This window comes from Ambystoma mexicanum, chromosome 1q (genome assembly GCF_040938575.1).
Source record: "Ambystoma mexicanum isolate Mex_15411 chromosome 1q, UKY_AmexF1_1, whole genome shotgun sequence".
Classification (NCBI taxonomy): Eukaryota; Metazoa; Chordata; class Amphibia; order Caudata; family Ambystomatidae; genus Ambystoma; species Ambystoma mexicanum.
Window position 1 is genome coordinate 1426578820 of NC_090922.1, and position 72089 is coordinate 1426650908.

A 72089-nucleotide genomic window follows, 5' to 3' on the forward strand; every position below is an offset into this window, starting at 1 on the left:
GGAGTTGGTGGTAGTGGGGTACAGTTATGAGGAAGTGTAAGAGGGTGGTAGTGGGGTACTATGAGGAGGAAGAGTGAGTTTGTGGTAGTGGAATACTGTGACTAGGAAGAGTGATATGGTGGTAGTGAGGGACCTTGACAAGTGAGAGTGAGGTAGTGTTGGTTGGGCACTGTGCAGAGGAAGAGTGACATGGTGGTACTGGGGTACTGTGATGTGGAAGAGTGATGTGGTGGTAGCATGAAGCTGTGAAGAGGAAGAGTGTGTTGGTGATAGTGGGGTACTGTGACCAAGAAGAGTTATGTGGTGGTAGTGGGGTACAGTGACAAGGACGTGTGATGTGGTAATAGTGGGGTACTGTGACATGGTGGTAGTGGGGGAATCTGACAAGGAAGAGTGTGGTGGTGGTAGTGGGGTACGTTTATGAGGAAGAGTGACATAGTGGTAGAGGGACTGGGGAGGAAGAGTGATGTTGTGGTAGTGGGGTACTGTGATGGAGAAGAGTGATGTGGTGGTAGTGGGGTAATGTGATGAGGAAGAGTGATGTAGTGGTAGTCAGGGACTGTGAAGAGGAACAGTGAGGTAGTGGTAGTGGAATACTGTGACATGGAAGAGTGAATTGGTAGTAGTGTGGTACTGTGACATGGAAGAGTGAATTGGTAGTAGTGTGGTACTGTGATGAGGAAGAGTGAGGTGGTGGTAGTGGGGTATTGTGATGAGGAAGAGTGACATGGTTGTAGTGGAGGGCTGAGAAGAGGAAGAGTGAGTTGGTGGTAATGCAGGACTATTAAGAAGAAAAGTGATTTGTGCTAGTGGGATGCTGTGGTCAGGAAGAGTGTTGCGGTAGTAGGGGACTGTGATGAGGAAGAGTTATCTGGTAGTAGTGGGGTACTGTCATGAGTGGGAGAGATGTGGTAGTAGTGGGGGACTTCGATGAGGAACAGTGAGAAGGTGGCAGTGGGGTACTGTGAGGAGGAAGAGCGAGGTGGTGGTAGTGAGGTACTGTGATGAGGAAGAGTGACATAATGGTAGTGGGGGACCTTGACAAAGAATGACGTGGTGGTACAGGGGTACTGTGACATGGAAGAGTGACGTGGTGGTAGTGTAAGGCTGTGAAGAGGAAGAGTGAGTTGGTGGTAGTGTGTACTGTGCCAAGGAAGTGTGATGTGGTAGTAGTGGGGTACTGTAACAAGGAAGAGTGACATGGTGGTAGTGGGGGACTCTGACAAGGAAGAGTTTGGTTGTGGTAGTGAAGTACTGTTATGAGGAAGAGTGAGTCTGTGGTAGTGGGGGACTGACAAGGAAGTATGATGTGGTGGTAGTGGATTACTCTGATGAAGAAGAGTGACATGGGGGCAGTGGGGGACTTTGGTGAGGAACACTAAGATGTTGGTAGTGTAGGACTGTGGCGAGGAAGAGTTATGTGGTATTGTGATGAGGAAGAGTGATGTGGTGATAGTGGTGTACTGTGATGAGGAAGAGTGAGATGATGGTGGTAGTGTGGCACTGTGAATAGGAAGAGTGGCGTGTTGGTACTGGTGAACAGTGATGCGGAACAGTGACATAGTGGTAGTGTGAGGCTGTGAAGAGGAAGAGTGAGTTGGTGGTAGTGGGGGACTATGACAAGGAAGAGCGAGGTGGAGTTATCTGGGGGATTTTGAAGAGAAAGAGTCAGTTGGTAGTAGTGGGGTACTCTACTGAGGAAGAAGGAGGTGGTGTTATTGGGGTGTGTGACATGAATGAGTTTGATGGTTGTAGGGGGAACTGTGATGAGGAAGAGTGAGGTGGTGGTAGTGGGGGGCTGGAAGGTGAAGAGTCAGTTGGTGGTAATGGGGGACTTTTAACAAGAAGAGCGATTTGGGCTAGTGATGAGAAAGAGTTAGTTGGTGGTAATGGGGTACTGTGATGAGGAAGACTGAGTTGGTAGTAGTGGGTTATTGTGACGAGGAGGAGAGATGTGGTAGTAGTGGGGAACTTTGATGAGGAACAGTGAGAGGGTGGGAGTGGGGTACTGTGAGGAGGGAGAATGAGGTGGCGGTAGTGAGGTACTGTGATGAGGAAGAGTGATGTAATGGTAGTGGGGGACCTTGACAAAGAGTGACGTGGTGGTACAGGAGTACTGTGACATGGAAGATTGACGTGGTGGTAGTGTGAGGCTGTGAAGAGGAAGACTGAGTTGGTGGTAGACGGGTACTGTGACAAGGAAGTGTGATATGGTAGTAGTGGGGTACTGTGACAAGGAAGAGTGACATGATGGTAGTAAGGGACTCTAACAAGCAAGAGTGTGGTTGTGGTAGTGATGTACTGTTATGAGGAAGAGTGAGTTTGCGGTAGTAGGGTACTTTGACAAGGAAGAGTGGCATGGTGGTAGTGGGTTACTGTGGTGAAGAAGAATGACATGGTGGTAGTGGAGAACAGTGGCAAGGAACACTAGATGTTGGTACTGTCGGACTGTGGCGAGGAAGAGTGATGTGGTGGTAGTGAGGTATTGCGATGAGGAAGACTGACATGGTGGTAGTGGGGTACTGTGATGAGGAAGACTAAGTTAGTGGTTGTGGCTTACTGTGAAGAGTCAGGTGGTGGTAGTGGTGGACTGTGATGAACAAGATTGACATAGTGGTAGTGTTGGACTGTGACAAGGAAGATTGACGTGGTGGTAGTTGGTGACAGTGATAAAGAAGATTGATGTGGCAGTAGTGAGGTATGGGATGAGGATGAGTGAGAGGGTGGTAGTAGGGGACTGTGATGAGGAAGAGTGAGGTGGTGGAAGTGGGGTATTGTGATGTGTAAGAGTGAAATGGTGGTAGTGGGGTGCTGTGACTGGGAAGAGTGATCTGGTGCTAGCAGGGGTTTGTGAAGTGGAAGAGTGAGTTGGTGGTAGTGGATTACTGTGACAAGGAAGGGTGACGTGGTAGTAGTGGGGTACTGTGAGAATAAAGGGGGATATGGTGGTAGTGGGAGACTGTGATGAGGAAGAGTATGGTGGTGGTGGTAGTAGGGTACGGTTATGAGGAAGAGTGAGTTTGTGGTAGTGGGGTACTGGGATGAGGAAGGCTAAAGTTGGGTAGTTGGGGACTGATGAGGAAGAGTGAGGTGGTGGTAGTGGGGTATTGTGATGAGGAAGAGTGACATGGTTGTAGTGGAGGGCTGGGAAGAGGAAGAGTGAGTTGGTGGTAATGCAGGACTATTAAGAAGAAGAGTGATTTGTGCTAGTGGGATGCTGTGGTCAGGAAGAGTGTTGTGGTAGTAGGGGACTGTGATGAGGAAGAGTTATCTGGCTGTAGTGGGGTACTGTCATGAGTGGGAGAGATGTGGTAGTAGTGGGGGACTTCGATGAGGAACAGTGAGAAGGTGTCAGTGGGGTACTGTGAGGAGGAAGAGCGAGGTGGTGGTAGTGAGGTACTGTGATGAGGAAGAGTGACATAATGGTTGTGGGGGACCTTGACAAAGAATGACGTGGTGGTACAGGGGTACTGTGACATGGAAGAGTGACGTGGTGGTGGTGTAAGGCTGTGAAGAGGAAGAGTGAGTTGGTGGTAGTGGGTACTGTGCCAAGGAAGTGTGATGTGGTAGTAGTGGGGTACTGTGACAAGGAAGAGTGACATGGTGGTAGTGGGGGACTCTGACAAGGAAGAGTTTGGTTGTGGTAGTGAAGTACTGTTATGAGGAAGAGTGAGTCTGTGGTAGTGGGGGACTGACAAGGAAATATGATGTGGTGGTAGTGGGTTACTCTGATGAAGAAGAGTGACATGGGGGCAGTGGGGGTCTTTGGTGAGGAACACTAAAATGTTGGTAGTCTAGGACTGTGGCGAGGAAGAGTTATGTGGTGGTAATGGGGTACTGTGATGAGGAAGAGTGACATGGTGGTAGTCTGGGACTGAATACGAAAAGTGAGTTGGCGGTAGTGCGGGACTGTGATGTGGAAGAGTGTTGTGGTGGTAGTGGGGTAATGTGATGAAGAAGAGTGAGTTGGTGCGAGTGGGATACTGTGATGAGGAAGACTAAGTTGAGGGCTGTGGCTTACTGAGATGAGGAGGAGTGATGTGGTGGTAGTGGGTGACTGTGATGAGGAATAGTCATGTGGTGGTAGTGGTGGACTGTGATGAGGACACGTGATATGATGGTAGTGGGTACAGTGATGAGGAAGACTGAAGGTGGGTAGTTGGTTACTGTGATGAAGAAGAGGGGGTGGTAGTGGTGTACTTTGATGAGAAGAAATGACATGGTTGTAGTGGGGGACTGTGAAGAGGAAGAATGAGTAGGTGGTAATGGGGGACTGTTAAGTGAAAGAGGGATTTCATGTTATTGGGGTACTGTGATGAGGTAGAGTGTTGTGGTAGTAGTGGTGTACTGTGATGAGGAGAAGTGATGTGGTGGTAGTGAGGGACTGTTATGAGGAAGAATGAGAGGGTGGTAGTGAGTACTGTGACAAGGAAGAGTGAGTTGGTGGTAGTGGGGTTCTGTGATGAGGAAGATTGACATGGCAGTAGTGTTGGACTGTGGCGAGGAAGATTGACGTGGTGGTAGTGGGTGACAGTGATAAAGAAGATTGATGTGGCAGTAGTGAGGTACTGTGATGAGGATGAGTGAGAGGGTAATAGTTGGGGACTGTGATGAGGAAGAGTGAGTTTGGAATTGTGACGAGTAAGAGTGAGGTGTGGTAGTTGGGCACTGTGATGAGAAAGAGTGAGGTAGTGAAGGACTGTGAAAAGGAAGAGTGAGTTGATGGTAGAGGGTACTGTCACGTGGAAGAGTGAGTTGGTGATAGTGGGGTACTGCAACAAGGAAGAGTGATTTGGTGGTAGTATGGTGCTGTGATGAATTAGAGTAAGATGATGGTAATAGGGGACTGTGACGAAGAGTGGCTTGCTGGTAGTGTGGGCCTGTGATGAGGAAGAATGATGTGGTGGTAGTAGAGTGCTGTGAAGAGGATGAGTGAGTTAGTGTTATTGGGGTAATGTGACTAGGAAGAGTGATGTGGTGGTGTGGGGTACTCTGACAAAGAAGAGTGATGTGGTGGTATTGGGGTGCTGTGATGATGAAGAGTGAGATGATGGCAATAGGGGACTGTGGCAAGGAAGAGTGATTTGCTGGTAGTGTGGGACTGTGACGAGGAAGAGTGAGGTAGTAGAGAGATGTGAAGAGGATGAGTGAGCTGGTGGTAGTGGGGTAATGTGACTGGGAGAGTGCTTTGGTGGTAGTGGGGGTCTGTTTAGAAAATGAGTGAGTTGGTGATAGTCGGGTACTGTGATGAGGAACAGTGGTGTGGTGGCAGTGGTGTATTGTGATGAAGAAGAATGAGGTGGAGTTAGTGGGGGAATGTGATGAGATGGAGGAGGTACGATCATGTAGCTATCTTCCCTGCTGATGTCCAGTGTGAATCGAGATCTTCTCTGTTAAGTCACGTGTTAAGCTTGTCTAATCAAAACAAAGGCTATAGTAAACAAGCATCCGCTTCCTCTGGTCTTTCGTTAAGCAGTTTTTATTGAACTAATGAAGCAATTATTAGCATTTTGAACACATTTAATATCCCAAAAACCTATTCCATTTACAATTTAGGAAGCAATACCTGTAATTTGTATTAGATAAAGAAAATGCTTCCTAAATTAGCTTAAAATACTATTCTTACCCTAACTAGCTATCACTGTGTTTTCCACATCTAATTATATGATAGTTTTGAAATATTTACTCTTTTACCGTTCGTCCCGATTCTGGAAATCGGAAAACGGTTTGAAAAATAATAAACAAAACTTCACTATCCCCAAGCCACACACCTTCACAGATATTCCTTTCTTACCCAGTCCACATGCTTCCTGGCCTTAAAACTACATTACTTATCATTTTAGAGCACTTTCCAAAATCGATTACAGAACTTGATTCTCGAATCGGGTAATGGTGGATTTTCAGAAATGAAAAGGCTAGGTACCAGCAGTGCAGTATGAGAGATCTGACTAACATATTGGGTGCTGTGGCACCCCACTCTACACCAAATATTTTTTTTTAAACTACTGGACGGATGTGGTGTAAATATGTAAAAATGTTCCTGCATGGTGGTGTTGTAGCTAGGTTAGTGTTCGAGAGGTTTGGAGTGGGATTCTGGAGAAAGTGGTTGAAGATGGTGGAAGAAGGAGAGGTACAGCTAGTGGGTGCTTTATCCATGCAACTTGTTTATTATCAGTACTATAATTAAACTTACCTTGAGGAGATCGTATTTAGTCCCTGGATCTTCATTACATTGGTGAAGAGCGGCTTGCACAGCACCCTCTCAAAAGTCTCACTAATGGGATGACAACGGCACATCTGAAACCTGGCCGGTGGTGCGCTCCCCACACACACATTGTGGCGGAAGGAGGGCTAGTCCTGTGTCGCGTGTGCCGAAGTAAAATCGGGACCAGAAAAGAGGAGGTGCTGTGTGGGTGCATTTGCACCCATGGTTAGAGGAAGTGACCGCTGAACTTTGTTGACGTGTGGTAGATCCGAAGACGCAAGCCCAGCGGTTGCTCAACTGAGCTGTTGCAGAGGAACGGAGATGTTAAGGCACTCTTACGAGCGGCGTAAGCTTGAAATCCCCTTGCAAGCTCACGAAGGCAGTGAACACAGGTAGAACCTATAAAGTGATACTGTGGATTAAGTGTGTGGGCCCTAAAGGAAACACAAACAAAAGAAAAGACTGTGAATAGACCAGGACTCAATTGAACAGCTAATAAAGATTACCAAAAGCACTTACCCTCTCACACCTGTTTTGATGACTGATCCCCTCAAACCATACCTTTCAAAAATGGCCATGTAGAACATGCCAGGCACTATCATTTTGCTGCACTCACCGAGGGTACCTAAAATCAAAAGTAGCGCGTGGAAGAAGGGTTTCCTACAGTATATGTATTTGCCACTTGTGGAACTGGTTTTGCCATCGGCACAAAGGTGTCTCTGCTAGAGCACTTTCTTGGGTATGAGGGGAAACCAATTCATGATACTTTACTAGATGTATCAGACAATGCTTATAATGTGGATGACATGAATGAGCTGGAGACAGCTTTATTGAAAATGGATCTCTACTTCAATCCCAAGACTAGCCTATATTGGAGTGTTATCATTTTTGCACCCATATACAGGAAGAATATGTAATATCTCTAAGGCATCTAGCAAACATCTACAACGTTGAGAATACCTTAGGCAAACACATATGTGATCAATTAATAATGCATTGTTGTAACAATCACAGCAGAGAGGAACTATGGCTTCACTGGATGAGGTGGTGAAAATTGTAAAAGGTTGGAACACTCAATGGTGTGTGTTGCTAATCTGAATAAAGTGGAGCAAAACAAAGTTCCTACTGAGATTCTCAAAGCAGAATCAAAGGAAAAGGACCTATACCTTTAAATGACAGTACTATGCAATGTGGACAGAGAGTTGGTGGACCCCAAAAACAAGTTTCCTCTGTGGGATCTGTGACTGAACGTTTGTGCTACTGGTGCTAGCAGAAATCACTTGGCTATTGAAACTGTGTGCTCAGCAACAAAAATGTTGTGTACGAAATGGAAAAGATGGGGTCATTTTGCTAGGTGTAAAAATGTCCACAGAAATCCAGCATTCAAGGATATGCAAGTACGTTGTCGTCGGATCAGGATAGTGTAAATCCGTAAGTTGTTACTGTCAAGATGGTTGAGTGTGATGTAGAGGATGATTGTCAACGTCCAATGACTAGTGTTTTAGTGAATGGGAAACCATTATGGATGATGGAAGAATATCGTGCCAAGATTATCTTTGATAGAAAGAAGAGTATTTGAGAAAGAACTGGAAGGTAAGATGGAGAATTTGATAACTCCTGATTTTGAAACAGGGCGATATACCATGGATTGCATCAAACTCCTGGGGTATTTCATAGGGAGCTTTGAATTAAAAGGCAGAAAGACACTGGGAAATCTTTATATGACAAACAAGGGTGTGTATTTTTTGGGAAGGAGAGCACAAAAACAACTGCATAGAAATTGGATTCCAATAGTAAGGAACACTTATTGCATATACAGATAAGTGAAAGAAAGTTTATAGAGCGATAGCATGCATCAGTATTTTTCCAAGAAAATTGGAAGACTAAAAGAGATGGTACACTGTATAATTGTGAAAGAAGGCAGTGTTCCCATAGGATCCAAAGTTCAATCAGTACCTTTGACTTTGACTTTGAGAGATAGTGTGAAAGTGGAACCAAAAAAGTTGTGTGATGGAGGATTAATAGAAACAGCAGGAGCAGTGGAGTGGGTGTCACCAATTGCTGTAGCAAAGAAACCAAATGGAAATATTAGACTGTCTGAAGATCTTAGGCAACTGTACAAATGTGTAGTGGTGGAAAGACATCCCCTACCTAATAAGGGGGAGATGTTAAGTATGATTGGGAAGGGAAAAGGGTTTTCAAAATTAGATCTATTGTTAGCATATCATCAGATTCTTCTAGGACTAGAGTCCCGAAAACTCACAGTCTTCATAACTCATGAATGCATGTTTCAATTTTGTTGAATGCCTTTTGGACTGGTATCCGCCTCGTCAGTTTTCAAAAAGGCAATGCATAGGTTGCTTTGTGACATGCGAAATGTGCTGTGTTTTCAGCACGGCATATCAGTGATTTGGGAGTCGAGTGAGGAACATGATGAACATTTACAATCACTTTTACGAGTATTGGAAGAGAGAGGTTTGACGTTGAGAAAGGAAATGTGTGTTTTCAGAAAAGAGGTTGTGAAGTATTTAGTGCATGAGGTATCACAGTGAGGTGTACGACCAAAAAGAGATTTAGGTGAAGGTATTACGTAGATTCAGACACCAGAAAATAATGGAGAATTGCATTCCTTTCTGGGTACAGTGGATTTTGTCAAAAATGTGTAAACCTTTTTGCAGAAAAGGTAGGTGAAAAGAGGAAGTTTTTGTGCAAAGGGGTAGAACTGGCGGTGCGAAAGTGAGTTTCACAAGATAAAGGAGGATATAGATTTAGTGGTTTTGTTAGTCCAATTTGATACACAAACAAAGTCTATTATCACTGTGGACGCTAGTGATGTGGAATTCGGAACAGTGCTGTCTCAGAAGTGTAAAGGTGGTAAAGAAAAGGTGATTGTGCATGCGTCACAAGTATTGAAAGGAATAGAAAAGAGATATTCTGTAATTGAAAAGGTGGCATTGGCTTATCATTGGGTCGTAGAAAACCTTTGTACTTATGGGGTTCTAACTTTATTTTGTGCACTGATCAGCACCCCTTGAAAGCAATTTTTTTAGTCAAAGGGGTAAGATGAGGTCTCTAGAAGATTGGCAGCATGGGTTGCAAGAATGCAGTGGCATTCATTTAGCGAGGAAGTGATAGCAGGGTAGGATAAAGCATTTGTTGATTGTTTGCCTCGTTGAGGAGGAAAAGAAGAAACTGAGGAGGAGGAATGGTATGAGAAAATATCTGTAACTCATGATGGGGTTATAGGCAAGAAAGAGAACAAAGAAGCAAAGAGACAAGATATGAACATTGTCACAGTGATGCTGGGGTTACAGTCTGTATGGCCAAGGAAGCATAACATGGTTGGAGATATCAGACCTATTTGGAAGTTTGAGATGAATTGAGCATAGAAAATGGGATACTTTACCATTTGAGGAGGGTACTTACCCTGTATGGATTACGCGAAAGATGGTGGACATTGCCCACATTGGCCATGTTGGTATTTGCAAAATGAAAGGGGTTTTTACAACTGATTATTGGTGGACAGGCTTAGATAGGATGGTAGAAATGAAGTTAGAGGCTTGTCTGGAGTGGGAAGAGTTAGAGGTAGACAAATTAGATCCTGCAGATATTGGAGCTGGATATGGAAAATATGTCATCGTTTTGGTAGAGTTGCTATCTTGGTGAGTAGAGGTGAAATTTGTCTGGGGAATGTGTGCTAGGACGGTTGTGAAATTCTTTGATGATCTGTTTGCTAGGGAAGGATATCCAGCAACTGTATTAACGGATAATGGTACAGAATGTCGTGGAAGGGTAATGGAGCAGTATTTAAGATTGTGTGGGATCAAGCAAAAGAGGAAATCATTGTATCATCTGGAGTGCAATGAAGACGTAACAAGAGTTATAGGAGTATAATAAAGATTTTACATAATAACTTACTAGAAATTCTTGATTCTATTAAAGACACGGAGGCGAGCATTATGCTTCTCTTTCTTTTAATTAATTATATAAGAAAGCTCAGCAGCAAGGTATCTTTGCACTTATATCTAACAAAAACTCATGTTGAAAGTGCATTAAACAGATATATAACCAAAAAACATTAGAGTACACAAATAGTTCATAACATTAGCAGTACAAGGGAAAAAAACTCCAAATCCCATGATGCTCCGAAGGTCATCAGTGTCCAATGTCACGTGATACTGCTCCTCTAATAAGTGTATAGGTGTTCACATAAACAGTCCTGAATAAGAAACAACTTCCTCTTTCGAGGCTGCAAACTTGATGTCTTTGATGATAAACTTTAAATCAAGCTCAACCAGAAAGGATCCGTTAATGCGTAAGTCAGGTGGACTTGTCTGTAGAGGCTGTCAAGAAAAATTAAAATATGTTAGCTTTTTGCGTATAACAACCCTGGTTCCCATGCAGGGGTGGGAGAGAAAAGCATCTTATTATTGTTACTCAATAAGAGGTCAAACTAACAGTTTGTAACGATACCAGCATCACTTTAAGCAGTATACAACAAGCTTTTCTACGAAGGGTGGGATAATTCTCGCCTCCGTGTCTTTAATAGAATCAAGAATTTCTAGTAAGTTATTATGGAAAATCTTTATTCTATGTCAAGACCGGAGGCTCACATTATGCTAGTTTTAAGCTTACTTACCACTATCGAAGCAGGTTGCTCTACTGGTTTCAAGTAGAATTCTTAAAAAATCGATTCGCCTGGCCAATCAGCCATTCTCATGATGTCCTTGAGACGGACGCCAACTTGAAAAGCTTTTGAAGCCATGGCTCCTCTGACTGAATGGGCTCCGAACTTGGGCTAGAGTCCAACGCACCCAGCGTACCAAGGTAGGGGCTGAAACCGCCTTATGAGGTTTGCGAATAGCCATGAGGCGTTGCCAGTTTGGAGAGAGTCTAAGCGGAGCTGTTACTTCCTCATAAGCTTTTAAACACTGAACCACACAAAGCTTGGGCTGTTCCCTAAAGGCCGGGTAAGAGATCACTCTTGAATCACATTTAGTTCTCCTTCTTATGTGAAAGACAATACCGTCCGGAGAAAACGACCTACCCTCTAGATCTAGAGCCCTGACATCTGATACTCTCCGGCAAAAAATTAGACAAAGCAATGTAGTAAGCTTGCCAGAGAGTGCCGTGCGCGATAGCTCTTCGTTAGCTGGCCAAGAGAGGAAAAGATTGAGCACTTTATTAACGTCCCAAAGTTTATTGTAACGGGACGAAGGTGGTACTGTAAGATGGATACCCTTCAGCAATCTACAAACTAAGTGATGTTCTCCTGCTGGGGCCCCCTGTATAAAATTGTGCCCTGCAGAAATCGCCAATCGATATGCGTTTACTGTCCTGTAAGCTAGACCTTTCTCTACTAAGGAGGCTAAAAAAAATTGTATTTCTTCTAACGGAACTGAAACTGCATGCACGCCTCGGTCCTGGCACCACGACCTCCCGGTATTCCAGGAATTGGAATACTGTTTGCGTGTGGCAGGGGCACAACTCTCTTCAATGAGGTGAATTGCCTTGCTGGACATGCCTGAGGTTCTCCATCTTGCCCTGAAATCCTCCAAGCCGCCAGAGTCAGAGACCCGGAGACTAGCAGGGGGTGAGCTTGTCCCCACGGATCTACCAGGAGATCCCAATACTGGGGTAGAAGGATTGGAGAATCCGTGGAAAGTTCCCGATTAACTGGATACCAGATCTGAGAAGGCCATACCGGGGCTATGAGGACCAGTTCTGCTCTGTCCTGACAGACCTTCGCCACGGTCCTCGCTATCATTGAGAAAGGGGGAAACGCATAGAGTATCCCCTGCATCCAAGGCTGTAGGAATGCATCCGTCGTTGATACTGCCGGATCAGGCCTCCAACTGTAAAACACTGGTAGTTGTGCGTTGAGCCGAGACGCGAAGAGGTCTATGGATAATGGGTCCCAGTGTTGCTGCAAGCGGAGAAATATATTCTTGTCGAGACTCCAGTCGCTGGAGTCGGCGTAATGGCGGGAGTGCCAATCTGCTATTACATTCTTGAGACCCGGCAGATATTCTGCTGTCACTGAGATCTGGTGATCCAAACAGAAATGGCAAAATGCTTTGGCGAGTTCTGCTAGTGGACGAGACCTGGTACCACCCAGATGCTTTATGTATCTCACGGCAGATACGTTGTCCATCTTTAGTAAAATGCAACAGCTCACTTTGTCTTTGGCGAAAGAGCAAATTGCGAATGATCCCGCGAGGAGCTCTAGACAATTGATGTGCATATCCAGCTCCTGTCGAGACCAGGTCCCTCCAGTGGCAGCTGCGCCACATCTTGCTCCCCATCCGGAACGGCTGGCATCCGACTCTATGATGATATCTGAAGCAGAACCGATTCCAGTTCCAGGCCTCCATGTGTGAAAGCCACCAATTCAGCTCTGTCCTTGCTTGTGATGATAGCGTTAGTCTTTGAGAACAAGAAAGACTGCGCCTCAGGTGTTGGCCTTTTAGTCTTTGCAATTCCCGGTAATGTAGGGGGCCCGGAAAAATTGCTTGAATGGACGAGGACAGGAGGCCTAATACTCTCGCCAGCTCCCATAGAGAGATGAAATCCTTCTGTAGGAGCCTGCGAATTTAACTTTTGGTCGAATGTATCTTGGCAGCTGGAAGACGAAGCTGCGAATTCTGGGTGTCTACAATGAACCCGAGAAACTCCATATTCTTGGCGGGGCAAAGAACCGACTTTTCCCAGTTGATGAGAAAGCCGAGACTGTGGAGCAAGTTTATGGTTAGTTTGGTTTGTTCCTGCAGCAGCTCTCGAGATTGAGCCATGAGAATAATGTCATCCAGATAACTTATCAGGCGGACGCCTTGCTCTCTTAAGTGTGCCATTACGGGTTTCAATAGTTTGGTAAATGCCCAGGGAGCTCAAGAGAGACTGAAAGGTAGACTCGTAAACTCCCAATCTTTGTGATCCCAAGAAAATCTTAGATACTTTATGTGCTCCGGGCAAATGGGCACAGCGAGGTAAGCATCTTTGAGATCTAGACGCACAAGCCAATCGCTCGGTCTGAGAAGGTCCCTGAGCATGTGGATGCCTTCCATCTTGAAATGTCTATATATTATGAATTCATTGAGTGCCTTTAGATTTATTACAGGCCTTACCTTCTCCTTCCTGCGTACCAGGAAAATGGACTGAAAAGTCCACCCGGGGTCGAGCATAGCCGAATTGCCCTCTTCTGAAACAGATTCTGAATCTCGCTGTCTAGCGCTCTTTGATCTAGCTCTGACATAATTATTGAGACAGGGGGACTGAACTGAAAAGGCTGTGCGAAAAACTCTAGCCGCAGTCCGCGCGCTGCCTCCCTGACCAATGCGTCTCCTGACAAAGCGCCCAGCCATCTGAAAAGAATATTGACCTCCCCCCAATGGGCGTGCGCGGCGCTGGTGCTGCGATCGCTAGACTGACCTGGGGGTTGTTGAGTTCCGCTCCTTGGTCCTCTCCTCCAGTAGCGTCCTCTGCCACACCCTCTGGAGGAAAAGAAGGTGTCGGCTCGGTCTTGCCAGGTGTTCTGCTGTTGGTACTGAGGTCTTCTGTCAAAGGCGTAGCGGCCGGAAGAGCGACCTCGACCGGCCCTGATGAAAACCTTAGAGGAGAAAACCTTCTTAATGGAGGCTTGCGCCTTATCCAGAGCGGTAAAAGTGGCTATGAATCTGGTCATCTCCTTCATAAAAGGATCTCCAAATAGTAGCCCTTGCGCGGCAGCGCCGGACTCTGTGTTCGCCAATTCCGTCAGTTTTGCATCGATCTTGAACAGTATGCCTTTTCTGAGTTTGGTGGAAATGGCGCAGCTAGAATTTCCCAGCAAGCAAATGGCTGTCTGAGCCCACCCGGAGAGGATGATTGGATCAATGGGGGTTGATGAGGTGGAGGCTTCTTCTGCCAGATCTAGAATTTTTGCGAGGGGACCTGCAACGTCCAATAGTTCATCCTGGCATGACTTCCAGGCTCTGTCCATGCCCTTTTTAGGGTCTTTCACATGTTTCGCCATAAAGGTGATCATCTTAGAATCTAATTCTGGCGTCATTGCTATTTTATGTGGTATGTCAGGGCGTGGCCATTCAGCTCTGAGCCTTGCTCTCGTTTCCTTCTCTAGCGGCTTGCGTAGCCTGCTAAACATGTATTCCGTTGTCCTGACTGATGGCTGCCAGTCAGTGGACCTAGGATGTATCAAATCCTCAGGGTCGAACATTCCCTCAGTAGGGCGTTGTTCCCTGGTGTTTGCCTTGGGCATGGGGGCTGCCGCATTCCCCGAGGTCGAGGGTTTGGGATCCCAAAGCTCTGTATTCTCTTCTGAGGAAGTGTGTGATGACTCTTCGTCATACAATCCCGAGTTTGCTTCATCTTGTACGCCCTGTTTTTCTCCTTCCAGGCTCGAGGGTCCAACACCCCTGTTTCCTTCCTCGGGGTTAGAGGGTCTTTTGAAGGAAGGGGTTACCTCCTTAGTCATGAAGGCATGTTTCAGCCTGGAGAAGGCGTCTGTCAATGCAGCAGTGGCAGGTATCAACTGGCTCGGGGGGGGGTCACAGAGCTTTTGCTCTTACGAGCCAAACTACTTCCCCCTTGGGTAAGGTGTTTTCTCTTTTGCGTCTTTTTACCTCCCTTCGGAGAAGCGCCGCACATGCGCTCTTCCATTTCTTCCAAGCGCTACTGTATAGGGCGAAGCATATCTGTTACAGCCTTCTGTACGCTGTTTTCCACAGTGGATCCTAGGACCTTTTGCAGGCTCCTTTCCATAGCCACCTCATCAATATAACAACTGTCCTCCTCTTCCTCTGACCATTCCTGCTTTGAATGAGGACTGTATTGAGCTGCCATAATAAATCACCTTACCCCTTTATTTTTTTTATTTTTTTACTGGACTGACCACCTTCTCTCACTGGCCCAGATGTTTATTATGCCAGTTCTATGTGGACAATAAACAAAGTCTATGAAACTTAGGAGAGTTACCTCCACTCACTTCCTGGCAATCGAGGCTAAGCAGACCAAGCTCCGTGCTGTTGGTGCTGCTAGCGATCCTTCTTTCTTGTTTTTTTAATTTTTTTTTATGCTTCACGACAAAAGGAGAGAGAGGGAGCTTGCTCCGGCGCTCATACTAGCATCAACCGTTATACTCTTGATGGAAATGCTCGTACGAGCGCTGGAGCTTGAGAAAGGGACCAGGGAGAGCGGGAGCTCCCCCTGGCGCCCCACTGGTGCGTCGCACCCTGCTGAATGGTCCTCCCCGGAGCCCGCACATAGAATTCCAGGCCGGGGAGGCGGATTCAGTGATACGAGGTGCCGCGGCTTACCGCTCGCAGCCGCGCTGCAAGTAAACAGAATAAGGTCTGTTACGACTAAACGTTCATCGCGTCTACATTCACACCGAAGTCAGCGAGGCCGTTGGTGTCGGTGTACAGTAAATAAACGGAAACAAAAGGCACAAAGCTTACATGCCGTATAACAAATATATTACCATATTTCCATATATATAATACGTGAAAGAAAATCAATATCAATCATGAATAACTGGTAAATATTATGAATGATAAACAGTTCTGAATAAGAAAGGACTTATCTCTTGCTGTGAGCAGCAAAGAAAAAGGAAGTTGTTTCTCATTCAGGACTGCTTATGTGAACACCTATACACTTATTGGAGGAGCAGTATCACGTGACATTGGACACTGATGACCTTCGGAGCATCATGGGATTTGGAGTTTTTTTCCCTTGTACTGCTAATGTTATGAACTATTTGTGTACTCTAATGTTTTTTGGTTATGTATCTGTTTAATGCATTTTCGACATGAGTTTTTGTTAGATGTAAGTGAAAAGATACCTTGCTGCTGAGCTTTCTTATATAATACATTCAAAGAAAGAGAAGCTTAATGTGAGCCGCCGGTCTTGACATAGAATGGAGGCTATAAGGATCGCTGAAGCATGTCCAAAAGAAAAAAGTAAATGTGAAGGGGAGCATAAGAGGGCTGAGAATGTCAGCTCATGTCATGACGTGGCGGGAGGTGCCTTTTGATTTGATGAGATGGAGAAACGGTAATTCTCGTGTGTGTCCATTCTGGTTGAGATGGGGCAAGATTGTGGATGTAAACTTAAGAGAGGTGAGAAGGAGGTGTCTGATGTACAAACAAAGAACAAAGTAAAGGTGTGCTGCGAGGAGAGGAGTGTTAGGATTAGAAGGGAAGAAATGTGATTGGATGAGAGTAAAAAAGGTGTGGTGAAGAGAAAAGGGGAAGTGTTGTACAGTGATCCTATGCAAGTTGAAGAGGCCTGCCCAGGAGCACTGACAGCTAATGGCGGCCAGGTGTGGAACTTTGGGTGAGTGGTAAAAGTAAGAGGACCCTGGATGTGGTGAGGAAGCGTCTAGTAAAATAAAGAAGGCAGGTGTCTGGTGTAAATATGTAAATATGTTCCTGATTTGTAGAGTTTTGGCTAGGCTAGTATTCTACAATATTTGGAGTGTTGGAGGATGTGGGATCCTGGAGAATGTGGTTTTAGATGGTGGAATAAGGAGAGGTGTAATTGGCAGGGGTGCTATCCACGCAAGCTTTTTATTATCTGGACAACGATTAAACTTACCTTGAGAAGATTGTATTCAGTCTAAGGGGCTTCATTACAATGCATTTATACCAAACCAACAAAGGATTTTCTTTGAGTGCTTTGTGCCAACCTCTTTCTTATTTGGCGCAAATCCATCCAGCACTTTGGGCTGTGCGCCTGAGCAGAAATTGCCCATTTACCGTATGGGAAAAGGAATGGAAAAATGAAAAACACATCCTTTTTTTACCCTTTATATCGTTTGAACTGTAACACAGATTTTCACAAAATGGTCCAGTTCTGGGGTGAGGGGGGCTCATATTAGGAATGTTAAATGTTGTTCTGATCCATCCAATGGCTTAAATGTAATTAGCCATAACATTTTCACTTTTCCGATGGGTGGTAGGTTTCACCTTAGCTCTATGGTGGTTGGCGCCTTCGGCCGTGTCCTTTGTACATGTAACCCTAATAAGTTTCTTTGGGGGCCACTAAGCATGGCCTTTTGCCCTTGGCACAAAGACCCATTACCCCCTGACTTGTAGATGTGATTCCTGCAGGTGTAACAAACATTCTTTTTCCACTCCCTATTCCCGCGAGATTCCCTCAGTATTCTGCTGGTAAAAGAGCTCTGATTCTCTCGAAATTCCCCAGGTATAGCCCCCAATAACGCTAAAAAAACTAAAACTCTTCCCCGTCCACACAGGCACTCACCATGTTACCCCCTCCTCTTTCCTTGGTCCCCGCACTCCTCTCAGTTGTTTGTCCATCCCTGGCCTTCTCCCATTATCCGCTATGAGTCTTTAGTTCAAGTGACACAGTTTCTTTTCCGAGAGCATCTTACGCTATTGCCATGGGAGTCCCATAAGCTTCCTGCAGTATTCCCCTGATAAGCCAAAAATGTTCCACCAGTGACTGGCTACCCCGATCACTCCCATTCCCCCAACTTCACATGGTGCCCTCTCCCCCACCAACCTCCAGCCTGATGCAATTGCATCCTTTTTCCTCTGCCAAATAGCCTTTTGAGCACATTTCGTTTTTGACTTTAATCGGGGATACATGGTGGGATTTAATTTCCAAAACGTCTCTCTGCTGCAAAGCACCATGGTAGCTATATAAACGTTGTTTGGGCAGGGAGCACCCCCTACTCTGTCGAATATTGTAAAAAATACTGGATGGATTTACAAACCAGTAAAGAAAATTAAGTCAACGCTCCGTGCCCAAATTGTGTCTTATTTGGTCCAAATTCGTCCAGAGTTTTAGGTGCTACAGCTTCCCACAAATAGAACTTTTTCTCATTGTGAAAATTAATGAGAGTAGGGCCAAAACAGACAGTGTTTATTTTTGTTTTCTTAATAACGTTTTCATTTTTCTACTAGTTTTCCCAGAATTTCCAGTTTGTGTGTGGACCCACGACAAACAGGTTTTTGGAACATGTCATCCAAATCTGCCAGTGAGTCAAATGTTATTAGAAATAGAATTTTGAGAAAAATCCATGTACAATGGTTTAACCTTAACTATAGGGTGGCTACTGACTAGCAGGTGTACTCATGCATCGCACAGTAATTCTTAGGGCTAAGCATGTAAGCTTGAATTGCCGTACCCGTATGTGTAGGGTTGAAACATGTGATCTTCGTACTGGTAAGGTGGCATGCATTCATCAACTTCCGTTCCTGTCATTTTGCCATGATGTGACAGACAAAGTCAAATTTCAGGTTTGTAGCATGCTGGGAAGTATGACAGACTAACGCACATTTCCACAAATTTCCATTATATATATATATAGATAAGATATAGTAGGAAAATCCATTTGAGCTGAGTCACAAACTCCAGAGCACCCCCTAGTGGCCATCGCTGGAAGTTCACCTCCAGTTCTGAGCCATATCAAGGCATTGTGGCTATGCAAATCAGCCCAAATACAAACGTTTTCTCCAGAAAATTGTCTTCGTCTAAAAGGACAGTGCTATTTTATACATAGCTTAATCAACCCAAGACATACATTTTGCTTGTGGTTGGAGCATTTGGCAATGTTTTCACAACACCAAGAAAGTTATGGTGGGTTTAAAAATGTTTGGAAAAAAAAACATTCATCTGAAATGTGAAAGTAGGAAAATCCATTTGAGCTGAGGCACAAACTCCACAGCACCCCCTAGTAGCCATTGCTGGGAGTTCACCTCCAGTTCTGAGCCACAACGGCAAGGCATTGTGGGTATGCAAATCAGCCCAAATGCAAAGCTTTTCTCCAGGAAAGTGTCTTTGTCTAAGAGGACAGTGCTATTTTTTACATAGCTTAATCAACCCAAGACAGACATGTTGCATGGCTGTCAGGATAACCACATACCAGGTTTCACCCTTATTGGGGATCATTAGTGCAGTATAGTCCTGAGAGCCTTGTGGTTGGAGCGGTCTGCTCCTGCCAATTTTCTATACTTTCCACACAGATTTTGAAAGCAAGAAGCAGTTTAACATGGCCATGAAGAAGCTCACTAGTCTCCACTGCAAGAAAGTTGGATACTAAGCGATACATGTGTTGACTATTGTGCATGGAGCTACTGTAGCCATAATATTGTTTATGGAGTTACTGCAACGGTAACCACTGTCTATGGAGCCATTGTAATTGTGGAGGGGGGCTGTCCTCTATACGTGGGTTGGACTTGTTTGTATGTTTTCTGTCAATTTGAACTGGATTAAATATGATTTGTTCATTCTATGAACATCTCTCATTCTGTGGCAATATGTTTATGACAAGATGAATGTAACACAATGTGTGAACATGGTAATAATGAAGGCACGATTGGTCTAATAGTATAGGTTTTATTTTGAATCAGTGAGGACTCATTTAGACTACTGCCGCCTTGACTTTTTATACATATTCTACATTTCTAAATTAGGACTGGTGAAACTAGCACAGGGAGTGTCGCTTTTTGAGGAACCTATGTGTTTTGTTTGAAATATATATTTTTCTATTTGCTTTGTTATATCCCCAGTCAATTTTCCACTTTTTTTACAACCTCATAAACTGGCTCACCACTTGATCTCATCTTTGTGCTATTGCTCAGGCACCATCAGGGAAATGCCTCTGCCGTCTGATAATGTGTAATTGTGAGCAATTGTGTATCAAAATCGAGATCAACGTACTACAAAGAAATACAAGATAGAAATACATCCTGTGAACATAAATGTGAACTTTAGTCCACCTGAAACTGTATGTTTGTACAAATGTCACCTTTCTTGAAAACAGGAATTTCCTGAACCCATTATTCATTCACTTCAATAAATGCTTAGAAGAGTTTATGGGCCTAGATGTGCTTACTTGAAATTGTAGTCCTGTTTTCACAATAGAAACAAGAATTCAAAATGAATTCCAGGATTAGCTTTTTCAATGCCTTAGATGTTTAAGCTAATTTGGAAGGCCACCCTTTGAGTAGAGTTCTATGTGTCTGGTTGACCATTAGGCATGATTTCAATAGAAACAGATGCTTACACAGACAATAACCTCCATCCTTGGCAAAGCATTAAAGCTTTATGAAGAATGTATAGGTTCCATTAAACAACCTATTTAAATGGTCCTTTGTTCCCAACAGTAGATGATTCTGTTAATAGGGGCAGGCCACACACAATTGAAATGCAAGCTTCTTACTATATATAACAAAGACCTATTTAGAAAATATGCATTCACAGAGAGCAAGTGCGAAAAGCATTTCAGGTATAACTTCAAAACCAGTTGTCGGATTTGAAAAACAAAGACGGATCTACATTCGGCAGAAAAGGAGAAATATATGCATGTAAAAAATGATATTTACATTTTCATAAGTTATGTGTGCAGAGGCAAACACCTAAATGCTGTCTCCGGATTCATAATATTCTTGCAAATCTGAATATATAATGTACACCAGTATCACATGTCCATAACAAGAATTATAAGAAAAATATATATTCCAGTCCAATTTTGATTCCCCATTCCTGAGGGGAGGGCTAGCTCACAGTGGACATATCCACTTATGACATACACAATTCAGTTGCCCAGTGGAAGGAGGGAGGGCTCTGAGGGATGTGAGTAAATGCGGGGAACATATTACAGGTTCTGTCCAATTCAAAATTGCTACATCAGATGATGCATGGGGAGTTTTCTGTGTATTTTAACTCAAACACACCAAGGTTTTAGAAAGCTAAAAGGCAATTTATCATGTCCTTGTGGTCAGGGACCCGTCTTTGGGCTCCAGTCTGACCATGTAAAGAGGGGGACAGTGCTCATATGGAGCACTGAACCTCTGTAGGTGAATTCTATAGAAGAGGATCCATAATGAGTAGACACAGAGATAGATGGTTTAGTGACCAATCGGTTCTTGGACAGTATGTGTCTGAAGAATTATGGCACAGGCTTGTAGTGTGTCCTAAAGAAGGCCCTCATGGGCTTGTAGCATGTTCCAAAAGAAACTCAGCTTGAGATGGTTATGTTTTCCCAATAGTACCAGGCTTAGGTTTAAAGTGTGAAGAATGTGTGTTCAGGATAAGTGGGCCCTGGTTGTGGGACGTTGCTTTGCGCTTGATGGCAACAGTAAGAGGGGGATTGCCTGTTCATTCGCATTTGGAGACTCGACATGAGCATGAGAATTGGGGGGACCTAGGTGAAGCAAATGTCAGTGAAGTAGGAAAAAAAACATATTTTCTGCCAAGATAATTGAAATCCCTGAAAATTAAAGGCCATGGCTTTACATTAAAACAGCAAATATCAGCTGATGCCTGGACGTTGTCATGTAATTTAGGATAAACCTTAAACTCATGTGCTTTACAGGTGGAGATAGGAACATTTGCAAGTTGGAATTAAGAGTCTGGTTTTGTATTCTCTTAAAGATATGTGAGGTGTGGGAGACATTGACAAAGGGTTATGATGCATCCTATTGCCTGGATTAACAACACTAGTTATCGAGTTCAAGAAACGTTTTATGCTGACTGGTAGTAAAGTGGTCATGGAGTGGTTCACAGAAAAAGGGGGCTTGCCAAGAACCTAGGATTGCTAGTGCATGTGTTCTGGAGTGCTGGTGCACAGAGAGCATCTTGAGTTATGCAGATGGCCCCATCCTGAGGGCCTCACAGGGCTTCTGCTGTTATGCCCTCAGCAGTGATCTCCTTGCCGTGGCTCAGTGAAGCAGAAACTGTAGTGCATGGCAGAGCTGCAGGATGCGTGGGAACACAGCCAGGCTCTGAGGGGCAGCCAAGGGGAGGGTACCAGGCACTAAATAATAGGGAGTAGAAAGGAAAAGGGTGGTGGCACACCTGTTAAAGCTGTTTCTGTTCTGTGTTTGTGAAGGAAGCTTGCCCAAGTGCTCTTCAAATGGCTCTTACACTGGGTGTCCATCCCGTGTCCACTCAGTGTGTTTGTGGAAAGCCTGGACTGATGCTTGTGCTGTGCCTTTGTAGGTTTTGAGGAAGCTTGTGTTGCTAGTGTCTGTATTGTGGCTATTCTGTGTGTAAGTGGAATACTGCACAGTTACATGTACTACTATAGTGTATAGATGTTGCTGTCAGAGATAGTGTTTTTTTACTGATGCTCACCTTGACATACCACTGCAAGGTGTGGGTGCAGGTTTGAGTGTGGATCGATGTATTTATGCACGTGTTGAGCCTTATCTACATGTGCTTGTGGGGTGAAAGCATGCACCGTTGCTGATAAGTATGTACCTGTTCTGCAACGCTGGGATTGATGTTGCACTCTTAATACCAGCTGAGGTGATAAGGGTATTTCAAAAGAGGGAGTGAATCGAGACAGATTGGGCAAAGGACAAGCTACCAATTGTGGCAAAGACAGGATTTCCAGCCTTTTCTACACATGTGAAACTTGCAAAGTGGATGTATCACACACACAGACTTCTCCCAGACAGCACACACACATGGACAAACATACAGCCAGGTATATATGTTCCAGCACACTTGCAAGAGTGTACACAGACACACTGCCATGGAAGGACATTTGTTAAGGTGATAAGGTTTGTTTTACTAAAATGATGCAGTGAATTACTTTTCTAAATAGGAGGCCTGCTAATCAGACCCCATTGAACAATGCTCCATGCAAAGATTATACTGCAGTCATGTGTCTCCTGACACCCCCAGCACCAGCCTTTCAGCGGCAGCAGGGCAGGTCCAAAGATCACATGCATTTCAGACAGCTGCTGGAACACATTTCTAACAGGAAGAGGTAGCTTTGTAATCATGGCACCTCTGATTCAAAACATTATTGTGCATCCTAGTCAGCCTGGCAGAACATTCAACTGGAAATATATGCTGTGCCTGGTTATGGCATTGTGAATACTAGTGCCATTCAATTATCCAGCCACAGCAGTTGATATCTTATTAAGGTCATGTTGGTGACTAGTGCTCAGCTATGACAGGGGTGATGTATTATCCCTCTGGCTTAGGCCTCTCCACAACATGTGGGACAATGGACAGGAAGTTTCCTTTTGATCCTTCCAGAGGAAAGCTAACTCCCTGTGAGGTCCCCTGGGAATCAGTGCTTCAAGGCAGTCCTGAAATAACAGAGCCACACTCACACAGGGGTAATGATCACTGTAGTCCTTTTAAAGTCAACTGACACAAGGAGGGGGTGGAGTAAGAGTAGCCAGAGGAGAAAGTTAGGCTGAGAGAGGAGTTCCACCATCTTGGATTCTGCTAAGGCTCTCTACAACTTCCGATCTCTCGTCACCTCCAGCAGACAAAGCATTCTGGGCATCATGTTGCAGCATCCAGAACTGGACCCCTGACATCAGGATTGCTTTGGTCCTCTCCTCCTTAGTTGATTCATCTTTGGACATCAAGACAAGAAGGGTTCACCTGGAACTCTGTTAGGATACAGTCTATTTCAAAATCCTTTGCCATAAAGAGGAAGACAGATGGCTCCAGCAAGCTCTTTTCTCTACCCATTGCAACAGTACATTTGGGTGAAATTACTGTGTAGACAATGCCTACTGCAAAAGGGAAACCGCTACCCTGATTCCTGCCACTGGATGTGACGGAACCTCTACAAGTGCCCACAACGGACCTTCCTGGTTATGAATGCCATACGAAAGGACTAACCAGACCCTTGGAGACCTTGGACTAGGCCTTCCAGCATCCCAGAAGTCAAGCAATGGCCCTGGGGCCTGGTTTCCATCTCGATTCACTTGTAAGGTACAGCCTTGACATTGCCTGCCTGTCCCAGCTTCTTCATGCCATGTGTCATTGCTGTGGAACCATACTACATTTGCACCCAGTCGACCAGCTCACCAGCCCAACACCAATTCACTGCCTCAGAAAGCACATAGAAGTCTGGCTGGACGCTGTTGAGCCCGAAACTCAAGGCACCTATTGTATTTGAAGAGGCCATCCCTTTCCACCCTAAAGGACTTTAGGAACCTTTAAGCCCCTTCTTTGCTTTTTTAAAGACCTATCCTTGAACACTGAACTGACATTTGTTGCTTAAATCATTTGCCTGCACAATGCACATCTGTCTTCACCCAGAGAAACTGTCTATTCTCAAATTCTGCATTCTCTGTGTTTCCTTTGCAGGGATGGGTCTTTAGTTCTTTAATTAGTTGGATGCACTGTTGGTTTTTATTAAAGCTCCTCTTTGCTTTTATAAAATCTTGGATGGATATGATTTTATTTTGGTACTCCTGTTTTATGGCTGTTTGTGTTGCAACACTGGCAGCCTGCCCTCGGCCCAGATCAGTACAGGAGGCGAAGGATGTAGACTTGTCGGGCTGTGCTTGACTCACCTTTAGGATTTGGGTTCACTGATGGTATAGTCGTATAGTAGGGGTTTTAGACACTACTCTTTCCTGTACTCCTACAGAGTAGTAGTCAGTTTGTCACTCACACACCCTCTCTCTTTCTCTCTCTCTCTCTTTCTCGCTCTCTCTCACTCTCTCTCAATACACTGCAATCATAGGGGTTACACAAGTGACATCAAATCCCAGCTGGTTTCACAGGAAGAGATGAGTCATGTCCTTTTCACACCAGCGGTGTCACTAAAGCAATGTAAACAAAAACTACAGTATGTGAGATGAATATTCGCATCAACAAGTGATGGCATAATATAGCAAGTGAAGCGTTCATATTCCCAGATACTTCCACATTGTTCCAGTTATTGAATTTCACTCATATATTTCAAGGGCAGTGGCAGGGCTAACAAATGGGACACAAAGTGCCTCATTATGAGTTTGGCGGTATGTGGTAAAAGTGACAGTAATGGAATTACCACCACTATTATTATACCGCTGAATAAGGACGTGGCACATATCCATCAGCAAATTAGCCCTGATGAAATTAGTGCAGGTGGAATTACCGCCAACATCTGGCAGAATTAACACCAGGGCTATTTCCATTGGTGGAATCACCACAAAGATCCAAAACAGTATCTTTGCTGCAGTAATTCCGCCAAAAATACAGTGCACCTAAAAGGTGGAGGTAAATCCATACAGGGGATGTACAACAAGTGACCGGTGCACCAAATCCACCCTGGAAGACCACAAAAGGCATGCACCTGACCCTAACACACTTACCAACACTATGCGGCCACTAGCCATTTCAAACTGAGACATGCATCTCTGCTGCTCTTCATTGAGCTACTGAGGGAGGGCGCAGAGAGGAGGAGGAGCAAACGCCATTCAAGACGAAGGGACATTCCCCGGGTCACGCACTCGCTCTTGATATCCACTGGCACCCAGCTGATTACTCTCTACCGGCTGAACAGGGAGGCCATCGTTGAGGTACTGGCCTGGATCAAAGATGACATACAGAGCAGGATCAATGGCAGAACTGCTTTACCGCCTCTGCTGAAACTTGTATCGGTCCTACACCTTCTTGCTACTGGCACTTTCTAACACACTGTGGGCTTGCTGCATGAAATGTCCCAGCACACATTTTCACATGTGCTTGCGCAGGTGCGTGAAAGCCTCCTGTGGTCATGCCTCCCAGCACATATCCCTGTCCACCACTCCAGCACAGATAAAGGCCACAAAGGTATGTTGTTAAGCAGCAGCCCACCTGCCAAATGTAATAGCCACTCTGGACCACACCCATGTGGCGTTGGTGGCCCCATTAGGTATCCAAAGAAGTATACCACAACAGGAAGCACTATAACGAAATGAATTTCTAGGTCACCTGCAACGCTGACCTTCCAATCACACTCTGCTGTGCCTGCTTTCTTGGTTCCACCCACAATGCCGTGGTCCTGCAGAATAGTACACTGCCACAGACAGCCACAGAGGCCAACAGACATGGATACTGGGTGAGTACAAGTGTAATCACGCAGCACTAGTGAACTGCGAAAGAGGGGGAGGGGCATTACCACAACTGATCAAGGCATGCTCTGGCAAGATCCTATAAATGCAGTACCTGCCCTCTCAGCGTGCACATGACAGTCACCAACCCATGGAACTAGGCCATGCAGGAAAATATAGAAGTATGCCAGTGATTTAAATTGCCCCAACAAGTAAGTGACACACAGACAGAGGAGTGCATGAACCACAATGCATAGGGAACACCCACCTACACATCCAATGTTCAACACTGCACAGTGACAATTCAACACTGTGTGAGAAACCAAAGGGTGTCTCACCCGCTAGTCCTCGGGACTTGTCCTTCAGGTGGCCGGGACACAGCCGGCCACCTTGTCCTTCAGGTGGCCGGGACATCGCTTTTGGATCCTGTTCCTGGGGGTGTACCAGTGCGGAAGGATCACCTGGGTGAGGGGTCTTTGGGAAGTGGGGGGTGAGGCAGCCGATGGTGAGATGCAGTATTCCCCCCTTCCCGAGGAAGAGGATGACTGGGAGCAAACAGACTAACTCTCTCATTTCGTACTGGACATGTCCCGTTAAACGGGTCAGGCAAATTCAGGCACTTTACACTAAGTGCATACACCTGATACCAGTTAGCTCTCCTTACACAAATAAAAGTAACACCTAAAGACACACTCATTGCAAGGCAGAACATGAACACAAGCAGAACGTTGGGAGCACCCCTACTGGAGCTGAGCAACGGACTAAGGAACGAGAGCAGCAGGCCGAAGACCCCAAGCGTTCCCTTCTGCAGGTCGTTGCTTCCGACAGACCACGAAAGACACGTGGAGAAGGCCAGATCCCATAAGTGAAGATTGCATTTTGTTCCAAGGATGCCACCGACCCTCTCATGTGAACGGCAGAGTTGGGGAGGTGAGGCCAAGCCTGTGGTACTAACCTTGACTCATGAATGGAAAATAGCAAAACAAGAAAGAAGCGCACATAGCCGGTAAGTTGGCAAGCGGCCTGAGAGAGTGGTGTGTGTTAAGGCGAATGAAGTAGCAACATTGTATCACAAGTGAAGGCTGCACGTGTGTGGATGAGACGTGAAGAAAGGCAAACCTGTGAATGGACTTCGAAGTAAAAGACAGCTGTGAGATCAGTGATACTAAGTAACGGAGTGGTCAGGCAAAAGGAAGTAGCCCAATCGAAAGTCTGTCTCAGTTAATGGTACATTGTTTGAAGTTATAAAGCGAGCAGACAGGGAAAGCAAATTAAGTAAAAGAAATTGTGAACTGTAAGTCAAAGTGGTCCTGCGGTAGTCTGGTAAAAGCACCACACCCATTCAAAAATCTTCGAAAGAGGTCCGAGTCCGATTGAAGGAGACCCGAAGTACAATAAACTTGGGGAAGGGAGCCCTCTTGCAAGTTTGTATTGAACTGTGATGTGTAAGGCCTGAGCCCGGCACAGGGGGATCTTCATGAACTGTGTGTTGTAAGGTCTGAGCCCGGAAGAGGGGGACCTTTGTGAACTTTACATTGGAAATACAATTTTGGAAAGTCAAGAAAAAGACTTTAACGTGGAATGCCAGGCGGGCTTCAGTCCCTGTTTTGGAACTGCTTACAGTGTTAGAAACCGAGCCAGAGTGTATCATCCTGCCTACAGGGAAACCCTTACTGAGGTGTAACGTGAGGAGAAGAGCTGGTTCAACTACCTTTATTCTTTTAAACACTGAGTTTTCCTTTTGCATGAATTTCTCCTTTTACACTTTTTGTATAAGAAAGAGGGCAGGCATTATGTTTTGTTAGAATAGGACATTTTGAGTTGACTGACCCCACTAGGACTGTTTGTTTATCGTTTGATGGTCGAGACTACTCCCATCGTAGTTATAGGGCAAATTAGGAGTTTCTCCGACCCCAACTATTCAATAAAGGTTTTAGAAAATTGTATGCATTGTATCAGTGTCATATTTGTGATACCAAGCTTTCTCTTCAACTGGCAGACAGTGAATGCATGAAATCTGGTAATCATGTATGTGAAGACATAATGGAAGGAAAGCAGAAACCACAAACATGCACGTGAACTAAATCAACCATCAGACAGTCTGCAACTGTTGCACTTGTGTGTCCGCCAATGTTTCCATATGTACCTGTCGTTGCTCCATAGTGTCCATCATTCTCCATATTGCATCCTGTGTATGCTGCATTATGCATTGTGGGCTATGGGAAGGGCTAGGGCCGAAGCAGGGTGACACGAAAGCCCTGCCACCTACGGTTCCATCCATGTCACCCACTGACTCCAGGCCACGCTGATCATGTGGCTGGTCATCCTGCTTAGGTGAAAAGAGGGTGTCATGGGCTAGTTGGATGGGTACAGATGAAAATTCATGTGTGCTGGTGCCAGCATCCACTGTTGAGTGGCAGTTGCAGCTGCCGGGGATGCAGTTGTGTGGGTATCACTGCCATCAGGTGCCATGCCGGCAATCGCATTTGTGGCACTGCCGGGCCCTGATGTCTCACTCCTGCCCTTTCTCCTGCCCTTCCCATTGCTGTGCATTACAGGTGTGGAAGCTGTTGCTGTTGCACTTGAGGCCCTGTTATTGGAGGTAGATGGGCCTGCTTTCTCCTCCCAAGTCGCTATTAGCCTGTTGGGTGGACATTGACATTTATTTATTTATTTAATTTGCATTTTTAAAGCGCTCACACAGCCCGGGGGCATCGAGGCGCTGTTACAGGAATATGTTTCTTAGTTGTGTATTTATAACGCGCCTCATACCTGGAGATTTTTAAGCACGGACCCGGGGATCGAACCTGTGTTACTTTGTGTCGTCTTGTTTCCAAGGCGAGCATGTTGCCGCTGAGCTATCCTCCCGGGACATGCTGTTAGTCATCATGCATACTTGTACGTGGCGTTGCAAGTCACTCATGCTGCATTGTGGAAGGACATCATAGACATGTGGTCTGATGGGTTTGGTCGATTGCGGGACAATGCATATCACCAATGCGAGGTGGGGGTAGTGTCTGTTGAGAGTGTACACCCCATTGGCATGTGCTCCTTGCCTGTTGGGCTGGCAGTGTGGCCTGTACATGCGGTTGTGCTAGGGGTTCGCTTTCACACTTGGCCTCTCCCAGCACACATGAGTGCTGCTCATTTTTGCATGTGCTCACATGCACATTCATAAAACTGCAATGGTACGTGCACAGTTGCCCACTACCCTTAAGTGGCATTACATTTAGGTGCATTGGCATGTGGTGGCACTTTCCCCTGTTCATTGGGCCCATCTATGCTGAGAGACACATTCTTGGGATGGTCATTTTACCGGTGTATTGACAGGGGAGGGGGCCATTCATACTCTGTAGCTTCACCTTGGCTGTTGGCTCACTCTTCGGCACTCCAAAGTCCCTTGATTCCCTCCATGTGGAGGATGGAGCTGGCCTTCTCCTCCCATGGGGTCAGGACAAGAGGGTCATAGGACCACCTCCTGGCCAATGTCTCCAGCCTGTGCTTTGACAGGGCCCTGTCCTTGAGATTATTCCAGCGTTTCCTGCAGTCCTCACTGTCTCATGTGACTGTGTCCACTGTGCTGACCTTGTCACTGATTTTTGCCCAGAATGCTACTTTCCTCTGGCCATCTGGCCTGCTTTACGATGCCAAGAGCCATAGAGCTGTTCGGCCTGGGACGCTACCTCATCAGTGAGGACATGTGGCCTGGCCTCACTGAATCTCTGCTTCCTCAGGCGTAGATCAGACCCCTTCCCTTTACCTTTCTCCTGGGACATGATTGCACTCCCTTCTGGGTCCGGATGGCTACAGGAAATGGGTGATTCTGAGTGCATTGAATTTTTCAAAATGGCCACCGCTGTGCTTTCCGTTCCGGCAATGATGCTATTTCCACCGGCAGTATTTTCGCTGGCGGAATTAACATCAAATAAACGGTGGTAATGGTAATTCCGCTGATTCCGGGCGTAATTACCAATGGGGACTCATTTTCCGCCGTGTTAGCGTTACCGCCAATGGTGTGTGTGAGCGCCTGCCAAGTTGTAATACGCTTGAAATTCCACGGGAAACCACAGCAGTAATGGTAATTCTGCAGAGGCACAATTCCACTGTATTACTGTCAATCTTATATTGAGGGCCAAAGCATAGCACCTGCAACCCGTGGTGACCCCAAATGATGATCCTGGCTACATTTACATCCAGACAGCTATACAGCGAAGTGAAGGGACTCCAGACAACTGGTTTAGCCAAGAACTCACACTTTTTGGAATATCCAGTTAGGGACACAATCCACTTGGCAGTAAGGGAAAGAATGCCAGTGAACAGTCAAAGTGATGCTGGATGGTTTAGCCAAACTGAAAGGTCTAAGACTGGACATAATGACACCGGCCACATTGACGTTGTTATTGGGACTTTGCAGACCTCCATTGCTGCAGACAATCATGGTGCCCAGCTCATTTACAATATTCATATAGTAGGCCTTTTACATAGCAAAACTAGTGTGAAACATACAATCCCAAGGCCTACAGAGTGAGATTCCTTGGCATGTTCTGAAATGTGTATTTCTCTCATTGCACTGACTGCAGAAAGTAGCAGAATCCAGTTGGTGGGCTCTCTTGCAATGATTGCTGTCGATAGTGATGGCTCGACAGAAGCTAATCCGCTTCCAGATGTGAGGCCCGCTGCGTCTGCAGGCAGCGGGATGCCCCAGGGGATTGGCGCAGGTTCTGGGGCACACATGGGGCCTAGCAGTGCTCATCTCAACTGCGCTAGACTAAATCTGACTGCCAGACCGAATTACCCATCAGCGGGCGATGGGTCGACATTAATCGCTGGCCCGCTGACAGAGAGTCAGTTGAGGGGACTAAAATCTCATTTGCTTATCACTAATTAGTTTAGCATTCCTAACTCCTAATTAGTGACTGGAAAGCAAATCTCTCAAATGTAAGGTCGGTCCTCATCAGCGTTGGAGCAGCGGGCTGGTGCACGCAATTCAAATTTGGGCAATTCCAATCTGGGCCGCCATTGGAGACCACTTGCACACAATGCAGCACATTCTCCCACTCTCCTATTCAGAAGGCAGGCCTGGAACAAACTGTTCCTGGGCAAAGCACAGACACTCTTTGAAGTTCATATATTGGCGCTTTTGTCTTCTGTGGAAGCGGGTACAGCGGTCTGAGCTCGAGCGGGACAAATCGCTTCAGCGAACACTTCTCTGCCAAAGCGGACAATAGCTCTGCTCCGCTTGGCCAAAAAATATGAAACTTTTTTTGTCCAGTCTCCCTGAGAAAAGCACCCCCGTTTCAAGGGATTTGAATAAGGCCTTTAAGATACACAGAGGGCATCTGAGAGATTCAGATCTCCTGCTGGACCTGCTCGGATTTGGCCCAAATTCTGAAAGGAAAAGATTGTTCTCCAGTTATGCCGCCTATGAAGGGAATACTTGTTCATGCAGTCCAAGTTTACGAACATGGTTTCTGGGAGACTGATGTAGAGGAAGATTAATTTACATAATGAGCTCATCTTGGATTGATTTTTTCTTTCTCTATGTTTCCGTCTATTTCTGGAAAATCTGCAGTCAATGCTAAATTGTTTCAGGAAAATTGATATGCGTGTGTCAATTTCACGTGATCTGAGTCAGAGAGTCAATCAGGAATACTCTCTTGAGCTGCTACCATCCTCCCCATTCCCATTGAGCCCTATGGGGGGGTCCAATGGGGATTGGGATGTACCAGCTCCGGGTCGCGCGCAAGGGGAATTACCGGGCCCGCAAAGGTCGGAATGGCCCGGTTATTCCCCTTTCGCGGGACCCGGTACCGGACCCGAGTTTGGGGGTAGCCATGCTACCTCCAACCTCGTAATGAGGCCCACTCTCTTTTGCGGGTCATCATTGTTATAGCAAAGCGGCCCCACATAGAAGAAAGAGGCAGTGCTTATCCACCATTTGTAAATGGTGACTATTGTAACACATCTGGGGAGCAGGGGGTGGGTTAAGTCAGGACCAGACTGGTTATCAAAAGGAGTCAAATGGGAGAAGGAGGGGGGATGATAAAAAAGGAGACAGGAAACAAGAAGTTGTGGGTGATTCAGGTGAGGTCAGGGAAGCAGAAGTTGGCAGAAGAATAGATAGTAAAGACTGCAGTGTGGAGGCAATTTAGGGAAAAGGTGAGGTAATTTTGGGGTGAGAACAAGAGGTACTGCATTGTGAGTGTATGTGTAAGGAAGGTGTGTGAGAGTGATAGAGGGAGTGTAGAGCGTGAGCAAAACGTGACTGTGAGAGTAAAAGGGGGTGACTGAATAGGGGGTGGGCAGGAGTAGTAGTGTGGTGAACGGAGAGTGGTAATGTCAAGAGGGAAGAGTAGTAGTAGAGAGATGAGAGAAGGTGTGTGGAGAGGGTAGAGTAGTAGAGAGAAGAGTATTAGTGGTGTGAAGAGGGAGGAGTAGTGGCGGTGTGGAGAAGTGAGAGTAGTAGTGTGGAGAGGGCAGAGTAGCAGTAGTAGTGTGAGGAGAATAGTTGTGGAGAGGTGAGGATAGAAGTTTGGAGAGGGTAGAGTAGTAGAGGGGAGAGTAGTAGTGGTCTGAAGAGGGAAGAGTAGTAGTGGTGTGGAGAAGTGAGAGTAGTAGTGTGGAGAGGGCAGAGTAGCAGTAGTGTGGAGAGAGGTGAGTAGTAGTGGTCTGAAGAGGGAAGAGGAGTAGTAGAGACGAGAGTGGCAATGGAGTGAATAGGAGGGCGCAACATGGGAGTGTGGAGGGAGAGGATAGAAGGAGAGAATTTGGGGGTCAGAAAAAGGAAATACTAGAAGAATGAAGAGTTGTGCAGTTGGAAGGAGGAGAGTAGCGAGAGATCAGTATGAGACAGGGAAAGTAATATCAGGGCGTGAGAGGAAGAAAACAGACTGTGGTTTGAATGTCTGTAAGGCACACTGCTACAATCCCTTTAGAACTAACAACATTGATAGTGTTGGCCCAGTTTAGGAAATCCTAGAAGGGGAGCTTAGATAGAGAAGATGATTGCCGGTATAGCCTCAGTGACAGCCAGTTAGAAGATAGATAGTAATGGTCTATAAGCTCTCGATACTAACCTGGGACGCCTGTGTTAGGGGAACAATCTCTGGGAGTTGGCGTGTTCTCTAGGACATCATATGACACTCATGCCGCCACAACATGCCTCTTTTCCACAACCCCAAAATCGGCCACACTGCTAGCCAGGAACCCAGTAAGGGAACAATGGCAGAGGTCAGCAGCCCATGGGCCACAGAAGTAATGGATAGTTGGAACTTCAAATGAACCACCTTAGCAAGCGAGCCGCTCACAAGGAGCGGAGTGAAGGAGTGGCTTGCGAGCCGTACACATTCAGCCTTTAACAATCACTGGTGACAGGCGGGAAGACGCAAGGCCTGCCGCTACTGCGCCACTTGCACCTGGCCCACTGCCGCACACAGATGCCACTGATGACCCTAAATGCCAGCAAGCATTCTTAAGGACTTTGGCCCCACTCATTGGTTAAGTCAGACCATTCAGGGAAAGTCACAACACAAGAGGTGAAATAGGAGACACAGAGGTGGTACCATGAACGCCAGGAGAATAGCTCAGAGGCAATGTGTTTGTCTTGGAAGCAAGACAATACAGAGCAACACAGGTTCGAATCCCGGTCAGTGCTTAGAGACTGAGAGACTGATCTCCGGTAATAAGCGTGTTACAAATCACCACTGTCATTGGGATAAGAATGGAATGGGCCGTCCAATCACAAGCATTCTTATGAAAACCCTAACGCAGAACTAGTGTCATGATAACAAATGAGGTTGAAGATGACCAGATTTCAGGGAACTAGGAAGGAGAACTGGTGGTAGAAATGAGAGATGGTTAGAAGGAACAGGAGAAGCAGATTGCTGGTCCATGCAACCCAGAGCAGGTAGCATATTGCCAAAAGCCTACTGTGGGCTGGAACCCAGGTCCTGGCTGTTGCCAGAAGATCTAAAAGGTGGTTATTGGAAGCCTTCTGGAGGGCTAATGCCATAGGTCGACAATGAGGAGAAGCAAACCAGAGCCCATAAGAGTTAATCCATGGGGGCCAGGCACTGCACCTGAAATACCAAGCAGACCACAGACTATATGAGCTCTCCCTAGGTGATAGGTGAGATAACTTAAAATGCCAATCAGACCAGAGTGTCTAGTCGACTCTCAGTAGGTGCCAGGCAGTGCACATTAAATGCCAAGCAGACCAGACCAGCAGTGGGCTCCCCTAGATGGTAGGCAGCAAACTTGAGCCGCAAAGTAGAGCAGAACCTGTAGGGGATGCAAGCCCAGAAGGATGACTCTTATCTGGTGGGCTATAATGACTTCAGTCTGAAAAGGGCCCTGTGCAGGGAGGGAGACATTCCAGTCAATAAACATTTGGGTATCCACCAAGGCAAAGAGGAAGAACAGATTTGGTAGGATAGCTCAGGGGCAACGTGCTCGCCTTGGAAGCAAGACGACACAGAGCACCACAGGTTCGATCCCTGGTTCCGCGCTTAGAAACCTCTGGCTATTAAGTGCATTATAAATAACATATCATATCATATAATACCCTCTGCTGCCAAGCAATGGCAAGTACCTTTCCACAGATGCTCGAAGAGGTTGTCTGAACCAAGGAGCATCTGAAAAGGGGAAAGGCAGGGTGTGGTGCAGTAGGTTATGGTTCTAACAAATGCCAAAATCATCTACTGTTTATCAGAAAGTGATTTATGAACCTTCTATGTAGCTTGTATTGTTTTTCATAGAAGTCATGTGTGTGGGTAGTGAGTGGTGGAATTGCAAGCCAGTTGCTATGATTTGTAAGTTGTGATTTTGGTGGGGTGACACGTCTCACTGGTTTCCACTTGCCTTTTCAAGGCCAAAGAGGATAAGGAGTAACACATTCTAAGAGTTGCCTGTGGAAATCAAGTTAGAGAGCCTAAGGGAAGGGAGAGAATCAGGACTCTGATCCATTTGGGAAAACATTAAGATGAAAATATTCACATACACCACCTTTGCCCTCCAACTCGTAGGCATTTCATCAGCATTCAACACCTGTAAGCCACGCGTCCCTAATGAAGACACTGGACGGGCAACAAAGTGCTATAATGGACGAGGTCATGCCTTATGGACAGAACTGAAATGGCCTGGCTACCTTACTAGCGTAACAAAACATGCGGGTGCCCCCTTGAGAGCCATGCCGAGGCCCCCGAAAATGTATCAACAAAGCACGGGCCACGCCATGCTACCGGCCGGTCAGGACCACCAGGAGTGCGTAATGCACACGAACATCCTGCTGCGGCCGGGGCAGGCCGCACACTGCACTAAGTAAACAATGTAAGTATGTGTTTTAATCAAACATTACATCTTTCAGCTAGTGTAGAAACAAGGGGATGTGGCCGTCTCCTGCGTCCTGACGTCCAAATATACCAGCTCACTCTGTGCGTGGACAGTAACATTACGCGCAGTAATGATGATCTAGCAAAACGTGCTTGTGCTGGCTCCGCCAGATTATGCCAGTATCCCCATGTACAAACCTTCTTTTGTTGGATTTTCCCATAATGCCAGTAAAAGTCTCCTGCCATTGCAAAAAAAAGAGCTATTGATGTTGCACAAATGCTTGCCCAACTCCTGCATCACCGTCAGAATGCTCTTCATGTTGACTTAGCCCTCAACGCCAGTAAAACATGCACTGCCATAGTAAGGAACCATTTTCTTGTTTGCATACACAAAAGCAACAACCCAGCATGTAAGAGCACTCATCATGTTGACATTGCCCTTAGCACAGTAAAAAATGCAATGCCACTGTAAGAAAACATTTGCTTACTGACTGCACAAGTGCCCTCTCCCTCCCTATGTAAGAGCACACATCATATTGGCCTTGCCCCTCATGTGAGTTAGAAATTCAATACCATAGCATAACATTGTCTAATTTGTCTGCCCCTTTGTGCTATTAACCCTACACCCAAACCCTTATCATGTAATAACATTCATCATATTGGCTTTATCCAAAATACCATTAAAATGTGTACGAAAACATCTGTGTTACAATGTCCCCTGCCTGGGCCACAGCCTTGCACACATTCATTCATACCCAAACATCCAGCAGCCACTCAAGTCGAGGTGCATTGACATTGCCCACAAATATGCCAGAATGACTGAGCTCAGCAATGGAGCCTGAACCAACTACATTGGAGTTACCCCCCCCACAGCCCCTGAGAAATTCTTTTGAATAATATTTGTATTATACAAATTATACAGCCTCCGGGCCTGGTCTGCGCTATACAAATAAAATAAATACAAATAAATACAAATACAGCATGCTTTCTGTGAAAAATTGTAAAAAGCCAAACAGCTTGCAATTGGTTTTGTAGAGTTACTCCATCCAACAATACAATAGATGCAAGTCACCAACAGTGCATAGGAACATTTCCCAATGCATTTTCATGATGCCGTTGCCCACAATATATGCCAGTATAAAAACATGTTTATGCTGACTGGGTACATACATGTTCATGATGGCGCGTACCAATATTTGCTAGTATTCCAATATGAGTACATACTAATGTTTGCTTTACGCATAATGCCAGTAATGACGCTAGAAGAAAATATGTCCATGCTGACTCTGGCAATATATTTGTTTTTATTTGTATTTATAAAGCTATACATGCCAAAGAGCTGAACAAAATGAATTCAAGAAAACGGTGCAATATATGGAGAATGTGAATGTCAAATATAAACCAAATTAGGAGGAGAGAAGGTGATCACGGTCGTGTGAGCAGAACATTGTATTAGGAAGGAAAAGAATGTAAAGCGAGTGGTAGAGCTTTCCAGTGTGACGAGGTGTCGCTAGGAGGAATAGAGATTCAGAGTGGAGAGACCGAGCAGGGGAGAACAAAGAGACAAGAGAGGAAAGATACGGAGGAGAAAGATTGTGAAGAGACTTGAATACAAGGTGGAGAAAGTTAAATTGACAACGAGAATGAAAGGATAGCCATCAAAAAGTAGAGAGAGCATAGGTAATGGGGTTGCAAGGAGAAACAGAGAAAGGAAGGCAGATTGAGTAGTTGATGATGGATTTAAGAGCACAAGATGGGATCGAGGAAGGCCAAAGAGAAGAGAAGAGCAGTAGAAAAGATGCAAAAAGAGAAGAGAAGAGACAAGAAGCTTAGAGGCATGAAAATAGAGAAAAGGTCAGGCTTTATGAAAGTTGAACAAGTGAGCACTACAAGAGTATGAAAGAGAGGAAATATGGGGAGTAAAAGAAAGGGACGGTTGAGGTAGACTCCCAAGTTGTGAGCCGGCGATGAAATGGGTAAAGAGGAGGGCAGGAATGAAATACAATGGGGAGAGGTGGAGGAACAGAAGAGGCTGGATAGAAAAGAACCTACATTTTGGAAGAGTTGAGGACAAAATAGTGGTCGACCATCCAAGATTGGATGTCTACAAGACAAGAAGATAGGGTAGCATGGACTGAAGAGGAAAAGGAAGAGAAAGAAAAAGCATAGTGATGGTGCGACACCCAAAGGGAGGAGGTAATGGATGTAAGAGGACATGCGAAGATAAAGAAAAGAAGGCGACCCAGCAGCGATCCGTGTGGACACCATGATGCAGTGGGAAAGGGAGAGAGGTGGTTCCTGCTGAGGAGACAGAGTAGGAGTGACCGGAAAGGTGAGATTTAAACTAATCGCACACAGGGCTGGAGAAGCCAAGAGAGGAAAGAGACGTAAGTAAGAGAGAGTGGTTGACAGTGTTGAAAGCTGCAGACAATTCAAGGAGAATAAGGAGTGAGGAGTGCTTAGCGTACCACTTTACTTTATTTTATTTCTAATAACACTAAATGACCCAGAGGCTAACGGTGCAACAAACAAGAAAAACAGAAAGTCTTCAGTTTTTTTCTCAAATTAGCCAATTAATTCAGTTCTCTTAGATCCAGTGGGAGAGCATTGCATGCCTTAGGAGCAGCACTAAAGAAGGCTCCTTTCATGACCTGAGTCAAATTACAGGCTGGTATTTTCAGCTGATGAATATTATTAGATCTCAAGGCCCAAACAGCAGTTTCTTTCATTAGAACTTCACTAAGATATCGAGTGCCCACACCAGCTAGATATTTATGAGTAATCACAAGAAGATGAAAGTGAATCCTTGCCTCATTGGGGAGACAATGTAGGTCATGTCAAGCATCCGATACCTGAGCTCTCTTTTTTAGACCCTTAATGACCCTGACCAACCCATTTTGAATCGTTTATAGGTGATTTAGATCAGATTTGGCTATCCGTACCAATAGGCTACTACAATAGTCTATTTTTGACCCTATTCTTGCCCTAACTGTTGTTTCACCATGCACTTGTAGTATATATATATATATATATATATATATATATATATATATATATATATATATATATATATATATGGACGAAGTTGCACCAACAGTTTAGTGTAGTAAGCAGATGAGCACACTAGGCGGCTTGCATGGGCCCTCATATTCATATTTGGTTCTAGTCCAATCCCCAATGTCTTCACCTTTTTCTGTCTCAATATTAAGCCCTGCCACCAAAAAATGATTATAGTCTTTGTCCAGTCTCCTCGTTCTATTCTCTGTACCTACCACCATTCACTCTGTCTTTACCTTATTAAGTGCAAGGCCAGTTGCCCCCATCCAAGTATTTATTAGATGATAGGTTTTCTTAAGAGTTCTTTTATCCTCTTCATGATTCCCAGATAGTGGGATGACACATTGAGTGTCTTCTGCATAATTTGTGAATCCTACCTTATTGTCTTCCAAAAGATTAAAGAATGGAACTGTGAAAATATGATATAATGAAGGAGATGAACACAATACTTGTGGTACGCCGTACACCAGCAGTGCTGGTTGCGCTTCAGCCTGCTTGCTGCATACTTGACACCATCTATTACTTAAGTACAAGGTGCTCCAGAGTGCAGTGCTGTCTGAAAAATGGGCCACCTCTTTTAACCTAGTGACCAGCACAGCGTGGTCCACCAGGCCAAAAGCTGCAGACAAGTCCAGCAGTATGAGTAGGGCAGTCTGCCCCTTGTCCATGATCTAGAACAATTTCGATTTCAAATCAAGCAACGCTGTCTCAGTTCCACGCCTTGTCTAAAACCTGATTGCCACTAATTTAAAATCCTATGTTTATTCAAATAAAATGTGATTTGCAAATAAGCCACCCGGTCAAGAATTTTTAGAAGAAACAGTGTGTTCGTAATAGAGAAAACGTTTGGCAGCATATCAGGACACAGACTTGTTATTTTAGGTAATGGAGAAATCCACACATTTTTCCAGCCCTGCCGAAACGTGATTTTCAGCAATCGATGCATTAACAAACGTACAAACCGTGCCTAGAACAATGGTGATACAGTCCTAAATTATCATAGCCAGACACGGATATCCCTTACAACTTTTGAGGTACGTTTGAGGTACGTTTGAGATTTGCAATGATCGTAGCCAATTCCAGTTTAGATATATGTCTGAAATTGAACTGGTGAATTAGCGATTTTTGCCACCTCTTGGTCTTTAACTAGCATACCACCCACCTCCTTCTTGGCCTCAATGTTCTGTTTTATACTTTCAAGTTTGTTCAACATAGCTTCCTAGATACCAGTACACCAGTCTGCATTTTTCTCAATTCTATCAGCTTCATTCTTATGTGCGCTTTCCAACTCCCTCTATATTTTAAAAAGTTCCTTAGAATTATGTGGGGCATTGCTAATCCTATCATCAAACATGTTTTTTTTGCTGCAAAAACTGCAGATTTAAATTCCTTAACTGCCGCCCTATTTGATTCCTTATCCTTACTATCTTATGAGGATCTCCATGCATAGAAGCATTTCATATTTTTCTTGGTTTTACGTTTTTAAAGATCCGGAGAAAACCAGGCATTACCTATCCTTTCATTAATCCGCCTAGTTCTCAGAGGAGCCAACGTCTCTGTTCTGTGGCTTCCTGAACATCCTGCAAGTAGACGGTAACAATATCATCCACTTTATCCACTGCCTTTACTTCCTGAGTCAGAGGTACTAACCAAGGTTCTAGGGCATCTAGTGTAAGCTTTGAAAAGTTCCTAGCAGTTTTGTTCTTCCTCACCAGAACTTTGGTTTTCATTGGTCTCTCAAAATAATTGAAAAGTGTACGAAAAAAGGTCTGGCCAAGGGGAAGTAAATGGGTTCACTGTTTTAATATTGTGCAGAGCAACCCAATTGCCCGTATTATGAGTGGGTATTCACGGTTCTATGTTCATTCATCCCCAGTTTTTTTTTCTCACAGATTTGCCTAATTATTTTAGCCATAAAAATGCATCAAACTTTTTATTTTTTTATTGGGGGGGTCGATCCCGCCCTCCCTCCTCTATTATTCCCTATACGCCACCCCACCCTATCCCTTATATGCCCTTAACCTTCCTGTCCATATTTTTAAATTTTCTTTCAGCAAATAACTATTCGGCAAAAAGTGGCACGAAAATAACAGGCAATGATGAACATCGTACTCTTTTCACACGCTGTTCAAAGCCCAGGCTGGCTAGCGAGTCTTCCAACATAATAGCCATGTTCCCTACTATTGCCCAACCAAAAATGTTAATCACCTTAAATCAAAACCCTTGTGTTGGGCTTCAAAATAGGTATCAGAATATTATTGAGTTCAGGGGGAATTTTGGCATATGGGAGGGGTTCGATACACCAGAATCAAACTCAGAGGGGTTTCCTCATCTGTTCTCACTTTTATCTGCTTAATTTAATTCCCCTCAATACCAGGAATATCAACTTCCCACACATCCAATTTGGATTTAAAAATAAACGCGACTCCACCTCCTCTATTCGCCTTCCTATCTTCATATACTATATTGCAGCCCTGAGGAATGGCAAGTTCCAATGTGGCACCCGTAGCCTCATGACTCCATGTCTCTGTTATAGTACAAATATCGGTTGTATACGAATTGTTCATATTACAACTGTTCGAATGACAATTGACCTTTTCACAATTGACCGAATTGTGAAGGTCAATTGTAACATATATGCGGGGGGAAACCCCCCGCAACCCTCCGCCCAAACCAAACCCGCCCAAAACCCATATATATATATATATATATGGTCAATTGTGAAAAGGTCAATTGTGACCCTTTAAATTCGGTCAATTGTTCATTCGAACAATTGTAAACGAACAATTTGGGTAACACCCAAATATCCATATCCTCATTTTCAATATATGTTGCAACCTCAGATGTTGCTTCACTAACGACCTCGTATTAAGTAAAACCATTTTAAGAGAAATATTTTGAGATTGAACTCTTATGGTAGTCTGGGCAATAAGTCTGTCTGTCTCCTCCATTCATGGCAATTGTGTACTTATCACCTTCATCCTTTGATGATAATGCAGCGGTATTAACCTTCAAATGAGACGGCCCATCACTTAACACTGATGAAACCCGCTCCTCAGGGAGATATACTCGTTCCTCCCAATCTCATTATACACTTTCCCCTCCTCAGTGAGCCCAAAAAATGGTGCCTCATTGAGGAAATACTTTACAATGTCCTTCCTACAAATGGTGGCAAATGCACGCGCCCTATGCATACTCATATTAGTAGAGGCTTTCCCCCTTGCTGCCTCATTGAGGAAATACTTTACAATGTCCTTCCTACAAATGGTGGCAAATGCACGCGCCCTATGCATACTCATATTAGTAGAGGCTTTCCCCCTTGCTGCCTCAGTCATTGATAATACATTCATAGTATTAGAAAACAACATTTACCACGGAAGAAGAGCCGTGTCAGGCAACACGGAGCATGGAGCACCACAGACCGACTAGTCCCACCCGCGCCGGCGCTCTCGCACCTGAAATGCAAATGTGTATGCCCAGAGAACTACAATGCTGCTGGGGATTGTAGTTCGATCGGAAGCTCAACAAATGTCAGGCAGAGTTCTTTCGCCCTCGTTTCCCACACACTGCACAGAAACACGTTATCTGCCTAATACAATAGCCACGCACTAAAACACTGATAATAAAAGAAATAATCTTAAAAACCAAACGTCATTTTAAAAATAAAGGCCTATCGACTAGCAGCAATGTAACTATAAACATAGTATGAAATTGGTTATGAGATAAGAAAAGAGCAATCAGGCACTCAATAGCAGACAAGAACAAAAGTAAGCAGAGAATAGGAAGGATTGTGGCGCATTTCAAAGAGGAGGGAAAAACTGAGAAATTAAGTCAGATGAAGAACATTGTGGAAATAATATGCACGGCATTATCCCTGTGTATGGACATACTCTTGTTGGTTTTGCTATTAAAAATGCCATGCCACAATAAGACAACATGTACACACTTGCTGAACAATGTAGGCCAGTCTCGACACGTAATAACGTTTATCATGCTTGCTTTATTCTTGGTGCCCAGTAAAAATGCCATGCCTCAGTAAAGGATGGCTATGCTGGGTGACCAAAATGTCAAACTAGCTGTGTAATAACACCATGTTTACTTAACCATAGGTGCCCAGAAAAAATGTCATACCACAGTAGGAAATAGCTGGACTGGCTGCATTAAATTGCCTGTCTAGCCACGTAATTAAATTTATCATGCTTGCTTTATTATAGATGTCCAGTAAAAAATGTCAAGCCACAATAAGCAATGATTAGACGGGCTGCACCAAAATGTCTGTCTAGCCACGTAATAACATTTCTCATGATTGCTTTTCCATAGATGCCCAGGAAAACAAGTCATGCCACAGTAAGACATGGCTAGACTGGGCACACTTAAATGCCATTCTAGCCACTTAGTAACATATATTATGCTTGCTTTATCATGAATGGATGTCCATAAAAAATGCCATGCCACTGCAAGAAATGGCTAGAGTGGCTGCACCAAAATGCCAGTCTACCCACGTTAAAGCACTTATCATGCTTGCTTTATTATTACAGCCCACTAAAGAATATCATGCCACTGAAAGAAGTGGCTCCACCTAAAATACCAGTCTAGCCACGTGACTACACATTCACTTGTTGCCTCATGTACACACACCATTCACTCACTCATTCACACATACATGCATTCACTCGCTCATTCACACGTGTCATAAACTCACATACACTTTGCATAATACATAACACACCCTTTCAGGCATGCATGCATACATGCATACATGCACACATTAACCTTAAAGATTCAATAACCTCACACTCACACACTTACAAAAAGTATTATTTTCTTAGCTGCTGTATCTCAGTTGCAAGGGACTCTCTCAAAGCTGGTCTCCGGCTCCCGCGCTCCATGCCAACAGATATCAGGAAGCAGGGAGAGCTTCCTGGTTCCTGTCTGCACAGTTGAGTCGAGGCTCCACCATCCCATGCTGCAAACAAACAATTTCTTGCTGAAATCAGAGTGCGGGGATACCCACCAGGACATGGTGAGAGGGGACCCCAGTGCTGGTGGGGCTGCACAGGTCCCGCCTCTCCACTGTGCTACCCTCTTAAAGATTTACTTATTTATTTAAATGTTTACACAGTAATGGTCCTACCCATAGGGTCTTGCAGCGCGTTACAAAGTTCAAGGGGAAGAGGTGAAAAAGAAGTTACAATTTATTAGAACAGGATGGGAAGATCAGCATATATAAAGGATAGCAGGGGATGAGGTCTGCTGGCTAGATTAGGTGTGGGGTAAGAAGTAAGTTTTGAGGAATTTGTGGAAGGTGGTAATGCAAGGGACAGCATGGCCGTGGGGCGGTGCAGTGTTCCACTCTCCAGGTGACCATTGGGTGAGGGCCTGTTTTTGTGTGCAGGCAAGTTGTAGTGTGGAATATGTAGGAGGTTTAGGTCGCATAGTGTGGTTAATGGGATTAATATTTGTAGAGGAGGTAGAATGTGGTTTTGAGATGGATGAACTTGTGTATAATTAAGAGTTCCTGGAAGCAATTCTTTGTGGTATGGGGAGTCAGTAGAGCCGAGAGAGAGCATGGGTGATATGTGAGTGTCTGTAGAACTGCAGAATGAGTCTTGCTGCTGCATACTATGGGGCTTGCAGGGGGAAGAGAGTGTTTTAGGAGCCCAATGAAGGTTTCATTACCATAGTCGATATTAGCGAGCACAAGAGTCAGGACCGGGGTACCGAAGACGTCAAGCGGATGGATATGCATTATCTTATGAATGTGGTGTGACTGTAGGTTGCATGCTTTGGTGAACACAGCAATGTCATCTGTGAAGGATAGGCGGGGGTTGATGGTAACACCTAGGGACCTTATTGATGTGAAGAGGGTTATGAGTTGGTTGTCTGTGGTCAGTTCATTCATACAGGGGTTAAGGTTGTGTATGGAGGCAAATTAGGAGATATCCAGTTTTGCATGGGTTTAGTTTTAGGAAGTGGGTAGCCATCCAGGCAGTGATTGTGGAGATTCAGGTAGTGGTGTTTGAAGTGGAGATCTTAATATATATTTGTGTGTGTAGTCTACCTATTTCTGAAACTGGATGTTGTGGATGCATAGATCGAGGAATTCAACCTTTTGCTCAAACAGGAGTGGAGCTGGGTAAGATCCTTGTGGTATCCTGGATTTGGTTGGGTGGACTTGGTTTGATAGTAGAGCATGGAAACAAAGTGTGTCCTTTCTGAAAGGTTGCAGGGATATCAAGGAGGACTAGAAGGGCTGTCTGTCCTTGTCAGTGATGTTGTGGAAGTCAACCAGGATGTAAAAGTTTGCAGTCTCTGTGATTTGGCTGGCCCAGAAACCTGATTGGAACAGGTTGAGCAGGTTGTGTGTTGTGATGTGGAGTTGGCCTATTACAAAGTGTTTCATGTATGGGAGATATGGCAGGATTGTGATGGTGTGGTAGTTTTTGGGGAGTGTCGAGTTGAGAGGTGGTTTCTTCAGGAGAGCGGAAGATTTTTCCTGTTTTGAGTGGGCAGCAGAGGTGGGAGAATCACCAGCGGTCGAGCTTATGCAACATATCCTGTGGAGCACTACAAGGATCGTCAGCATTTGCCTGGCCCCACTGAAGAAACACATCGTAAGGCACATTCTCACGTGCTACAACTACACAGATCCTTATTAAAATTACACAGTCCTTACTAACTGCCCCACTCAAGTGAAAACATGGATGATGGAAAGCAACCTAAACCTGAGCCTGGGCATGATAGTGATTACAGTCACATGAGCCAATGCAGCATCACAGGCACCAGTTCTTTGCCCTACAAAGATGTGTATCTGCTCGGCAACTTTGGAAGTGGTAGAAAATGTAGGGATCCTGAGGGACAGTAGACTAATCCTGGAATCACAATTATTGCAGTGATTAATACATCCTTCTACCTCTCATGCTCAAACAGGCAAATAATGGCCTTCCTCACCTTCCCACAGAGAACCCTCACCATAACATCTCTGCTTTTTATTAAATATCAACTAATCAACAACATATATCATGCTGGACATAGCCCCATACCATTGATGGGCATGCACTGAGATGCACTTCACCGAGTAGCCAGACCAGCAATCAGACAAGGAGCCTCACTCCCCAAGGCCTCCCTCTCCACACCCCACAAGACCATTCTAAATGTGCTGCGTGATTCCCCACCAGCAGTACAGGACCCGGCGTGCTCCAAAACAGTCCCTTCTACCCTCACCCAGGTGGACAGTGGATTGGCATTTCTGATTTGATCCTAGGTATTCCACAGTTTTTTTGTGCTATAGTGCATGCCTCCAAGATGCTCTCATGAGACTGAGCAGGATCAACAACACCCCTTTTACAGTGTTCTCCACTTCCTCTCCTTTACTCCGATTTCCATGGTACCTCTCTGTCATCTGCTCTACCTCCTCCTCAAGCTCCATCTTCCTTTTCCCCATCGTGGAGGCTTATAGCTTGCATTCTTCACCTCTGCCTCTTCTCGCCCCTTTTGGTTCTCCATCTCTCTTCCTCTGAGATATCTTCCACCTTCTGCCAATCCTCTCTGTCACTGTAATGCCTTTAGGTTCTCCTAAACCTTCTGGCATTTCCCCTCCTCCACCTCCTTACCCTTGTCCTTTTTGCTGGTCACCTCCTCTTCTTCCCCTCCTCCTCCTTCGTTTCACTCTTCTTCTTGCAGTGAGTTCTCCTTACTTCTACCCCACATCCAACTTATTTGTCATGTCTCCTTTGCTCTTTTCCACTCCCCCCTCCTCTCTGGCCTCCTTTCTCCAGCTTCCTCCTTTCCATCTAGTTTCACCTCCTCCTTTTTGTCTTTCCTTGTCCAACCTCCTTCACTCCTCACCACCTTCTCCTCTGTCTTCCTTTCTACAACCTCGTAGCTCTACTGTCTGCAATGCCCTCACTCCTCTGACACTATGGTCTTCACCCGCCTTGGGGGACATCCCTTGCTTAACTCTGCCCAAGTGTGTGGAGTTGTATACTGGTCAACGTGATTAGTTACTCTCTCCTGGACCGTGGCTTTCCTGCTATTAACCCTATGTGGCTGTGTGGACCCTTCATTATACTTGCTCTCCATCTTGGATTCCAAGATTGGACATGCATTGGAAGGCGAGGGCCCAGCGGAGCTGCATGCTCCGTGGTCTCACGTTCTGTCCCCAACTCACATCCTGAAACTGGGACCTTTCAGCATAGTGACCCGTGCACACATTTTTTGCTTCCTCTCATTGGGTGCTTCTGATTCCCATGCGCCGCGCCATCCCCAACAGTGGTCCCTACTATTCTGACATGATCTTATGTGTGAATTACAACTATGGGATGAGGTAGCGTGTTGCGTTCAGGACACACATGAAGGCTGTGTGGTGTCTGCATATATCTCCATATCACAAGGATCCCACAAAGGAAAGAGATGCTGAGTTCGATTCATGTGCCAATCCTCTTACCCACAGCTGGGTGCAGTGGGGTAAGCCACGAGACACTCCCTATACACCATCCCACCTCGGCGCAGCATCACTTAATTGGGTGTGGCACCCAGCCCCCATGGCCAACCCATCCTTCACACTAGTCAGGAAGTGTACCTCTTCGCAGTGCCCAATGTAATTTATGCCAACTGGGTTTTGCTCCTTGGTGCCCAATGTAATTAGTAGCCAACTTTAATATTGCTCCCAAGTGACCCCTGAAATTAGTGTTCACTGAGATGTGCCTCACATGCCCAATGTAATGTGCATGACAGGTGTGTCTAGGTATCCCACCCTGAGATGGAAGTGCCTTCAGCTGTACTGGGGGACCCCAAAGGGATACTTTGATGGCACTATTCACACCCAAAATCTATGTGGTACCCATTGCCGCATGCTCCCTGTGTCTTGCCCTTCTTCTCTCATCTCCTCCCTGAGTCACTGCACACTTTCCCTTGCTAGAGATTTCAGCGCACAACAGGGTGCCCCAGAATTCCTCCTAACATCTACCGTATACAGTAATGAGAAGGTGCCAAAGGCAGCACCAGAGGGAAGCTCCACATTGCCTACTGGTATCTCCCCCAAAACTCCCCACACTGACCTACTTGCTAATTCTCAAGCACTATATGCACACCATCTAAGCCACGCACACAGAGCGCCCTGCTTCCTTGTTCCTGGCATGCACAGAGGGGGAACCTCCATTGCAAAGAAACTTTGTGGTTGAGCAGCGGTGTGGTCCTTTGTCCTGTTGTGCAACCAGAGCATTTCCTTCTGAAAGAAATAAGTTCTTTCAGAAGTCGAGCTCTGACTTCTGAAAGAAACGAATCCTTTCAGAAGATTTAGGAGGTTGGGTCCTCCCCAAGGACAGTGAGAAGGGAATTTACCAACTCTGCATCCATCTTTGCCAGGACATTTTAAACCTATCTTGCCCATATCTTGCAAAACATCAGGAGCGGCCTCTACCCAATAGGATTTAGCAATATGTTACCAGCATGTTACTTGACCACCAGGCCGGGCATAGCACTCACTTGGATAATGGGGTCTTTCTGGTGGGCTCCTGGGTGGTCTTTGCCAACTAGCAGATAGTGGCTATCTCAGAGCCTTGCATTTTTGGAAGTGTCACTCACTTTCAACACTGTTGACCACAGGCAACAGCTTCACTGCTTATCCCTGATAAGGGGGAGACTGGCTCTTCAGTGGACTGAGTCTGAGCTGTCAGATCATAGCCAGTCCACCTTAAATCTGCTCTCAGCCTCTTAATAAGTAGTATCCATAGTGCTAAGCCCTGCAGCCTAATGTATTGATTATCTGTGGGGCACATTTGACTAGATTGGTCCAGGTCTTTGGCTTCAATGTAACCATGTCTGTCAGTCACACCGAGCTGGGATTCCGAGTTCTTGCCTGGTCTGATATTCATTCCCCTCAAACGCTTCCAGTTCAGAACCATGTTGAGAGGTGCTTAGACTGGTACATAAGGCCCTTCAACCCCGGCATCAGAGCTTTCAGGCCAATCATGTCTTTCTGTAAATTTTTCGTATGCAATTTTGTGTTTTTCTGTTGTCTGCCTCCTTGCCATCCCACCAATCAAATATAATTGATTCTATAACCCCTGTAGACTGGTCAGACCATTAAAATATTATGTTCACCATCAACTTCCTTGCAGCCATCCCAACTAACCCCAAACTCCCTAATTCATATGAAACCAGAAACCTCTGCAAACTCAACCTTGAAACCTTAGAGCCACTGATCACAAAAGCACTAGATACACTCCCCATCCCTGATGACAACCCCAATTCACTAGCAGACGCATACCATAATTGCCTTACGTCAGCCATTAATGCTGTAGCCCCATTCATTACCAAAACCAAGCACTCAGAAAAACGCTTGTGCTTCTGGCTCAATGAGGATTTGGTCGCTCTCAGGAGAACCAAACGGGCCCTCGGACACACTTTTAGAAAACTTCCTTTGCCAGAAACTGAGACAGCCTACCAGGGAGCTAATAGAACCTACAAAAAAGCCATCATCACACACAAAGCAAACGCTTTCAACACTTGGATCAGTAACGCTGCATCCGATTCTAAAGAACTCTTTACAATTCTTAAAGAATTGGAAAACCCAACACCAATTACCAATTGCACTAACTCTAGCAAGGAATGGTGTACCACTATCCAAGACGCTCTTGCTGCCAAGATCAACCTCCTCCAAAACAAAATCCAATCTAAAAAACAACTCCTAGCCGATAAATATGCCTCTGACACTCACCCTCCTACCACTAATGGCAACATCAAACCTAACTTCCAATTCACACCAGTCTCACAAGAACTAGTGTTCAACACAATCTCCAAGATTAAAGCCTCCAATTGCAAGGGAGACTCCGTCCCGGCTAAAATAGTCAAATCATGCGCCCATGCACTGACACCCATCATAACAAGATTCATAAACGTATCCTTCGATAAAAATGTGGTGCAAGCTAGCATTAAGGAAGCCTATTGCTAAAAAAAAGCCTAACCTTGACCCCACTGTGCTCACAAACTACAGACCAATAACAACGGTCCCTTTCTTATTAAAAATCCTTGATAAAATAGCCTACAATCAAGTCCAAGCACATTTGGAACAGAATCAACTCCTTGGCACCAGACAATCCGGTTTCCCCCCTAACTATAGCACAGAAACAGCTCTATTGGACCTTAAAATCCAAATGGACTCCATCAGAGACTCAGGAATGCTCTGTATCTTCCTCTTACTGGACAGATCTGCAGCGTTTGACCTAGTGGACCAAAACAAACTGTGCACCACCTTAGCCAATGACTTCAATTTCTGCAAAGATGCCACCACATGGATGAAATCCTTTCTGACAGATCGAACATCCAGAGTGTCTATAGGCAAAGAAGAGGCAGACCCTATACCAGTCCCCATAGGTGTCCCACAAGGTTCCTGCCTATCTCCCACCCTCTACAACGCTTACACAAAGCTCCTCTTCTCAGCACTGGACGATATGGGTGTCATCTACACCAACTTTGCAGATGACACCCAGATCCTCATGACACTCACAGGGAACTACTCACAAGACACATCCACCATAAACAAAATCTACTCCATAATCCAAAACAGGATGGCTCTTAACAGCCTTTGTCTCAATGACGAAAAGACAGAGATCCTCAATTTGGGCTCACAAAACAAAATAAACACCCTCCAGCCAGACTACGCCACCATCAACATAGACGGCACTATCATCCCTGTACTCAAACATGTAAAAACACTAGGAGTATATCTAGACTCTAACCTCACCCTGACCAAACACATCAGTGCACTCTCATCCTCCACGTCCTACGCCTCGAAACTCATCTCACTCAGCCGCCAATTCTGACACCATCCAATTGCATCACGCTAGCCAGGGTTTGATATTATCTAGACTTGACTACTGCAATGCACTATTTCTAGGCACCTCGGCCACTTACCTCAATAAACTGCAGTTGATTCAGAACAAAGCCCTCAGGGCTGCCCTCGGAATAAGTAAAACTGATCACATGTCTAAAACCAGAAGAGAACACCACTGGCTCCCTATTAAAGACAGAATCTTATTCAAAACATTGTGCACCACATTCAAATGCCTACATGAAAATGCCCCCATCTATCTAAACCACGTAATAACAAAAAAATCAAGTACCATAACCCTAAGATCCAATAACCACTCATTACTTGCAATTCCCCAATTTAAAAAGTCTGGAGTAGCTAGCTCCCAAACACTGGAACACTCTGCTGCTCACCATTAAAAATGGGACAAACCTCAATGGGTTAAAAAAAATGTTGAAAACCTGGCTATTTAATCAATATTAACAATATAGCCTTTACAATGTGATGTATATATATTTTCCTCTGTATATATGATTGTTCATGAACATTTGTACTCTGTATTTTCTATTTTGCTATGTACTTGTCTTGTCAGGCCCGATTTGCTGATATAATGTGTGCATGATCAAGCTGTCTGTAACTTCGCCGTGATACCCAAGGGTCTGGGCGAGTAACAAATGCAATAAATAAATACATAAATACTTTAAGGGATGGTCGTGCACTTAAGCACGAAGGTCCAGAACACTGGAATTCTTGACTTCATTGTATTTGGGGATATAGTACGTAGTGTTTTTTATGACAACAGTGACAACACTGCTCTTTTCTCAGTAAATCCTTCTGTTTGGCTGTACAGAAGTGTTAGGGCCTCATTACACGGTAGGCGGTAACCATGGTGCTATTAGCGCCATGGTTGCTGCCATTATTTTACCGTGTCCGCCTTGGTGGATGGCGGAATTACCGCCCTATTCCAAGGTGAGCGTGGCGGTAATTCCCCATTCACCAAGGCCCTTCCCCATTCCCATTTTTGTCCCCATAGGGCATAATGGGAATGGGGAAGGTGCTAATTACGGTACCACAAATTGCGGTACCGTAATTAGCACCGAGTTCCCTTTGCGGCACCCTACTTTAACGGCTGGTAAAACCAGCCGGTAAGGTCGAGTCCCGCAAAGGGAACTCGTAGTAAGGCGGTAAGGGTTTACGGTACTGGTGCCCTTACCGGTACCGGTAAACCCTTACCACCTAACGTGTAATGAGGCCCTTAGTCTTTCTTCTAAGTCAACGATCAAGTGAATCGTTACACGCTGTGCACTCGTTGACAGACATAGACAATTATTTCTCCTTTCACGGCCATGACAAAATGTCTGCCTTTATTCAAGAATCTGCAGCTATTTAACCTTTGGTGAATAGAGAAATAGAAAGAAATTACAATCACAAGAAGTATTGAGAAAGTGGGTAATAAGGTGAGAAAAAACAAGGATCATGCACCCAAATAAGATCATAGCCCTTCAATGATGGGGTTATGGGTAGGAGGATACTTGTGCAGAAGAATAAAGTTTAATTAGACAAAGCAGCGTCACACGGGGGATCATAACATGTTCTGCAGTATCCAGTTCCTGCATAAGGTCCCATTCAATCAGCTTTTCTTGAGCTTTGTTGTGAAATGCAGATGGATTTTGTTCACTACTGTGATAAAAGAAATATCTTGTAAGGAATGGGGGGAAATGGAATTCTTTACTCTCTCCATGTTCTATTCTCTCGAAGGCTGTGGATGGCTTTGTGCCTATCATTCCTGTCTACTTCAAGACTATCTGCTTCATGGTTCACAAGCAGGGCTTTGTAAAGGGACCTTCTTTATTGTCTCCCTCTCCCTTTTTACTAGAACACTTCTCAGCAGGGAATAATTGTTACGCTAGTGGATTTTTCGGCAAGTGAATTTTTGGACCTTAGGGGTCAGATTCGTTGTCCCACCAACTTTGATGATTTGGTTATTCTCGGGCCCCCCAGTCTTTAATTCTGAATCTTTTCAGACCAGAATATGCCAATGCTGTTTGGCCCTTTAGTGATGCTATAAAGGGAATTAGAGTCCACCTCAGGCCCCATAATTTGTAAGTACTGAGGGGTGGGAATAGATACATTAATTGTGCATCATGTGAAGTTAGGAAACATTTCAGAAGTGTATGTGCTTCTGGAAATATATATATATATATATATATATATATATATATATATATATATATATATATATATATATATATATATATATTGCTAGAATAGGTCCCATGGTGTGTATACAGTGATATTCACCAACCTTTTTTTCTGGTGGATCTAGTAATGGGGGTCAAAAAGGTCCCCTTAGAGTTTACCTACCTAGAAAAAGAAGATAAATGAATCAATTCCTGGATATACCATCAAACAGGATACTGCTATTAATGCAGGGTTGCTCAAGATAAATGGCAGAGGTTGATTATTGTCCGTCCATTTCTTTCTGCTGTACAAGGTGCTCTTGAATGGGAGAAAGGTGCATTTGACATGGTAATTGAATAGAAACATCACTGAAGGGGATTTTGCCAACATACTTCTGAACATACATTTCCTTTTCTACAAGCCATTCACATATCTGAAGGTCCAGTAGTTTGTTGCAGTTGATTTTAGCGAGTATTGGAAGGCAGGGATATTTTAACTTCTTTTTTTTTTTGGAAGTAGCGAGTATTGGAAGGCAGGGATATTTTAACTTCTTTTTTTTTTGGAAGTAGCGAGAATTGGACAGGTAGGGATATTTTAACTTTTGTTTTCTCAAATACAAGATTCCTTCTGGACTCTCATGCATTCAATCCATGGTGCCCGTGTGCTCAGGGTCAATTAAATGCATAGATACCTATGGGGAAGTGTGTGTTGCTTAAGTCTCTGAAGTGACCAGTTTGTTATTTATTATCATTGGCCTTTTACGAAGAAACTATTTGTTTATCTGTAATTGGATTCAATCATTTCTATTTGGTTAATAAAGATATCTTATGTGCAACCCTGTGTTTCTTGTCCTGAAAGGGGAGGGAAGCTGTAAGGAATCAATGTTATTAAATTAGGGGTCCCAGATTCATAAAAAGAACTTTCTTACATAAAGGAAAATTGTGCGTGCCTGGTTTGGGATGGGTGGAGAGTTCCTCTGAATTTGATTTCGCCCGATTAAAACATCCTACAGTACTGTTGGATATAAACATTCTCCTTGTGTTGCTTGAGGACAGTTATGGCGAAAGCGTTTGCTCAGCTAGAAAAACCTGCCAAAACTCACAAGAATAATCAACCTGGCTCTGATATCCTCGGCCAATCAACAGTTGATTAACAGGTTTCTCTTTCACACTGTCTCACCTGCTTGTCTGGAGGAATTGGATTCCAGAGCAGAGGGAAACAAAGCGACTTACGCCATGAATTATTTTCAAAGAGCTCTGTGATCAGAATATCCATACAGCATAATTCTGGAACTAAATTATGTTTTTTATTGCTTAAATAATAGGGGTTCATTTGACTGAATTTAGAACTATGTAAAAACCTCCCTCATGTGAGCCTAGTTACCTACAAGTGATACGGACTGTTCACTCCACAACCCTAGGCACCTCCTGCCAAGCACATCTTCATGAACCTTGCTGGCACTATTCATGACAACATGTGGGAAGAAATGACCAGGTATGTTTGGAAACAATTTTAAAACAATTTAAAATTAGAACTTCATTTGTGAACTTCACAACAAAGGGACTGGTGAGGGTGTTGAGTTTTCCTCATGGAGTAAATGTGTTGTAAATCAAATTAGCATATTTCAGGGACACTCCTGCATTCCACCAAGCCCCTAGGGGTCAAGGTCCCTGTTAAGTCCTTGTCTGTGTATGCTTTATTTATGATAAACTGGAATACAAATGGAATTGATGAGTCCTGGCTTCAAGCACCCTGCCAGATCACTGGTGTACTGGGTTTTCTCCCTATCAGCAACAGGGATCCAATTGGATGGATATTGTACAGAAATAAAACAGCTCAACAAGTTGGTGTGATGGCGAGGCATCTGGCTCTGTAAAAATGTAAACGTCCATCACAGTCTTTATCTATAGAAGTCTCGACCTGGCTCTTTCCCTGGCGTCATTCACAGCCTCTTGGAGCAACATCAGATGGGCTGGCCGAAGTCTGGGTCTCTGGTAAGGTATTTCCTGTCGCCACAAGTCAGGTAGTATCTTTTAAGTGGTATATACACTGCTGTTGCATCTTCAGACTATGATGTAGCAAGTGCTGAAGTGTCTCTGAAACTGAGGCAACCTAGCTAGGTTGCTCAGAGCGTGATCAGGCGTTACGCTGTAACCTCTGGCCATCTTATTTTCATCCTGGCCAGTCCACCTGTCACTCGAGCATGAGGTCTGCCTCTACGCCTTAGCTCTGGGTTTTGAGCTGTCTGTGGCTAGCTCCTTGACATTACTCTATGGATTTGATCCTCATCCCACTTCTGTAAAACAACTTTAGTTGGATTCTGTCTTGCTTTCAGGCTCTTACTTGACCTGGACATCTATGTAAGTGTAGCCTCTGTGGAATACATTGACCCACTCAGCAGAATTCCAATCCATAACCAAGCTGCACTTCAGCAGAACCAGAAAAATGGCTGCGCTGGCTCCTTAGAGCACCACTGCCTCGCACCAAAACTGCATTTTGCAGCTACAAAAGGATGACTTCACTGTTTTGCCAAACACCATTTGGCAAGTTGGAACAGGGAGCACACTGTGAAAGGCTGCCAGGGTGTGTTCTTGTGTGTATTAAAGGAGTGAAGTGAGAAGCTGTGCTGGTTTGCTGCTTGCCCAAAGATTCCCTGTGAAAAGGGAAATATTTGACATTTAAAATGATTCCGCTCTGATGCTCTTTTCATCTGTTTTACATGACTCTGCTTTTATCAATGAGGTCCTGCCATGCCCATCCATATTCAGATTATGCACCAGCAGGAGAGGGCATCATTCCTGAATGGCAGGCTGTGTCAGACCACATCCAGGAAATCAACAGAAGCTTAACTTTCAGCTGCAACGAAAAACACTCGAATTTTGAGCTATAAAATGTCAAAAATCACTGCTTCAAAAGAAACTCTAGCTCTAAGGGCATATGTCAATTTCAGTGGACCTGTGTTTTAAACAGATTGCTGTATAAGTGAAACTGACTAGGGCAAACCAATGTTGGGAAGCCAGAAGGAAGGGAAAACCTTATGAAATGGTCAGCCCAGCACACTTCACCATGCGTTAAAATGTGATTTTGCAAATAAGGAAAAAGGCCTGTTTTAAAAGTGTAATGTTGAAAGAAGGCCCTGTTTTGGCCTAGCAATGTAAATAGGGGGTTTTGCTCGGGAACATATATGGGATGTTTTATTTCAATAGGCATGCATCTGATTCAGAACAAAATAAAATAGCAGTGGCTGGACTGTGGAAGCTCCAGAACAGGTTTTTCTGCTGGCTGAAGTGAGGCCTTCCCCCAAAAGGAGCCACCATAAACTTCTGGGACACATGCATGTTAATTACTACCTTTGAAAACTTTGAATGGACCAAGAGAAAGAAATATCACACATTTGTCTGGGCTTCAGCTTGAGACAATGGATCTGGGACACCTACGTCTGAAGTGGGGGAAGTGGCAATAAACCGTCAATCAAACTGGAAAACCCCTATGGCCACCCTGAGCTGACAGTGGTAATAGCCTGGAAAGACATGACCATATTTGGAGGACACAGGCAGCCCCATCTGTCGCAAAATACCATTTGATGAATAAAGTTTTAAGACTGGTTATTCTGTAACCAGACAGCGCAGAAATGTAAATGTTGTACAGTTTAAGTGTACATTTTTGTGGCTTTTAAACAAGACATGTTAGCCTTCACTGGCATATTGTGGACTGAAATGGCAGAGAATTGGATATTATGAGGAAAGTGTATATGATGCTACTTTGACATGCAATACTCACATGCCTTATGAAAATATATACACATGTATAAAGTTATAGAATTTTAGGTAAAGTAATTCCATTGAAAAACAGCGAAAAGAATGATTAGACGGACGAAACAAAGTCTGACAAACATGAGAATTGGACTGCAAAGTTCTGCATGAAATATGTAATTTGCTTGTGTAATTTATTAAAGTGGCACAACTATACAAATGTGTAATTTATATTAAGATTGATTTTTGGCAAAAAAGGACTGTGGGAAGACTTTGCACCTCATAAAAACACAACCACATAAACTGAGTCCCCTCCTAGAGGAGGCAACCAACATTGGCTTCACTATCCGGTTCTTGGGGGTAGGTCTAGCTGAGTTCTGCCCAACAATAAACCCGATGATGTCACCCACTTTTATATAAAGGGTGTGAGCTCACAGGGACAGGACACTCTCCTGAATTTCCGGTGCCTGCGTATCCTGACAATTCAGATCCACCTTTGCAAGATTCCAGTCTCTACTGCAAGGCCAAAGCATAGCTGATCTTATCCCAGCCAAGCCGTTGATCCAGAAATTCCACTAAAATCCCAATAGCAAAGGGGAAAAGCTGTGGTACCTTGGGGAGCATCCTGTGTCCAGACAGGCCTTTTTCTCACTACCTGCATGCCCACTGTACCCCTGCCATCATCCAGTGACAAGACTTGGCCAGCTGTTTGCTGTTATGAGAGCCGCCTTCCTATGACAAGAACCTTTTGAGTCCCGAATCCAGTTGGCTGTCCAAATCCCCAAACTCAAGTGCAGATGTATTTCCCCATCCCATAGCCACACTTATTCTACCCCATCTTGATACTTTGTCTTTGTTCTACTCTCTAAGAAATCCTATCCTTGCCTTGGTAACTTGGTTAAGACTGTTAGAATTCTCTGTGCGTCTGTCCTTAGCCATATTTGGAATAATCAAATTAATTCCCTAATAAAGCTGAACGTGGGGTGATAAGGTTGACATCATGAATCAATCTTGGAACGTACTGTATTGTTCTTTAACAATATAGTCTAGATAATTTAGTTTAAGTAAAACGTGCCTTTCATTTTTAAACCAATTTTCTCTTTTCATCTGCTCTATTTTCCTAAAAACGAACCTCATTCCACCTTGAAAATATCATTCAGTTCTCCAACTATAGTCACTCTTTCACATTCATATTGTCCCTGTGATGTGCATCTATCATCCAGCCTAAAAACCACATTCCGATTCTGTGTTTTTTACCCGTTTTAAAAAAAAGCCATTTTTGACATTTAAAGCAGAAAAAGAGAAAAATGCAACTTTTCCATGTGTGATTTGACTGCACTATGTTTTCAACTTCAACCTGCTTGTGAACTGTATGCCTTTTGTGATACCTTACCTTATAGTTGCTAGTGATGTAACATCCCTGAGACTGTGATAAAACATATGTACATCATTATTTAATTACACATATAATTAATTATTTGTTAAAATCGGAGTGTCATTTTAAGTCATTGTAAGGGGTTTAACATCCCTGACTGCCTGCTGCTTCTTTCAATCCACTCAGAATTCGAGTAATTGTGGGTTGAGGTAACATTGCAGGGGGAAACCTTAACTTGGGTGCTATCTATCCTAATTGAAAAAGTGCTCCTATTCATTTGTGCTTTGGATATGTTCTTGTAGAGGTTTACCCAAGCGTATTTCAGTGGTTTTCATTGTACTTATCACCCCATTGGTGATTGCTGCCCCATATAAAAATGGTGTGATTTTCTTTGAAATTAAAATAAATTAATATTGTATTCCCACCAACCAGCCTGATTCATGGTCCATTGTGGCCTGGGGTAGTTGTAAAAGGAGGTGGCAGACGGGTTAGTTTTGGCTCAATTCAAATTCGTAGAAAATAAAGAGAAATTATTCTAATTGAGCGCTACATCCTAGGCTAAGGGCAAGAGTCCTGATACATTGTGTGATGCCCGGTTAGAATCCTTCACAACTACTGGTTAGCCCACTCATATCATCATCCAATTTAGGAGCAGCAATCCTGAACTCAACTCCTCTTCTCTAGCTTCAGTACCTTAGCCTCAATCTTTCCTGCTCTCTCCTTCCTCCCTCTTCTCCACTTCCCTCATGTTCTCCAATGCATTCTCTGGGTTAACTTTCTCAGACCGCTCCTGGCTGCCTCAGTGTTCCTCTTATCCAACCCCATATGTATCATCTTCCTCTGGTCTCCTCCCCCAATCTCTAACCTTGTTCCTCCTTTGTGTGTTTTCTTGCTCCACCTTCCTTACTTCACCTTCAGTCACCTTAGCTTTTTCTGTATATCTGTCTCCTGCTCCCTAACATCTTCACTCCTCTCAACTTCCTCTAGCTCTCTTTCTCTCTGCACCAGCTCCACCGTCTGCACCTCAGGCTTTCTCTGGACCTCCACCTTACCCTACATTTTCCCCCCACCACCTCCTGCACCTTCAGCTCTCTCTTCTCTTCACCCACTGTCTTGTTCCTCAGAGCTTTCCATACTTCCTCCTTCGAAGACCACTTCAGCTCTCTTCACCTCCTCCACGTCCTGTACCTTCAAATCTCTCCCCACTTCGTCTTCTTTCTGCACCATTAGTTCTTCGCCACAGCTCCTCCTCTTCTTGCCCCTTCAGTTTTCTACACACCTCCTCCTCATCCAACCCCTTTGGGTCCCTCCTCGTCTCCTTTTCCTGCACCATCCGCTCTCGCCGACAGCGTTCTCTCTGACATGCTTCTCCGGTACTCCCCAACAAAAACACAAAATGTTAAATGATCCAAGACACTCGCTGTGTGCTGAGACCTACTTCATGATTTCACCTGTGGTGGGCCAGTGAAGTATCAGGTGTTTTCACTTTCTTTGCCACTGTCTGTCCCACCCCATAGACCGAGACGTCAAGCGGCCTGACTCCATCTTGTATTCTGTTTTCCTCTGCATGTGTGCTAGGATGCATTCACTGAGCCTAAGAGTGGGCAGTGGCAGGGCCATTGGCAAGAACAGATCGCTTTTACGCTTGGGCATGTTTCAATGGAAACTGGACATGTGGATAACCAGATGCTGCAACAATTGATAGGGTGTATTTCCCAGTGGGAAATAGTTGTATCAAGAAGACAGTACTGTTAAAATCTTTTGCTTCCTTAAACCCTTAAAAGCCAATAATCCGTCTTTCTTGGGAAGCATATTCCAATAACAATAAATAATGCCTGCACAAAAGTCACCCAAATAAAAACAAAAAAAGAGGTAACTCTTGCCAAACGTATGAAGAACAATGCAGAACAAACGTTGTAGAAAATCTATGATCATACAGAAAAAGGTAAATGTATAATATTACCTTAGAACACTATAAAGGACCAATATCAGGAAACAACTGAATCTTCACCAGCACCACAAAAGAGTTTGTCAATATAAAACATTTGACCAATAATTCATATAAACTGTAGTCCTCTCTTAGACAGTATGAGACTACGTACGGCCCTCATTACAACTTTCCCACTAAAACGCTGGTAATTTTGGCGTGCTGGTATTACTGTTTTCGGCAGGCCCACTACGGGAATTACCGGCACACCGCACACCGCAGGTCCTCGGGCACGTGTATGCCTCCCTGGCAGTAATAGCAAAGTGCCAGTGTTTCTGGCAGAAATCTGCTGAAATACATTTACAGGCACCCAAACTGGCAGATTCACCAGTGTCGGTATTTACGGCACCCCCTACCTGACCATATCTTTCTGTTCGACAACCCTGCACAGCCCCCATCCTCTACCCGTGCCCAGCATCCAAACCATGGAGTGCAATGGAGGACACGCCTGGGGGAATTACCACACTGGCCCAGCAGCAGCTTACTGAGTTATGGCTGCTGCAAGAATGCATCCAGGCCAGCAGCCGCAGGAGTGCATGGGAACCAGGATGTACCACTGCTGCCATTCTCATCCTGGTCCAAAGGGTCAGCGAGGGTAATGAGTTGGTGTCAGCTATGTCTGGGTCCCTCACGCACTCCATGCATCTAACTCTTGAGCACTTGCAGGCCCAGGGGTCTGGCACGCCCACATCCACCACTGCCTCTGGGAGCTTGTAGCAGGGCAGCCCAAGGTGCCGCTCCTAGCAGCTTTCGTCGACACCTGGGTCAGCAAAGAGCCCTGTGCCGAAGAGGCAGAGCAAGTGACACTTGGACTAACATTGGAATTTACTTTGTGCCTGTGAGATGTGTGGGGTTGAGGTGGTTAGGGAAGAGCATGGTGGGGAAGGGGAGTGGGGATGTGGGAAAGGGGGTGTGTGGGGAGGGATTCCTTGAGAAGGGAGGTGTTGGTATGGGAAGGGGTGTGTTTGGGAAAGAGGGTGTGTGGGGAGGTGGAGGGATGTTTGTGGGGAAGGAGGTGTGTGGGGAGGGGTCAGGAGGTATGTTGGGAAGGTGGAGGTGGCGAGGAGGAGATGGGTGTGGGGAGGCAGGTGTTTGGGAGAGTGAGGGGGGCATGGGGTGTCAGAGCAGGCACATTGTTCAATACACAATTTTCACTAGAAGCAATGAGTGAACATTCCTTTTTTGGTACAAGTATTTATTGAGTGTGTGCATCATATGCAGTAAGGTGCAGGGGAAGTGCAGAGTGAAAGGGGTACTCAGAACAAGGTTCTAGGAGTTCTTGACGGGCCATGCACCCATTCCTGGCCTCCATGAGCACTTGCATGAGCCCGGCTGGTGCTGCATCATCAGCATCATCCTCTGGCAGAGTTATGGCCAGATCTGGGAGCAGGGATATGATGCAGATATTATGTAACATTGCGCAGGCGAGGACTATCAGCCACAGCTTCTCTGGCCTGTACATGAGTGGACCCCCAGACCATTGTAGGCACCTGAAACGTGTGTTCAAGAGCTCAGAGGCCCACTCGGTGGTCCCCTTGGTCATCACATGTGCCCTGTTGTATGCAATTTCCTTCCATGTCTGGGGATTCCACAGAGGATGTATCAGCCATGGAAGTTGCAGGTATCCTTAGTCACCTGCAAGGGGTAAGGAAACATGTGTGAGTAATGATGCTCAGTAGCAGTGTTGCCTGTGACAGCGGAATCTCAATGGTCAGTCTGTGCATTCATGTCCCATGGCTCACCAGGAGATATATCTCATGACCCTGGGTGGCCTAGTCTACAGATTCAATGGCATTGCATAGGGGGCAGCAGGGTGTTGCATTCTGGTACTTGTAGTGCTAGGCCATAAAGACCGCACATGGAAACTAAGGCACAATAACCATATACTAAAGTGACACGTCAGACACGAGGTTCGTTTTCCAAACAAGTCTGGTTTATTTCAAAGTATTCGCAGTTGGCCAACTGGGTCTCACCGCCTCAAGACGTGTGTTCCCAAACGCTGTGAGATGCGAGAGAGAGCGAGCAGCGCTCAAGCATCAATATATATACATTAGACATAATCTTTGCTAAGGCAGTTCGACCCACCCACATACATGTCATACAGGCTAGAGTTCGATGATTGACAACTATGACAATTATGAAGAATCTTCATTCAGCCTAAACATAGTAATTTTAGTAAAGGCAGCAGAGACAGCTTTCTGTAATGGGAAACATGGAGCTTCTGGCTCAGCGAGTATATCGTGTTCCTGGAAGGGAAATGTTCCTTACTACGTTATCTGTGTGACCTGGGTCATGAGCTAAGGGTCAGATAGTTCTGAAGCAGAAAATACCATTCTCCGCAAAGGAGCACCACTAGAAGAATATAATTCATGTTTTAACTGGCTTTTACTACAGCGTTTGCAAGACAACCCGGCACCTGGTCTGCTGATTAGATGCGGCTTCTGCTCGCCTTCAAGGACTTAGTGGAAAGAGGAAAACAATGTTTTTCTGCACAGTTTGACATTCCTGTCTATATTAGTGTTTCAGCGTTCAAGCCATGGCCTCGCACTGTGTGCAAGTTTAAAGCATGGAATACATTTTGCAAAGCATTTTGACAGAAAAGAAAAATGCGAATGGACGACATTTCACAAAATGGACACCTTTGGTTATATTGACGATTCTTTGATCGCAATGTTTGTCACATGATGTGATTGGCTTCTGGCCAACATATTATACCTATCATTTGGCTATAGGGTTCTGTTTCTGGTCTAACAGTAGTGCATTACATGTGGATGTCATTTTGGGTTTGAAATGGACTGGTCAGTTAGTGCTACATCTGCAGGATCATGGAGTCATGGGTTGATCCTGGAAACCAGAAACAGCAACAGCAGTGTGTGATGATCAGGTCAGCATCACAGGTCACCTGGACCTTGAGGGAATCTAACTACTTCAGATTCCTGTAGACCACCTCTGAAATATCGGGGGGCACCAGCTCTTTGTGCGTGCAGTCCAATGCTGTCAACACATTGGGCATGCCTGAAATCGCATAGAAGCATGCCTTGATGGCGTTTAACTGTGCCTGGGTGGTGGGTAGGGGATGAGCTGGCCCACATGGCACAGGAGGTAGTCAAGTACCTGCACCAACACTCTGGAGAAAATACCATGCAGCTGGCTCACAGAGTGATGGAACGTGCCACTGGCCAGGAAATGTAGGACCAACACCATCTTCTCCAGCAGTGGAATAGCTGTCCTGATGCTGATCCTTCTCCCAAGGTCCTCCTGAATGTGGGTCAGGATGTCATAAATGTTCTCTCTGTTTAAGTGGTACAGAGTAAGTATCTGGCTGGCTGTGAGGGCCCAGGGTGTGGCCCATGTGAGAGGGATCACGGGACACCTCTGCCTTTCCACATGCATCACCTGTATCCCCATACTCCTCCTTCTATCCCTGGCCTCCCGTCACCAGTGCTGCTGCTCCAGCACCTGCAGCAGGACATCAGCCTGGAGCATCCCCAGGTCCATGGTAGCGGCAATGAGTGGCAGCATGGTTGTGTTGGAAAGGGTTCTTGGGGTATGCGTGACCCTTAAGTACTGTTCCTGTGTACACTGAGTGCACTTGGGTGGACTGGGTGCCCCTGTGGGCCTATTTCCCTCACCATTGTCCATTTGCAGTTGCTCTGAGGTGATGATATCGCTGACTTGGTTTTGCCTGTATTACTGGGAAAAATCTGCCAGTATTACCAGATAATCCATTCTTGTGATATGCCAGTGGTACCATTGTGCCGATATTACCGGTGCAGTTTTCCGGTGTTGATGGTATTTACTTTGCCAGTTTTACTGGTGCCGGTAATTCCGCGCGAGGTGGTATTGACGCAGGTAATTCCAGCAACTGTGTTCCGGCAAACACAAACTTTGCAGGACTGGTAAAAGTGGGAGTAAACAGTATTGCTGACACTTTCATCATTTACCATCAAAGTTGTAATGAGGGCCAGTACCTTAATTGGATCTGAGAACAGTAATATGTCAGGCTTGCTGATATTTATTTTAAGAAAGTGACTGGCCATCCAATCCGGGATGACATGTAGACATTCGATAAACGTAGTCTTGCCCACATCTTTCTGAAGAGCTAATCTGAACAGGAGCTGAGTATCACCCACATAGGAATAAAAATGAAAGCCATAGAGAAAACAGCTTATCCCTGAGGGACTTCACACCAAAGTGGATGATGTTCAGATAAAAAAGGTATAAAAGAAACAGCTTGAGTAGGGTCAGAAAGAAAAGACAGAAACCACTCATGCACTATTCCCTTGTTACCTACAGTGGACAGCTGTCGTTAGAGAGTGGCATGGTCGACTGTGTGAAATACTGCAGACAGATTTAGGAGTAACAGAGCTGAGAAGCTATTGGCATCAGCGACAAGATTATATTATTACGTCCGCGTCTCAGTCATCACCAGTGAGGGCCGCTGGACCTAGTCAGACCCTTTTTTTCAGCAAACAATGGCTTGTTTGCTCGGTTCGTCTCATGCCCCGTTTCTTCCGGGGAACAGACCTGTAATTTCTTTCCACAGACATACCCAGAAACCCCTGCTCCCCAGATTGGTTTGCATAGCAGTCTGGAGGCGATAAGAGGTAAGTGATAAAGCAGCCTGCATAGCAGACATGTACAAATAATAGTCACCCAGTGGAGCAGGTGCAACCACAAGAAGGGTCGCCCCTGTGACCTGGTTCAGCCATTAAGGGAGAACGTAGCTACGGCCAGCGCAGTCATTCGGAGGGACGGCCCGGTTGCTGGGCAACTTCAAATTCCCCTGTCTCTTGAAAACAGCCGGGTATCTTAAGGTAAGTTGTGCAACGTGCCAAAGAGCCAGAGTGCAGCATGCCGAGTCCTGAGCTTGTTCTTATATGGATTAGACTGCCTGCTGTATCTGAGACGGTTCGCTCTAGACCCCAAAACCGACATAGAAAACACAAACACAAGTGGAGACACTTCTCCCCGCCTGTCAATGCCCCAGCCCCTGAAGTTTAGGCAATGATGGAAACCACAGTTGAGTCAGTCTTGGCTAAACGTTTTCCCCAGGCTTCAGGGGAAGGTGAACCTCCGTCTAAGAAGCAAGTCCCTGAAGAGGAATTAGAAGTATCTGCAGGCGACCAGAAAGAGGACTTGAGTGAACGGGGGACTAAATATATCTCAAAGGACATGATGGCAGAAATAATGGAGGATGTTGGCCATAAATGGGCATTCAGGAGGAGGAACCATCCACATCGATGGATGCCAAAATAAAGCAGTTTATGGCCCCTCCCAAACTGGGTCTCCCAGTGCTTCCAGAGATACTGGAGGCTTTAAATAATGAGTAGGAAGAGCCAGATAAATCAGATAAATTGGGGGAACCCAGGTTCCTCATGATGCTGTACCCACTCACTTGATAGTGAATACCGAGCCACAATATAGATTGATCCACTTATACCAACTGTTTCAGGGCAAGTGGCCATATCCTTAGAGGATACGCTCCTGCCGATCCAGTTGACAAAAACGCGGAGAAAGCATTAAAGAGCCCTTGCATCCACTAATCTTGTCCTATGAGCATCTAGATAATCTAATTATGTAATGCAGAGACTGCTGGCTGATGTTGCAACAGCATGGAAGGCATAGAATAGATCAGATTGTTCAGAGAAGCTCGCAATGATGGAGAAGCAGGTGTAGCTGTTGTCCGCCATTCCATGTGACTCGTTGGGATAGTCCGCCCTATCATTGGCAACTACGGTGGGAGCAAGACAGCAGTTTCAGCTCAGATTTCTGAAAGTAGATGTAACCCAGAAACCATCCCTCTAATGACTTTCATTTTTGGGACAAAAGTTGTTTGTCCCTACATTGGTGGAATTTATCAAGCAGGACCAGGATGACATCAAACTGTCACTCCCAGTTTGGCCAAGGAAACAATCAGCATGGAAGACGCGTCCAAGATTTCGTCACACTGCACATATGCCACGTCCTAAGAGGAGTATGGGTAGAGGGAGAGGCATGACAGTGGTACATGCCAAGAAACCAAACCAAAGTCACAACCTCCGTCCTGACTATAAGAACCCCTCCAGTCAGGCCCTGGTGGGAGGACGGATCCAGGATTTCCTCAGCCAGTTGACTGCCTCCATATCCAACCAGTGGGTCCCGGACATCATTCCCGGTGGCTACAAGATCGACTTCTGTGAGAAACCACTATAACCAAGACTAAGGTGTTCCCCAACCCCTCAACCTCTAGCCAAGCGAGTGGCTTTACTCACGGGTGTGGAAGATTTGGTAGAGAAGGAGAAGTGACAACAGTTCTGAAGGAAGAATGGAACAGGGTATTTTAATCCATCTTATTTCTGGGGCTGAAACCATCCTGAGACTTGTGCCACTTGTGGGTCTCTAACAAGAGAAGGGGATTGCAGTCCATCCGTACATAGACAACTGGTTAATACATTCCTCATCAGAGGCCCAGATGCAGACGGAAGTCAAGATCGTATGCGCCCTCCTGGAAGCACAGGGTGGCCGGCAAACTATGAAAATCATCTGAGAACTCCACAAGAAGGGATCTGCAAAGCTTGGAATCCAGTGACCATGGAGGTTGACGGTCACTCCAATGGTGGCTCAGGGAGCGGATGGTTACATCTGTCCTCCTGCGCCCACCATGATAACAACTGATCCCAGCCTTCTTGGTTGGGAAGCGACTCTGGCTCAAGAGACATTCCAAGGTTCGTTTTCAGGATCCCCTTGCTGCTTCACCAGAGAGACTCATATGTGCTAGGACAATGTGGCAGCCAAATTCTACATCAATTGGCATGTGGGGACTCTGCACATCTCTGGCAGATTTGGATCAGTTGATTTGCTCCTGGAAAGAGAGTCACCTCGACTCCTTGATAGCTTGCCACATATCAGAGGTGGACAATGTTCAAGCGGACACTTATTTGTTATTATTCTTATTATTGAAAATGTATAGAGCGCAGAACTAAGGCCCAAAGGCATATATGCACTAGAAGGGAGCCTACCAAAATAACTAATACTTCACACTCCTGCTAGAGGAAAAGAAGAGTCAAGGTAAAACAGGTGAGTTGTCAACGCTCTTCTAAAAGGGAAATACTCAGCTAATGTTCTCAGAGATAAAGGAAGAGCATTCCACAAGCTGGGGGCCAGAACTGAAAAAGATGAAACACCCAATGGCTTTTGCTGATATTTGGGGATCTTAAAAAGCAGATGGGACACAGAGCACAGTTGTCTAGCTGGACAATACCGCTCTAATTTCGCTTTTAGGTATTGAGGACCTGCGTTGTACACAGCACGATGGACAACACAAAGAATCTTAAACTCGATCCGGCAGCCACCGGGAACCAGTGCAAACGGTGCCGGAGCGCTAATGAGGGGGTCATACGAGGCACCATTAGTTCCATCCGTGCTGCCAAATTGTGTAATACCTACATCCGCTGGATCCGGGTATTTAAATTGCACTGTGAAAACATTAACTTCCATTGTGAAACCTAGTCCTTTGTTCCCACTATACAGGATTCTCAGACTTAGGTGTTCTTTTCCCCAGTGTTTAAACCACATTGTGAAAGTAGTGCTGTTCCTGGTTTTGCCTACTTAGCAAAGCTTTCTGCTAGCAAACTGTTCTACTATTGTCTGAGCTCCTGTCGTCTTGTTCAATTGTCTACTATTGTCCCATCGCACTTCTGCGTGCACCCCTCCCTGTGTCTTTCCATAGTGTTCTCCCCCCCTCTTACCCCCATTCCTCTTCTCTCCCCTCCTTACCTACTCTATGGTACTCTCTGTCTCTCCTATCCTTTCCAGCTGCTTCTCTATCAACTACCCTGCACTCCTCACTAAATCTGGTAGGAGGAATTTTAAAAAGGACATCCCGGTCTCGAACCCAGGCCTCCCTATCGCTGACACCTATACCAGTTCTTCCTCCAGGCAAACCCTCACTGACATCCTCTTTGTCGTTCCCTCACCAGACCTATGGACTCTTCATATGGTATCTGTGCTTTCTCCTTTCTCGTCTTCTCCCATTAATGGTGGCACCCTGTGGGAGGCTCTCCTGGCCTCCTTCTACTCCTCCAAGGTCATAAGTAAGGTTTACCTGAATGGGACCATCTTGGTCCAAGGCCCTCAGGGCAACTTTCTCCTCTTTGATAGATGCTTCCCACACCTCATTAATTTCCTTTATTCCCCTGCTGTCCCCTCTCTTCCCTCCATGGCTTCCTTGACTCCTCTGGCTGCCCCCTCCTTGGCTACCTTGCCCTCTCCTCCATCCTCTCCTGCCCCCCCCGGCTTCATCTACACCTCTGCAGGGCATACCTCTGATTCTTACCCCTCCCTGGAAGTCTTTCAAGGATGGCAACCTTCTCAACATTGCCACTCTAAACTCTCGCTCAGCTGTCAAACACTCCTCTGACATCTGCTGTCTCCTGTAAGAACTTGACCTCAATGTCCTCCGTCTCACTGAGACATGGTTCATGGCCAGCTCTGTCACGAGCTTTGACACTCTCCTCTCTGATGGCTACAAGATCCTCTCCGTGCCCAGGTCCAATAGTTCCAGAGGGGGTGTAGCCCTGATCTTCCCTGAGTGGATTCCTGGCACTGTCATTCCTACGCATGCCTACTCCTCTTTCGAATGCCTCATCTGCAGGCTCTCTCTCTCTCCTAGCCATTCCCTTACTGTTGCTACCATCTATCGGCTACCTGGTTAGATCTCCTCCTTCCTCTCTGAGTGGGCAGATCTCTCCTCTTCCCTCCTGGTCTGGACCACTCAACTCCTCCTTCTTGGTGACTTTAACATCCACATGGATGCTCCCTGCCCTTCCTCTGGACTCTTTCGCAAACTCTGCTCAATCTCTATCCTCCCATCTGGCCCGACTCACTCTGCAGGGCACACTCTGGATGTTCTGATCTCTACAGACCTTCCCCTTTCTATTCCTCTCACCACTCCTCTCTCCTGGAGTGATCACTTTCTCCTTTCCTCCCAGCTCACTCTCTCTACCCCTCAGGCCAATCCAACTCCAGCACTGCCACCTACCTTCTCGGTTATCTGACCCATGAAGTGTGTGTCAGTTGAGGCTTCAGCTGCCACTTTCTCCCCCCCACACACCTTCAGCTGACTCACACCCTGACACAGCCCTTTCTATGCTCCACTCTGCTATATCTGATACTCTTGATGTCCTTGCCCATGTCATGAGAATCCGCTTTGAACTCAAAGCTAAGTGTAACTCCTGGTGCGACTCAGACCTCGTCACCCTTAAACGCAAGTGCAGGGTGGGTGAGAGGAAATTGCGTGCTTCCTGTACATCCTCTGACAAACTTGCCTGCCGCCTGCTCCAAAGGCAATACCGGCTCTCTCTCCGCAAAAAAGAAGAGAGGCCTCATCCGAGCCTGTGTCGCAGCGGCATCCAACAACTCGACCAAACTCTTCAAAATCTGCATGGAGCTGGCCAATCCTGCTGCAGTCTCTAACTCTCCTGTTCCCTCCCAGGCCCCTGCACAGCCCTGGCTTCTCATTTCATCTCTAAAATTCAGGACATCCTGTCATATCTCTCATCCTCTCCTCCCCCTCCCTCTACTGCCTGCTCTTCCTCTGGCCCTTCTGTGGCCACCTCTCCTCCCTCCTTCTCTGCCTTTCCCCTGTTATCCCCAGACAAGGTTTCTATAGAAGTCTAGTCTGGTCAAAACAGGTTTACCCCTGTTCCACCAAAACCATCAAGGACCACATTGACACCCTGGCACCTGCTCTGGCTGACTTCTGCAACTGCTTCTTCGCCACTGGAGTCTTCCCCTCTCTCCTGAAGCACTCCCTTGTGACCCTCTTCTTTAGAAACCCTCTGCCGACCCTTCCTGCCCGGCTAACTATCGCCCAATCTCTATCACTCCTTCCCTGGGCAAACTCCTGGAAAAGCTGGTACTCTCCTAGTTTAATCTTCAGACTGAATCTGTTGGTTGTCTCCATGACCATTAGTCTGGCTTCAGTGCTGCCAGAAGCATGGAAACTGCTCTCCTAAACATCCGTGAAGACCTCCTCTCCAACCTTGATTCCAACACCCCTGTATCCTCATCTTACTTGATCTCTCTTCTGCCTTGAACATTGTCAACCATGCCATCCTGCTCAACCATCTCAGTGAAAACCTGGGTATCACCGATCAGGAACTGGCTTGACTGACTTCTTTCTTCTCTGATCGACCCTCCCAGGTCCAACTTGTGTCCTTCCTCTCCTCTATCTCTACCTGTGGTGTACCCCAGGGGTCTAACCTCTCTCCCTGGCTGTTCAACCAATACTTGGCACTTCTTGCCCACCACATTGCTGCTCTCTGCCACAACATTCAGTGCTATGTGGATGACACTCAACTCATTTTCAGGCTCCCTTCTGCCACCTCTTCTCCTTCTTTCATCTCTGACTGTCTGTCTGCTATCCAGGAGTGGTGTGCTGCCAATGATCTCTGCCTTAATGCCAGTAAGACCGAGATTCTCCACATTGGCACACCCGCTTCCGCCTTTCCTGTAACTCTCTGGCTGGCCTCTCTTGGGCCTCTTCCTGCTCACATCTGTGAGGCTAAAAACAGGATAATCTTCGACTCCACACTCTCCTTCTCATCTCACATCTCTGACATCTCTAAGAAGTCACATTACCATCTGCACCTCCTCAGACGTATTCTTCCTTTCCTCTCCTTCCCCCAGAAGCACACTGTCTCCAGAGCTCTGGTTCTCTCTCGGCTGGACTACTGCAACAGCCTCTTCCTAAATCTGCATGCCTTTACTCTACACCCTCTGCAACTCATCCAAAAAACCAGGACTGCAAGACTTGTCCTTGGCCTCAAGGCCAGGGATTGTATCTCTCCAGGACTGAAATCTCTGCAATGGCTCCCAGTGGCGGCGAGGATTAAGTTCAAAACCCTCTGCATTGTCCACAGGGCCTTCTGGGGACCGGGGCCTCAATGAATTCAACTCTCTCTTCCTAAATACCTTCCTTCTCAAGCTCTTCGCTCATTCGCCTCCAACTCCCTCAGGGTCAGTCGCTTCTCCAAGCAACGAGTAGTGGCAGATCTCTTTCTTCTGCTGGGGCCTCCCTCTGGAACAGCCTCCCTGCCTCTCTAAAACTTGAGGAGAACCATCTCCGGTTCTGGAAGCACCTCAAGACCTTCCTCGTTGCTTCTGCTTTCTCTACTCCTCTCGTCTGCTGATCTCCTGGCTGAAACTGAAACTGCACTGGTTACCTGGCTACCCTCTGATCTCGAGCCCAGGTCCCCTCCCTGCCAGTTGCACACCTGCATTAGCCCCTGGCAACCCTTGCACTCGGGGACTGTCTCTGTATCCCTACAGCCCCGTACCAGCACATGATACCTGATGTCTGCACTTACCCATGCCCCTGCCACCAGCTGGCAGCACCTTTTCTTTATTGTCTTTATGTATTGTCTTATTTATTTTACTGTTTATCCTTTGTACTGCACTGCCCCCTCACCCTTCCCCCCGCACTTTTCCCCTTCCCCTTCCCTGCACTTGCGCAATCCCAATATAACCTGACCTAGTAAGATCGTTGTCTCTGTCTAACCTCTGTTCCCCCTCCCCGGCCTCGTTGCGCCTTGAAACACTTGTGTATAGGCGTGTTGTAAATGCCATATCATATCATATCTGATACTTGGGCTGTCCCAAGTAAATGCCATTGCAATAATCCAGTGATCCCATTATAGTGGATGCCACCACTGTTGTTCGGTTGGCTGGGGGAAGCAAGGGGAGAATCTTCCTCAGAGCCTTCAGTCTCCCAATCCCAGCATTACAGATCACGGAGATCTGGGCCTCACGCGAGCCGTTGTGCAAAAGCTTCACTCCCAGGCTTTTTACTGCCGCTCGTGGAACTGGAAAGGGGCTCAGTGATTTGGGCCAATACTGCAAGTTCGACAAATGATCCTTCCTATGAGGCCCGACAACTAAGACGTCAGTTTTATCTCCATTAAATTTCAACCAGTTTGCTGACAGCCAGCTGCCTACTTTCTCCAGACAGTCCCGCAATTGCTTAGGGGATGCTGCTTGGGGGGAGTCTAGCCGAAACACCAACTGTGTGTGATCGGCATATGAATTAAAAAGTACTTCTCATTCAGCAATAAGGTCAGCCAGTAGTCAAACATACAGGTTGAAAAGAAGGGGGACAGAGCTGACCCCTGCAAGACTCTGCACGATAGTTCTATTGAAGAAGAAAAACAATTATGAAAGGAACCAGTTGGGGAACAGCCCTCAAGAAAAGATTCAAACCGTGCTAAAAGAGGTCCAGTGACCCCATTGGGACACTCTAAGCAGATCCTTTCCATCTTCCCAGGAATACATATCAGATCTACGGCTGTTTTTCCAGATGTGTAGCCAGTGGGGTGGCCGACCGATAGACATGATGGCATTACGCTCCGAATGACCAGCTAGTCCAGTTTTGCATCAGGGACAGGGATGCAGATTCCTGGGAGTGGGATTCTCTGTCATTGACATGGCCCAGAAGTTGATATACCCGTTTCCCCCAATTCCCTTAAAACGCGTGTACTGGCCGAGGGAAACAGCTCAATTTATACTTGTGGACAATTCATACTTATCATTCCATACTGGATGAGGAGGT